We start from the raw sequence: 70,604 nt of genomic DNA, 5'->3' as shown, positions 1-70,604 counted from the left end.
AACCGGTTTGAAGGAAAATTCCTTCAGCCCACCACGGGGCGATTGATAAAAACCATTCCTATATACTTTTAGTTACATAGTTTATTTAATTGATCATGTGATTTGTTTAAATAATATAGCTCTAGATGATTTTATGAATTGCCACGCAATGGGTCAACGGAAATTCTTTGGAGGAAAACTCTGTCTAACGCAGAATGTAGAAATCTTTTATTCTGAAATCTGAATCTGTACCATGCTTTCAATTTGAAGTCTATGGAACAACCTGTAAGCCCTTCTTTTTTGACATCGTAAGACTGCCGGGCCAAACTCTGTTACTTTTTTCTGGAAATGCATTGTGCAGTCAGAGTTCATACGTTCCTGTCATGCATAACCTGATTGGCTTCATAATAGTTTCATACCAACTTAATTTCATGGCTCACAAGAGGAAGACTATAAATATATATATATATATATATATATATATTTCATTTTACATTGGTATCCATAATAGTAATTATGGATATTTGACATTTAATAGCTGGGAATTACTATATTCCTCCCATTATAAAAGTATATTTTGCTGAACTCAGCTGTTCAGCATCTCTTTCAAACTTGTTTATTATTCTGAAAAGGTAAGCTATATTAAATTCAGTGCTAATTTAAATTAGGTTGGCTAGGGAACGCTGAAGTTGCATAAAATAATGTTGTGCCTTCTATCATCAACCAGGCTCTAAACATGTATGAGTGGCAATAGTTCAATGTTGATCGGTACCAATCCATATGCCCCTATCCCATACATGATGAGATTCTGTCAGAAGCGTACAAGTATTGTATTGTGCCTTTAAATAAGTGTGATGTGATAACTTCAAATTGCTCAACGGAGATGAGGTGCCTTTGTGCACCCGTTAAAGTAGAATTTTATAATGTAGTCGATCTATTTTTTATAAAAAGTTTAGTTGTTTTTAGTTTTGCGGTCATAAACTTTTTTAGCTTTTGTTATTTTTCAATATTGGTAGGATCTTTTGAAAGCATCCTCATGCCTAGGGAGGTGCTCAAGTAGTAAATAAGACATTCTAAACGTGTGCTATATATATAGACACTTTTTTTTAAGGCAATATACGCATTAACTTAAGTGATAAGCTTGTAAGCATATACAGGTTTTCAGTTTTAACCAACCATTATTTCTCTGGTCTAAGATTCAGAGGTTTCTATGTCTCTGAACTTGTAAAATCAATGGCTGAGGAGTAATTGATTTTACAAGTATCCAGGAACTTGTAAAATCAATTACTCCTCAGCCAAACTGAAATGAAGCAGCATTGAATTTTAATTCAAGTGGGATCATCAATTGTGGATTTAAGATTCACTGCACACATATATAACATACAAATAATAATAAATTTTTTTTTTTAAAGATATTAGACAAATTTAAACATGGGCGGTTCAACTCAGCTTAAGTCCAATTGTTAATAAAAGAAAACTCAGATTAGGTCCATTAAGCTGATGCCGCAAGATAATATTATCACCCGACATTAAAAAAAAAAAAGTAGGACAAGAAAAAAACAAAATAAAATCTGAGATTTTAGGTCCATTGACCTATGTTTATCCAAACCCATCTCAAAATAAATAAGTAATAGTACAGTACTATGACTTTAAAGTCATATGTAATTTGTCAACTTGTGGATTACTGAGCCACGTGCAAAAATAGTGAAACCCTTTGGAATCCCATGAAGAGTGTCTGAAAGTTTTTAAAACAAAAGGTTAATAAAAGAAGAGAAAAACAAGGATATCAGAACCAAAACCCATAAAATTAATTAATTAAATAAATATATCTGACAGGTGAAACTAAGAAAGAGGCTATAGGGCTCTAGCAGATAGCACACTTGAGTATCCTGTGTCTTTTAGTTTTGTTTGCCTTCACTATTCTTAGCCTGCTAAAGCATCTTCAATAGCATCTTTTTATTCTTTCATCTTTCTTTCTTTCTTTTTATTTTACTAAGAAAATTTTCATCTAAATTTTATTTAGAACTCCATTTTTAAAATTTAAATCAAGTGTTAAAAATTGAATAGAAAAAAAATGTTTTAATAAGAAAATTTTCATCTAGATTTTATTTAGAAATCCATTTTTTTAAAATTTAAATCAAGTGTTAAAATGGAATTGTAAATAAACTTATGAGAATCTTAACTAAATATATTATCTGTTGCTCGGGCAGCAGGCAGTCCTACCCTCATTATTCCTAATCTATATAATCCCTAGAATGCACATAAAAATTTGAAATATATATATATTTAAAATTTTAAACAATAAACTTAATCACTTTAATCATAAACAAAAAATTTGAACTCTCTCTCTCTCCTTCTTTTTGGCTTTTTGTTAAGGGCAGCGGGCAGACCTGACCAAATTATCACTAACACTAAGCAATTCAATAAACCCTAACATAAAAGTGTGAAATCTAGGGTTAAAAAAAAGAGGGGAAATCAATAGGAAATATCTTAATCACTTTTAAGTTTTTAACTCTCCTAGGGCAGAGGGCAAGTAAAACCCATAATTATTCCTCATCAATTGTAATCCCTAGGAAGCAGGAATTGCACAGAAATTTGAACTATCTCTCTCCCTCTCTCTCTAGCCTCTCCAGGTATTGCTTAGGGCAGCGGGCAGACCTGCCCAGATTATCCCTCATAAATATAAGGCCTAAACAAAGCACTCATCAACTCTGAAAATGAAATCTCTCTCTCTCTCTCTCTCTCTCTCTCTCTCTCTAACTCCCATTACCCTTTCAGGGTTTAATTAGGGTTTCTCTGGGCTTATACTGAAGTGGGTCATTGCCTCTTAGTTGTTATTTTCCTTAAACTCTAGTAGGGTTTTTGTTGGATTTCTGAAAGATTGATGTTAGTCATGAGTTTATCAAGGTTTAGGTAGAGTTGTGATGGTCTTAATTAGTAGTTTACATTAGTACCAGTCCTAGTAGTGCTATCTTTTGTTGGCTCCAAGGTACAAGATTCATCATGTACAGGAATCTGTTATGAGTGCGTCTTCATAAAAATTTCTGGGTTAGGAACTTCAAAAGTGCAACATCTATAGTGGGGTTTTTGTTTTCAAGTAGTTTTGAGCTTGAAAAGGTTTGGCTCGAAAGGCCGGGTGGTTAGTGGTTACTTCACTTTTTTTTTTTTTCACTACTTTCCAGTCAAAAATAGTGGCTTTATAGTACTCCAATAGGGTTTCCTCTAGTGCAAGTTTTGTGTTTTCTTAGCAATCTTATTCCTAGAAAACTTGGTAAAGGTTTTTAGCTTACTACTCTTTCCGGCTTCAGTACACTTCTTCTTTGTACTTAGCAGAAGCTTCATCATTTTGTTTCAAATGGCTCCATCTGGTAGTACAACAACAAGAAGAAGACCAACAAGAAAGCCAAGAAGAAAATATTTCAAGAAGAAGCTTGTACAGCCCAAGAATCAAAAAGCATCAAGGAGTTTGCCTTCTAACTCTTCCACCACCACAAGCTTCAATTCAAAGATTAGTGACTTAACTTCTGAGGGTGTTGAAGTTGAACTCACTTCAAGTGGCTGCTCTACACCAAAAGCTCAGAGATTCAAAATACCAGAGATTTTAACATGCCCACCAGCACCCAAGAAGCAAAGGGTAGTTTCAAATTGCTCACTGCAAAGGTCTCCAATCGCATTCTTTGCTCCTCCAGACTTAGAGCTCTTCTTCTTCTTTGCACTAAGAGATATTTCGGTTTGACATGTGTGTTTATAGAATATAAAGATCATTCCACTAATTTAAGAGATGGTCTTTGTGAAGTTCTTTTAGTTTTAATATGTGTTTTTTTTTTTTTTTTTTTTTGATCATTGAAGTATAGTGTGAGAATTTGGGATTTTGATTGGGTGATCTTAGGAAGCAGTTGTTAGCTTTAATTTCCCTTTGCTACTATTTTAGTTGTTTTTTCAAATTGTAGGGTATACTAATCACTAAATTTAGCTGGTGTTGTCCAACTAAATTTAGCCTTTATGTCTACTTTCCTTTTATTTATTTATTTCTCTTTTTTTTTTTCTTCTTCTTATAATGTATTGCTGACTCTATATAGTTTGGTGAGTGAAATGTAATGGGTGGATTTGAGGTAAATTTGTGAGTGTGTTTAGCTTTGCAATTATATCAGCTTTTGTTGTCAAGTCAACCTGAGAAAGTAAAGGCAAAACCTTTCTTTATTATCATTCTCTTCTTCAATTTGCACTGTAGTGTTTTTGGATTAGTTTTCATGTATGAGCTTATTAACTTATTTGTTTATGTATAATTTTTAAGATCGTACTTTTCAAGAGTAATCGTTAGTATCGAAAAGTGGATAAAATAAACTCGTTTACGATCCTTCACAAAAAAAAAAAAAATTGTACAATTAACATATTCTTGAGGATTTAAGGTGATATCTGTTATCCTTTGTCTACCCAATGACCTGTTTGATCCCTTTGGAAGTAATTTATACTTTATTTACATTAACAAATATTGACTGCTCTTAAGTTGGCCAATAGTTTCAATTTTATCCATTATGTTAGATGTATTCGAATCCATAGGTTAAAGCATGTTGTAAAGCCTAAACATGTACTTGCAGGAGTTAAGAATATAGATAAAGTTACCAATAGATATTCTCTTATATGTGTAGTTCTGTACACTTTTTTTTTTATCTGGGCATATTTAGTTTTGTACAGTTGAATCAAATTCAATTTGCTCTATTTTTTTCACATTAATGATGTGAGGAGCCTATAAAACACCCCTAATCATTGCATTGACAGCACTAATGTTTGTCTAAGATAATTAATAAATTCAATTAGTGCCTTATATTTGTCAAACCAAGGGCCGGCCCCCTTAAACAGTTGATAATCAACTCCAAATTTTGATGTGAAAACACAGTTTCTCTCCTGCCCAAAAAAAAGACTTCCAGAAAAGTTCCTAATTCCTTATAGGGTTCCCCCACATTGAATGCTACTAGTACTTGCAGTTAAAATTCTCTTGGAATTTTGGCCACAAGACAAACTTTTTAGTGTAATTTTGCAAAGACACAGCTTTTTTTGTAGTAAATATTGGAGTTTTGTTTAACTTTTCCTTTCCGAGTGGGAACACAAAAGTGCCTTGGGGTGTTTTGTGTTTTTTCATGCGTATTGTTTGAGGTGAGATCATGTTGTCAGATCTGCGAGTGTCTGTGTGTCTAAGCTGAGCCCTGCATCTTAAGAGAATCCAATGACAAACTCTCGTGCGGGTTTCGATCATTGTCACATTAGAGAATCTCAAGAAATTTCTCATCATTTTTTTTTTCTCTCAGACTTTAATACTTTGTACCCCATTCAATATACTAGTAATTTTGTGAAATTTATTGGGGCACTCGTGTATTATGGATGGACCATTAGATACTCCTCAATTATTTCTTTCACCATTTGTATTTTGTTGGTCAGAATCAAATGCATACCCGTATGTGTGTAATCTGCCATTTCCCACATCCTTTATAGGTTTATATGGGGAAATCTCTTAAAGGTAACGCCAAGACGGTGGTTATGAGTTTTAGACTTAGTAATGTCATAGGCTCAATTTATTTCTCACAACAATTGAATTGACAACTTTTTATTGGTTTAATTTGGATTCATTATTGACATTACTTTACCATCTATCATTCACAACTTGTAACTTCAATAATTGTGAAATATTTTGTGAATGAGAAAATTTGCCTCCAAACTAATTTAAAATTATCTTTACCAACTCATTTTATAACAATTTATAAAACTATCCATATGTGTTATTTAAATAAGTCGCTTGCCGTATGACTAAAACTACACATGGATAACATGTTCTATTACCACATAATTGATGAAAGGAAAGATAGTTTTAAACAAGTTGGCTTAGAGATTTTTTTTGTGAAAATTATTGTGACATCTAAACTTATTGTATAAGTTTTGAACCTAATAAAACTCATGGATCACCAGGCTTTAGGAATTAATTACCGACCTCTTTAAGTTTATTTTTTATTACTTAATAAAAAGAAAAGGAAAATAACATCAGCCGGACTTTCACACACCCATCCAAACCTTGTTTTGTCCTTATCACTTGTCAGCTTGAACTTGAACTAAAAGTTAAGACATTTGAGAATGAGCTTTATTTCATCGTTACATGCATGTCTGTGAGTCTTATATTATTAATACTAAATGGCCACAGACAAGATTGATTGAAGGATTGACATGAGATTCAATTTATTTTCTGCCGAATGACAATCATAACCATAATTTTTACAAAATCTTCTACATACCCTTCACAATTTCACAATCAGCTGAATTAGCTCATACTTACATATACCCTTAAGTCTATTGTAGTTGGTCTAGTTACAATTCCGACATTCTTAAAATCTTTGACAATTATGAGTTAGAAGTTAAAACACAATATACTACTTTTTTATATATTCCTCGGATTCCATGTTATTAGTGGAGTTTTCATGCTTAATTCTTTCTTTTTATCCATTCAATTATGTTCTTTTAGGAAACAAAGCACTATATAATTTGTCTGTAACGTTCGGTCCGGGCCAAAAATAACCTTTTTTTTGGCCAAACTATGTGTGTTTTTCACATTAGGAGTGCGATTATCCTCTAGTCCTAACATAATGAATTGACTTAAAAAGGGACATTAGTGGTGGGTAAAGCAAATAGCTTGAATATCTCAATGTGTTAAGAGCTTTTGGAATATAAAATTGCGGAAAGAATATGTGAAGGACAGTTTGCATCATTAGAAGTCCTATCTTCTAAGATGATGGGTTTCCCTTTCACTTAAGAGAACTTTTTTTTTTTCCACAATACTGTGGACCCTTTATGTTGGGCATGATTATATCTTCATGTGCATATTTAAAACCAGGTTAATTTCATGGCCATTTCCTTCTTGAACATGTTTATAATCTTGCAGACACAACGTTTTTGTTTTGATCATGCCTCCAGATGTGTATGTGCACAAATGTACATAAAAGGAGAAATAGTTTTTTTTTTTTTAGTGTTTCAACTTATGACATCTGCTTTTGATAATTGTGTTATTTATTATCAGACCAAGATATCAATTGGTTTTTGATATAAGTGGGGATTAAATATCAGATCTCCTATTCAATTATTAAAAATTTTACCAGTTAAGCTGACTGAAATTTATAGAAAAGTAGAATTTAATTTGGTTACAAAGCTATGGTGGTGTTATATATACACCCAATTTGCAAAATTTACTAAATCTTTGTCCACACCTCAATTTATGGCCTTAGCAACTAAGCACTGTCGGCTGTTTCCCATGCAAGATCTTGTTTACTGATACATGGCTTTCATTAAAATAGATAAAGAGAGAAATCATCCAAGGAGCCCTATCTATTATATATGACATTATTACTATTTTCCTGTTGACGCATTAGTAGCATCTTGATTTTAGTTAATTATTTTATCCTAGCTTAGTTTCAGTCAAAAAAATGATTAGTGCCTCACTAGCTTGGAATGGCAATTTCATCCAAACCTATCCTATTCTAGCAAGTTTTTTTACAGTCCCGAAGAAGTGTAGGATGGGGATGGATTTTGGTCATAAACTTACCATTATGAGTTTATGACTATTAGAAAATTTAAAATTTAAAATTTATTTTAATTGGAATGTTTGATATATTGAGATTTTGTGTTAGAGACAGTCATGATTTGATCTTACTTCGCCTTATTATCATCCATAGTTTAATAATTTTAACAAAACTTAAACTACTTAATAATCTTATATTGGATCAATATTTTATTTAGCTCATCGGTTAAATAATATTTATAATTGTGTGTATGTGTGAAATCTCATATTTTAAAAATATAAAATACTAAAATTTTGAACAACTTATAAATAAAATGAGATATAAACAGAAATGCAATCATAATACTATGATTCTATTGCTATATATAACTTTTTGTTTTGGAAAAGGATATTGTTATACAGTAACTTAGAAAGACATAATAATATTAGAGAAAGTTATCTTCACATGATACACTTTTTCTTGTGAAAAAATATTTTCTAACAAATCATTCTCTCTAAATTTGTTTTTTCCTCTTTCGGTAGGATATTTGAAAAAATGGTATCTGAACTAAGCTATCTCATGACTATCTTTTACAGCATATTCGAGATTGACAAGATTCGAGTTAATCCGTGTAGTTTATTTAGAATTAATTAACTTTGTTTTCTAACATAAAATTAAAACAATGGGGTACTTATTTATTTAGGATTTTACTGACGTATACCTTCAGGGGCATATATTAGTAAACCATTTTATAAATTTTTTTATGGAAAGATGAAAAAGTTACAAACTTTTTTGACAGTTTTTTCAATTTTTCATAAAAAAATTATTAAAATAGATGATTAACGTGTGTTATAAAAGCTAAGAACATACGTTAACTGGACTCATTTATTTAATATTTAACTTCTTTTGCTAAGAGAGAACATGGAAACCTTCACCTTCATGAAAACTTTTTTACTATTTTAGGGTGTTTCTGTCATACATGTGTGTAAATGAGAGAGAGAAGCAAGAGGAAACATTGGAATGAGGAATGGATATGATATAGAATAAAAATGAATTGAGTGGCCCTTTAAATTAATTAGTATTTTACTATAAGAAATTGCATATGGATTGATGTCTCTTCCCTAAAGTAAAGAGCTTCTTTTTCAATTCCAATGATGCAATATCTTATCAAACACGGACTTTACTTTGATTTGTTAAAGTAAATTTATTAAGATCATCGACATATTTGGCTAACTTTTCTAGAATCCGAGGTTGCCCCACTTCTTTCACAAAAGGATGCTTAGCTTCTTTAATTACCTTTTGGGTCAAACTAGTTAACCACAGTAATTAATTTGGACTACCCTCATGGGCTCTATCATTAATTTTGATTATTTGATTTATATGATGTACTAATTTTTTTTTTTATGTGTTAGGGAATTATTTTGAAATTTACAAGGTCATATTTAGTCTTTGACACCTAGTTCACCAGAGAAAAAAGAAGAAGATGAATGATAATAATAATGATTTGCTTCTTTCTTCGATAAAATCATTCATGAACCTAAGTTGTTGTGTGGAACTTGAATCCCACGTGTAAAACTTTCATGCATAACTCATATTTAATTATTATATATATAGTAATTTTTTTATAAAAAAAAAAAACTCATCTTTAATTAAAATTTAACATTCGTCTTATTGTTGCCTCCTACACTTGACATTTAAAGGGAGCTCTAATAGATCCAACCAATGATGTAGGTCCATCCATAGCAAAATAACAAGATTCCTCTATTATTTTTCGCCTAAAAAAATAATAACAATAATGATAATAATAATAATAATATTTTTTATTTTTATTATTATTTTGTGGCCTGAGGGTAGCATTTATTTATTTTTGTTAAGTAAAACGACAGAACTGGGAGAAGCATATTAAAAGGTTTTAACTAAAGTCTAAAGAGGAATCCAAGGCTTTGCTTTAAAGGGGACCGTTAATGCTTAAAACTTAAAAAGGTTCATAATTATCCTATTATTTCTGATCACTTGTGGTTGTAAGCCCTAAAGATTCTCCTCGTGGGCTGGGCTGTGGAACATACTGATTATTGGGCTGTTGATGCTAAAAGATCCTATACCTTTTTCTTTTCTTTATCTTTTCCTTTTTCTTGTAACCTTTTAATTTATTTTTTTGTTTATTTTTAGTGTTTTGAAGGTTCCTTATGCCTAGTTTAACGGTTACAAACATCACACTCTAGGATATAATTTTCTTCAATTATCACTTACTTTTTTATTATTGATTCACGACATTTAAGGTGTTTATAAATGCCAAGTAATAAGAGCTATATATGTTAATCTATTGTAAAATTATTGCTAAAAAAAAAAAGTAAACTAATTTTGATACCCTCAATAATAATCCTTGGTGAATATAATCCACATGTTAAAAAACTTCAATTTACACATAGGGAAGAATGACTTTTAGCCATTTGATCATTTGTAGTTTTGTTTAGTTTGTATTTGATAACAATGGAATCAAAAGAGATATACAATATCTTTAAAATAGGTACGTAATTCCATTCTTTCTTTGTGACCCAAAGAAAGAATAGAAGGGGGGAAAAACAGTTTGGATGTATACTCTTTCTTTGTGACCCAAAAAATTGTATACTCTTTCCTTTAACCAGTTTGGATGTCTTTTTTTTTTTTTTTTTCCCTACTTTTGGTTGTAATTTTAAATTTTACAAATTTCATCGCACAATCTCTATCTTCAAATCAAAACAAGTATCATTAGAATTTTAACATTTAAGTTTATGGATGACAAATTAAAATTAAAGTACAAATATTAAAAAGGTATGTACATTTAGCTCAATTGGTAAAGTATTTTATTCTTAAATACAAGATTGACTCAAGTTCAAGTCTCGCATATACATACAAAACTAATTTGTGTTTTCTCTTAAAATAAAAAGCAATCATAGTGTAGATGCCATATGTTAAATATATGGTATCTATAAATAAAGAATTATAATAGATGTTGTAATAGATTAAGATAAAACCATTTCATGTCTCATCTTTCATATACAATCATTAGAATTTAAAAAGAAAAACAAGGACAATACATTTAAAGAATGGTGAGGGCACATTGCCACAAAAAGGATTCCCTCTATTTGCTTTGAGATAGAGATGAGCTAATTTCACATTAAGGATCTAGTAGTCAAAAAATATAAAAGTAAACAAAGTGTCGTGTAAATTAAAATTGGTTATTATTTCTTATTTGGCAAAAATTGGTTATTATTTCTTATTTGGCTGAATTAAATTTTAAATGATATCACACTATTTACACCCTTAAGTTTATGAAAGCTAAATCTTCATGCAAATCTTCTTCTTTCACATAAGATGAGGACATTTTTTTTTTCTTTTCTTTTTTTGTTTCTTCTAATTTTGGTCCCTACTCACTAGTTTTGATAGTTTCTACTAATCATTCTCATCTGCCTTTGGGACCAAATTAAAGCTCTTTCGTTCAAAATTACATATATACACGTGCATGCCTGCATGGAAAAATTCCATGTGAATAGTCAATACAAAGGATAGTCTTCTCTTAAGACTAATCTGAAATCACTAAAGTTAAAATCATTTAGACTAACATTTAACTTTGTTTTTTGAATTCAATTGAGTTGCAACTGTATAAAACTTAAACTACTTTGTTAAAAACAAAATTTTCTTCTTATTTGGTGGAAAGGCTTCCTTCCCTTTTAAAAGAATATGTGTACGTATCCAGAAGTAGACCCAAAGATCATTTACAAAATCAGTGCCAGCTTTTGTTTAACTTTTGCTTAGGCCACACCTACAAAGCAAAGCAAGAAGGAATATTAATAGACCTGACACCAGTGACCAACCCCCCCAACATGTCACGATTGATTTTATAAAAGAATTGGCTATGAACACTTTAGACTGAAATAGCTATCGTTCTTACATTTAACTTTACAGTTTTAGTTCTTTATGTTGCAATCTAAATAAAGGAACTCTCACCACAACCAATGTGTTAACATCACTGCTAATTGATAATTAATGCCCAATGATTAGGTTAAACAAGAGTGGTTAAGACTGAATATGGAGTATTAATTGTTTATGGTATATTATCCATGGAAGCTGCTTAAAAAAACTTCACCACGTAGTTCTTTAAGAAAGTTAGAGTAACCTTATGGTTGAAACCAAATGGAATATAGTCAAGGAAGCAAACACTAGACAAGTACTAGTACTAGTATATCCTTTGATCAAGAAAAGTACTAGTATATCCTTGACAAAGAGACCGTAGTTAATGAGATGAAAGTATTACTTTGTTAATAAATCAGCATAAATTGCATAACTTTATTGGAATCTTAGCATGATCAGGAGACAATGCAAAGGTGAAGGTAGCTTTGGCTTTGGGAGGGGTCTTGACTCTTGAGTTCTAGCACGTCACGATTGATTTTGTAAAAGAATAATTGGCAATAATAATGACACTTTAGACTGAAACAGCTATTGTTCTTGCAGATTAACTTTAAAGGTTTATAGTTCTTTATGTTGCTATCTAGATAAAAGAAACTCTCATCACAACCAATGCCCTAGTGTGATGAACATCATTAATTATTACTAACTAATTTGCAGGTTATTGATAATGTCCAATGATTAATTAGGTTAAATAAGAGTGGTTAAGACTGAGTATATGGATTATTGTTTTTATAAACATGCTTAACTTGCATTCATATCCATGGAAGTTACATAAAAAATTACTTCACCATCTAGTTTCTTTTTTGATAAACACCATCTAGCTAGTTTCTTTGATAGTAAGGAAAAGCAAACGGAATAAATGGTCTGTAGTTGAAAGCAAACGGCAAATGGTCAAGGAAAAGCAACAAGTACTAGTATATCCTTTGATTTAATAAATAAAATAAAGTACTGGTATATCCGGTGACAAAGAGATAGTAGTTGCTTAGATAAAAGTATTACTTTGTCAATAAATCCGCATAAATTGCATAACTTTATTTTAGCATTGATCGGGCGGCAAAGGTGCAGTTGGTTTTGGGTTTGGGATAAGTCTTGGATTCTAACAATATATATATATATATATATATATGAATGTGAGAGAGAGAGAGAGAGAGAGAGAGAGAGAGAGAGATTTGAATATTCCTATAGAAATGTATGTATTATATTTAGTTATTAGCCTTCCGGTGTGCAATAGATCATCTAATATAAATATTCAAAAATAATTATTAAATAGAATTATTAATTTTATATAAAACTTTCATACTTCCATCAACAAAAGGAAAAAAAAAAAAATACAAGAAAAGAAGAGCCTTTACAATGAAATTTTGGCTTAGTGTATTCATATCTTTACACAAATTTTAAATTAACACAAAAAACTCAACTTTTTTCTATTTTAATTTTTAACAAACCATTTTTTTTAGATACACCTACATCAATGTCAATATTCTACCACTAATCAGGTCAAGTTAGTTATACTTCCCTATACCTTGATTTTTTTTTTTGTAACTTACGAACAAAGAAAAAGAATTAGTCATAGTTTGTGGCAATATATTCTTTATAATTATTTATTATTTATTTTGTTTTAAAAACAACCTATGAAAATATAAATTTATTTAAAAAATGAAGTTTTAATAATAATCTTAGCCAAACAGAGCCTGCCTTACTCGTTATAAGGATTATAACTAAAAAAATGATTTATTGTTATTTTTACATGGAGATCATCGTTATTCTTGTTTAATGTCCTAAATTGCAACTTTATTTCAATTGTATTAATATTTAAAAACTATTTAATAATATTTAAGGAGTATAGTTCTTAAAAAAAATTAAATTAGTCAGCTTATAGCCAGGACCCAACACATGGCACTACTCTCTATTTATGATGAAATCACTCATGAGTAACAATAAAGCTTGACATGAATTAGGAGTAAATAATTATTATATTACAATTAAAATGGTTTGTTACTAGCTAGAAGGGTATTTGATTCTTCAAGTACTTACATGATTCTTGTAGATGATCCTTTTTTATTTATGGCAAAATCCAATGCTTGTTTTTTCAATTTTCTAATTTCTTAGTTATCTTTTAATCAAAAACTGCAACATACAAATTTGATGTCTTGACCAATTTCTTTGATTCAAAGAATCATTCCATCTAAATTAGAACCACACTTTTGTTTTTTTAAAGAAGAATCAAATTCAACTTTTGTATAGTGCTTTAATTTATCGCTTTTTTATTTCTATTTTCTATAATCTGTAAGTCCCTAAAGGATTGAAACCCTGCATGGATGGCCACCACCAAAGGCCTCCATTAAGGCATTAATGTTGTCTTTAGACAAAGCTTTTAAAGCGCAGCTCGCGCCATGGAAACTTTACTTTTGCTTGCCAGCAGAGTTGATGTCAATAATTAATTTGTTGGAGAGGTAGAGGGGACAACAATTTCAATAAGGGAGGGTGGAGTGTAGATGGGCATATAGACATGACAGTCACCATTGATGTAATTATTTTAATTTGCCACTCTAGTAACTATCAAATTATTTTATATAAATATATATATATATATATATATATTATTTCCAGAAAAAACTAAGTTACTATATAACCAAAATCATTTACCAAATCAAATTTATCAAAATTAAATTTTTGGGAACAAAATTTCGCTCCAAATTAGTTTAGAGAAAAACTTTTCAAACTTCTCATATATTTCTTTTTTCGGTGTGAATTTTTAAAATTTAACCGTTGAATTTCATGTTTCTTATGTTCTTAACATGCATATTAAATTTCATTCAAATCGGATGTTATTTACTATTTGATCGATAAAATTATTTTTTTATACCCAATTTTAGATCATAAAATTTGAAATTTTAACATTTTTTTGATAACATAGCAATTGATTTTTAGTTTCTTGAAATTTTGCAAGTATGGAGGATATAATAAGAGCATGCAATCCAACGGTTAAATTTTCAAAATTCACACTCAATATAAAAGTACACAAAAAGTTTGAAGGTAGAAATTTTGTTCAACTTTTGGGAGAACTAATATTTTTTCGTAACAACAAAACAATAAAATAAATATATATTATCATTTTCATAGCAACCAATACTGATTATTATATAGCCCATCCTAAGAATCTCCTTGTTTATAAAATCATTTTATATTTTATAGTCCCAAAAAATGGGAGGAGTATTGTTAAAACCTAAATACGAGGGCACGTCTATAACCAAGTAAAATTCATTATTTATACAGCTATAATTTATAATTTTTGGTTGGCAAGAAGATGAGTCAAATATGGACAAGCCAAACATGGCCTTCCACTCTCTCCCATACCCACGCTTAGGTTTTTTTTATCTTTACCAGTCAGTAACAGTCACATGCAAACAATATCATTGGTCAACAAATACCCCGTTAATTTATTAGTGGCCAAAACAAAATTTTCTACTTCAATCCAAGTGTTCCTCTTATAATAATTTTTTAGAATAAAGTTTTAAAAGGTAATAAATTACTGTAGTTTAATTAAAGGTTGATTAATAAATTAAGTATAGGAGTGTAATACTAATTGTTTATGCTCTCTTTAGAGCTTAAACAAATACGAGAATATATGTGTTGAATAAATTGTGAGTCCAGTTACAGTTTGCGTGTTAGATGCATATTTATTGCACATGCATCCACCTGTCTTCGTCTCGACATTTGACAATATTGTATACATTATTTTGTGTTTAGTTTGCCGACTAAATTTGAGTAAGGGAAAAGGTAGTAAGATGCTAAAATCTATTCAATAGAGTTAGGAAGGTGGATGAAAGCATATAAATCGGAAGTAAAAATCAAGTATTTCATAAACAAACTCGAGGTTGTTCGACAAAATTTTTTTTTAATCAAACCTAAATATGTAAGCTAATTTAATAATGAATTTGAGCTCAACTCGTATTTAAAATAAAATCAAAAGAAACGTTTCAACAAGAGTGCTCAAACAAATTATAATATCTGCTAATATGGTTCAATCGCCCCAAACAGAATATAAAAAGCTAGGTTAGAGAGAGGCTATATGGATATTTAGGTTGTGTTTGAGATTAGAGTTTAAAGTCAACTTATTCTACTATTTAGCTTATTTTTGCTAATATTCATGGGCCCTATTACACTTTTTGGTACTATTCATGAGTCTCATTGTACTTCAACTAGCTTTTACATTTATCTATAATACTTTTAGCAAAAAGTTTTCAGTTTTATCTAAATAAATTGTTCCCAAACAAACCCTTAGAAGATTCATTTTAGCTTCCCCCAAAAGAGTAATCCAAAAACTTCCAAGAAAGATTATGTGTGAATTTTCCTTTATAATCTTTGCAAAGTTGCAAACTTCAACTAAAACAGTGGTCTTTTTCCTATTGTGGCTCCTCTACATCTTAACCCGTTGGATTGTCTTTTGTACGGTGTGATGATGAGTTATTTTGTAGAAAGGATCGTAGTTTAGGAGCTTCTCTAGAAATATAGGTCATACAAAACTCGTTGATGACAGAACTTTGAACTCCTAAAAATGGTCTAATCTTAGCACTCAAGTCAGACAATATTCTAACTCACACTTTTGTAATGGTTGCCAACCTTGTAATGCCCTTGTTTTATGACTAAATGTTCCCATTCCAGCATTTTGAGGAGGCCCAACTCCAACATACCCATTGGGAATGGAATTTAGATGTTGATATGTTAGCTAAAGCATGGATTATGAGTGGGAGACTTTTTGTTATGTTTTGATCCTCTTAAGTTTATTGTAACTTACCCCAAACTATTTTGTACTCACTTCATGCATGCTTTAATATAAGAGAGAGAGAGAGAGAGAGAGATTTAAAAAAATGATTCAAAATTACTATTGTAACCACTTTCATTTTAGAAATTGAGCAATTTCCTTAGAGTTGATTTACAATTAATTTTGATAGTTCCTTATATAATTTTGATTTTTGAGTCTTTTGACAATTAACTTTGATAACAAATGAGTGTCTAGGAAAATAAAACCATTTTGGGAATTCTATTGACTAAATTGACACAATGAGTAATTTACATATATGTAATCGATATTTGATCTATAAGAAAATATCCTGATGAAACTAACATGAATCGACACCAATCGGTTTTTTGTGTAGGCGGAGATTGAACCCCAGATCTCTTATACAACCATCAGAAACTTTACTAATTGAACTAACTAAAACCCACACATATAATTTTCAATTAATTATTGCTATAGCGATAGCAAATTTTTAATAAAACGTACAAGCGAATCTCAGTTGGGCCTACGGGCCCTACACATCTTTATGTCTTTAAACTGAAAATTGAGCTGTCCCGTTCTTAGTGTTCTAAGATTCCTATTTAACAACTCACTGACTCGATTAATAAAAAAAAAGACTTGATTAATTAAATGGTTGAGTGAATATAGGTATAATGACTTACCTATTTTGACTTTTACACATATTTATTATCCATAGAATGAGATTTATGTAAAGATACGTTTTTATTAATATTATTATTATTATAGAGTTTCAATCTATGGCGTCTGCTTCTGATAACAGCTATTTTTCATCAAACCAAGACACTAATCGGTTTTTAGTGTAAGCGAGGGAATTGACCCCAGATCTCTTATTCAACCATCAGAGACTTTACTAGTTTAACTAACTATAACCCACAAGGTTATATTCTGTGTTAAAATTTGAAGCTTGTGTAATTAAATTGCTGCATTTTTATGGGGTTTCAGTTCACTCAACTAATAAAGTTTATTTTTGTTGGATAAGAGATTTAAGCATTTTTTGCCCATCATTTTGTTTTTACAAACATATTCGCATGCAGTTTTGGTTGTGGCGTGTTAGTGTAATCAAAAAACTTAATCAAAAAATATTAGTTATGTAGCCTCACTTGGAAGTTCCATGGAAAAAAAAAATCTAAATTGATACTTTTTTTTAAGTTCCCATTGGAACTTGTTTCAGAAACTCAAGTTCTTCATATTAAAATCTCGAGTTCCAAATGAGGCCATAAAACAAATATTTGTAAAAACAAAATAATGAGCAAAAAAAGTTAGAGATTCGGGGTTCAAACCCGTTTACACCCAAAAAAAAAATATATTTGGTATCTTAACCTAATAATAAAGAGTAATTATCATGAGGTGAACGCCACATGTTTAAAACTGTATCGTATCTATATTTTTTTTTTAAATGGTGCATCTTTAGCCGTTTTAGTGGAAAATTCATGGTTTTTTTTTTTACCTAATAGTTATAGCCTATCGATAATGATGCCAATGCAATGTATGTAATTCTTTTAGAAAGTCAAGACTTTAGCAATATATTCTTCTAGCATTTGAAGTCTCTCTTCTTTTTCTTTTTTTTTAGGAGAAATTTGAACAATAACTTATATAAACACAAAACATATCATACAAGATCTTGATCAAGATCGACAGTGATGCCAATGCAATGTATGTAATTATCTTAGGCAGTCATAATTTTAGCAATATATTCTTCTAACATTTGAAGAATATACATTATTGTTTTTGAAAAATTTGAACAATAACTTATGTAAACACAAAACATATCATTCAAAATCGACAATGATGTCAATGCAATTTATGCAATTCTTTTAGGCAGTCGAGACTTTAGCAACATATTCTTCTAATATTTGAAGAATATATATATTTTTGGGAGAGAAATTTGAACAATAACTTATATAAACATAAAACATATAATACAAGAATAATTTATGTAAAAATGAAAGGTGAGTGGTACTTCGTGAAGCCCACTCCAATATTCTATCAAGTATGAACATGACCTAGCTAGTTATTAGTTGTTAAATAAATTGTGATAGGCAGGGGCGGAGGTATGTTCAAGGGTGGGGGCCATCGACCCCAAAATTTTGAATTTATATATATATATATAATTATTTTAATGTTTTCAAAATTTATTCAACAAAAATAAGAGTTAGCCCCCCCAAATATTTGAATTAATCCAATGATGCTCTTAAAAAAATAATTGGTATAATAGTTATAGAGATATAATTTTATTTTTCACAATTCTATTTTTTATTGTAAAATGTGATCTTATATCTGTTAAATATTTGATAAAATTTGGTGTAAGTGCACAATTTGGAGCCCAAACCCCTATTTTGTAAGTCTTGGTCCAAAGAGCCCAACACAATGAATTTTTTGTAGAGTATGGATCAAAGAACTAGGTTTTAATAAGTTAAATGGGGTATTGCATGGAATAAAGTAACACATGAACAAGAACAAAAGCCATTATATTGAAAAATCACACGATCTGATAGGGCTAAAAACTTAATTTGCGTATACAGATCAATGCAGTGGGGTTCCTTTGCATGTTACAGTACTCTTCTTTTTTCTCTTTTCCTCCCCTTTCTTATGGGGGCTTCTACACATTATATAGGCATTTTCTTATCATCTAGGCTTTACACTTGTCGATCATCCAAACCTCCACTTGAGCATTTGTCCCATCAAATACCTCTTTCAAGTCTTTGTGAGTTGTGGTAGCTAAGGTAGCATTGTTCAGGGATCTTCTCCACATTAATGTGGCCAGGAAAGTAGCTGTAGTGCATTCAATGTGATGGTGGCAACTTTTGTTTAGATATTTTGTGTTTCCTTCCTTTTCACGTATCTAGGGGATGGGCTTTAGTGGCTTGGATCCCTTTTCGCTCTGGATTTTCAGTGTCCAAGGAGAAATTCCTCCTTGGACCTGTTTTCTTTGTTTCCAGTGATATGTTTAACATGGATTGCTTAAACCACGTTAACTCCTCGGATGGGCTGGTATCCTCGAACGGGTCCAAGGCCCAACCTGTTACTTTGGGCCATAGTCCCCACATTTGGCATCAAATATGTTTGAATCTATCATTTTCAACCCGTTCTGTGGCGATTAATAAGTCATTAACTCATCAAAAAAAAATCTTGTCACTTAAACTACACATGAAATGTGTCTTTAGTTGCCACATAATGAATTAGAGTAAGATAGTTTCAAATATGTTTGGAGCCTAACTTATTCCTCCAATTTTTGGATCATTTATATATTTTTTTGAGAATTTCTTTAGTTGAATTGAAAGATTTTTTACTTACTATAGTATAAAATTTGATAATTTGTATTTAAGATGAAATTTTTTAAGAATTTCACAATGAAAATGAAAAAATTGAATTTTATTTTATGAAAGCCATAAATCATAATTTTGATTGAAAATACTAAACTTTTGTGTGTGTGTGTGTGTGTGTGTGTGTGTGTGTGTGTGTGGGGGGGGGGGGGGGGGACTTGTCTAGATAAATATATTAGTGTCGTAACTTGATTTCCAAACAAAAATTCCTAGCTCCGCCTTTGGTGATAGGAGTGATGTATAAACTTATTTTAATAACAAAGAAACAATTAGGGAACCTCATGAAAAGTGATAGAAGTACGGAACCATATCAGTTTTATATTACATATAAATAATCACATTATTTATGGGTCTAAACTAAACAATTCTATAAAACACGAGAGCATATAAAATTCATTACGCATCACCCATTGTTTATTTATTATTTTTCATATACGAAAATTTTAATATATGGAATAGTATAAATTACAACAAGATATCACCAAGATACCCCAAAGAAGGGAAGAGAGAGAGAGGTGTAACCCCATTAGATTTCATACGATACCATCACATCATATTTTCTATCTTTAATAATCATAATTATATCCTACATGATTCTCAAAAAAAAAAAAAAAAAAATTATATCCTACATTTATATTTTTCTAAACCCCACATGATCAATTAAGCTAATTAGATATAACAACTACTGATTCTCAAATATATATATATATATATAACGACTATTATCATAGACTTTCTTGATTTTTTTTTTTTTGAGAAAAAATAATTTTTTTGATTTTAGAGTGAAAGGTTAGAAGTTAGAACAAACTTGTGATCAAAGTTATGGAGTATATATTGTATTTATCACTTCCTTTTTTTTCTTTTCTTTTTTTAAGATAAGAGTATATTATCACTTAAAATGAGTCAAAGAAATATAAAAAGTATGGCTTTTTTTAGAGATTGTTTTCCACTTTTTTTATTTTTTTTAATGAAAAATAACTCTATCTCATAGAAAGCTAAATAAAGGAAGTTAGGAGTTTTTTTTTTTTTTTTTTTAATTTTTAACTCATTTAGGTTACTTCCAAACATAAAAAAATGAGATAGTTTTATAAACAATAATTTTTGAAAAATAACTCATTTTCTAGAATACATTATCGTTGAAAACAAACCAAGCGTTATAAAGTGACAAATATTCGTCTAAGCACAAATCTTTCTTTCTTTTTTTTTTTTTGATAAATTGAAAACTTATATCAAAGGAAAGAAGAAGAAGAAAAAAAGATTACAAAGCATGATCAAGTATAGCCTCTTTCTCAACTACACTAACAACTCTAGGAGGACAGTGACCCATACCAAAACTGACAAATACCCATGACTTTTAGACCATATAGCTAATTCATGAGCTGCCTTATTAGTCTCCCTATAAACCCATCTAAAATACACTTGTGGGGGCCAGTTAATCAAGAGGTACTATTAAGGCTGTACGAATTAGGCCTATGGCCCAATCCGAGGACATTAGCTAATCTGTGGATGGCTAAATGAGGTTATAAGGGGAACGGTATAAAGGGAAAAGTAAAGATAGTATGAGATAAGTCCAACAAACATCCGAGGAGAAAAGCCATCTCGGGAACAAGAGTCCGAGGTCAGTAAGAGTGCCATATCACCCTAGACAAGTTACATCACAATTAGGAGTCGGACGTTGGACAAGGGGTAAGAGAAGGGGGGCAACAAATATCCTCAAAAAACTGCTACCTCCACATTAAATGCCTCCCAACTAACTCTCTGACCGCATTAATGTGGAGGTGATACCTGAACAGTGACCAAGCAGCCTTACAGCTACTATTTGATGATTCTGGGAGGTGTTGGATGGGACAAAAAAGGAGCTCATAGAATCCAACCTAAACGTGTATAGTAGGGACAACACCAAGATTGTAATATATAGTACTAAAAGGTGACCTAAAAAGGGGATCAGGAAAAAATCATAAAATCGAGGCAATAACATTGTGGGTTCTGGTAACTGTGTTCATCATTAAGACATTATAAAATAAGTTTCTTAGGCTGTGCCGAGAAGAGAATTTCTTACTTTACTTGTATTTAATAAACTTAATTCAGCAACTTTATGGTTCATCTTTTAGAGTAGAACTAGTTCTTTCTCCCACGCTCTATAAATTAATTGTTTGGGCTTGTTGGGTTTAAACTCAATCCTATACTGGATCTAATCCAAACGCAGTCCTTACAACACTAAACTAAAATCTACACATATAACTTGAACAATCTCAAGAAAATTACTTAACCTCCATGGAACATCCCCCCACAAGTTGAGATAGCATCTATTCAGATTTTAGAATCATTTTCACTCACAAAATGAGATACATCTACTTTGTAACTAATCACAATTCTTAGTTACATACATATATACATACATGAAAGGTGTATTACTACACAAAACAATTGCATGCTTCTTATGAATTGTGACGTTACTTTTGGAATTGACATTTCTCCTAATAAGTCATAATGACCACCGAGAATATTGGCAAAAAACTAAAACAAATAATTACTAATAATACTATATATAATAAAACAATGACCACTAATTTAAATCAGCATCCATCACCCATTCCTCACCGGCATGTAAGCACAAACATTCTCACTTCATTAAACAAAACAAAAAAAACAAAAAACAAAATTTTAATCAACCAAAATTTTTTTTAGGTAAAAAAAAAAATTATAATTAAAAAAGAGACACGTGTCCTACGATGCTGTCATTTCTGTACTTAGTGTGGGCCCCACACTCTCGCCACGCGTTTCCCGGACTTTGCTAGTCAAGTGCGTGTCACGTGGGGCACACTTTTTTTTAATTTTTAAAATATTTATATAGATATTTTTTTGATAACCTCACCGAGGCGAACGTTTCTCAATTCCTAACTTTTCAACCGGAAACCTGCTATCACCGTTTCCTCCTAATTTCCAACACACACCTCCCGAATTCCCAATCACAAACAGGAAAAAAAAAAAAAAAATGCTATGTCTACAATATTTTTACAACATTTTTACAACAAATCCTAAATGGCAAATTGTTACTGGTTGTTATTGTTGGGGCAAAAAATTAATCTTAGTGTTAGTTTTAAATTTGAACCAATAACAACTAACCACCCATAATTTGTTGTAAAAATGTTGTAGACGTAGCATCTCTAAAAAAAAAACCCCCTAACAACCGGACAAGCCGAGATCCCGGTCACCAAACCTCCACGTGTCGAACGTAGAAACGGGTTTAACAGAAGTAGGTCCCACACTTTTGGTGACGCAGGGTTGTGACGCAAACAAAAAACTTAACTCTGTTTCTCTGTCTCTCTCTCTCTCTTTCTCTCTCTAAAAACAAATAAAAGAAGCTCCTTAATCTAGTATAGCACTGTTCTAATTTTTTCTCACACAGTGTGAGAGAGAGAGAGAGAGAGAGAGAGAGAGAGAAAAAGAAGTGCATAGAAATTAGATTGACTCTTTTGGATTCTCTCAGATTCTCGAAGGAGGACCAAAAATTTAGGGTTTTTTTTTTGTTTTTGTTTTTGTTTTTTTTTTGCTTTGCTTCTCTCTCGCTCTGTTGGTTTTTGCACAGAGTAAAGTAAGTTCTCAGATTCTCTTCACTTAAATTGGATAAAGATTGTGACTTTGTGAATTTTTTTGATGTGGGGTTGTGTTTTTGGATTATGGGTATGTTTGTTTGTTTGAATTTTTTTTTTTTTTTTTGGTTTTGTGTTCTGGGTTTTTTGAAAAATTGGGTGTTGGGTGGGAATTCTGTGTTGTTTTGTTGGATTTGGTTTGGGTTTTGGGGGATTTGGGAATGGATTAGGTGATTGGATTGTTTGCATGTGGGAATTGGGGGGGTGGGGTGTTGTGGGTTCTGTTTGGTTGTTGTGAAAGTGTGTTGAATTGGGGGAATTCTAGGTGTAGAAGGGTGATTGTGGACTTGAAATGATGAATTTGATAAATTTGTCTTAGTTGGGGGTGAAATTTGAGTTTTTTGTGATGGGGAGTTGACGAATCTGGACTTTGATAGTGTGGAAATTGATTTCATTGGGAGTTGGGAGTTTTGGGTTATGTTCTGTTTGGTTGTTGAGAATGTGGTAAACTAATGTGTAAGAAACATTTTGAATTGCTTGAGTGGTTAAATTTATTAAATTGTGTAAGAAGGTAAGGAAAATAATAATAATAAATACTTGGGAAATAGTTGGGATCAATGCATCAGGTTTCTGGATTACTTGGTTGGACTTGAAGAATCTGAATTTGATAGCGTGAAAATAGATTTCAAGATGAGCTTTGTATGTGAAGTTTATTTGTTCTGCTTGGCTTGGTTTTTTGAAATTCATGGATTGGAAATTGAGATCATGAGTTTTTTGTTTTAAATTATTCGTTTGGTGTCCAAAAAAAAAATCTACTTAATTGAGCTTGATACAACTAGATACTGATAATTCTGGTGAATTATGGGACTTGATGGTATGATGTTAGATGTGTTTGCTTTATGTGTAGTATATATCATGGTTTCCCATGTATTCTTTTGATTGTGAGTCTTTTTGCTATTTGGTCAATTTGGGTAAGTTATCAGCTTGCATACCTTAAACCTTAATTTGGTTAAGTTTTCTCTCACATTATCCAACATCCATTCCTCTTTCCATCCAAATTACACTTGTAACTAAGCTGATCCACTTGTGATTTGCTAGGTCTCAGCTTAGTAAAAGGTTAGGATTTGGTTTTCTTATTGAGGCAAATGGTTTCCACCTGCACAACGATTGTGCAAGTTTCTGATTGGCATTGAAGCCTTGAGAAAGAGGAGCTCCTCTTCTCAATGGTTGTGTGAAGATATAACTTGGGTTTCAAGTCTTGAGAGTTGCAGGAGTTAAGTCTTCTTCTTAAAGGTTGAAACCAGGAAGGATACTGGGGATTACCCAATTTAGTCTTGTGAGTTTTGAATTGGATGTTTAGTGAGTGCACTGTGCATAAATAGCGTGTGGGTCCTCCACCTTGTGCCAATAAAAAAAATCTGAAAGGCTGGGGAGTTTGGTGAGCTTGCGACTGCTTGCATGCTCAATGAGCTCCCCTCAGCTCGTCTCATTTATCCGTTACATTGTGGGTGCAATCTGTCACCTTCATCTAGGATTAATTTCTTCAGTTAGTTCGGTGGCCATGATTTTAGAGTAATTGAGGTCCTGTTACCAGTATATCTGCTTTATGCTTGTTTATGTGAGAACTCTTGAGCTGTTTTTTGCTGACTTCAGATTATTTTCTTTCTACAGTTATAGAAGGAATACAGAGACCTGTACTTTTTGAAGGAATTTGGAAGGTATGCAGTCAAAGTCTGAAAATGGAAATCGACTAGAACCTGATTCACATGCCATTCCACCAACAAGTGTCTATCCTGAACCTTGGTATCATGCTATGACAAGGGGAAATATATCCAATTCATCTTCATTTGAATGCCGAAATGGTGGTTCAGAGTCGAACGATGGTCAATCATATTCAAATGGTAGACTGAATGGGGAAGATGACGATGGCACCAAAGAATCACAGAATACTGCTTCTTCACGATCAGGTGCTTAAAATGGTTATGCTAAGAATTTTAACAAAAGAGTGTTACAAATAGACTGTTTACTATGAGGTTCTGATTGATCTGTGAGCTTGCTTTTTATGAGATTTAGCAATTTATGTTCTTATCAAGGTACTAAAAAGGATTTTATTTCTAATTTCAGCTGGAAATAATGGACAAGAACAACAGAATGTGAAGCATGTAGCATCCAATGCTCCTTCTAGGCATGATGAATGCCTCACACAACCTCCCCAGCTTGAACTTGTTGGTCACTCAATTGTAAGTGTGTTTTCTTTTAGAACCATCCTCCCCCCTTCCCCCAAAACGAAAAAGGAATCTTGCCCCATCAAAGTCCAATCATGATAATTGATCAAGACTGTTGGACTGAAGATTCTGTTTAATGTATAAAATTAGAAGCTCGTACTTACATGCTTTTGGAGCAGAAGGGATTCCTAGCTTTGTTGCAATTCTTTTGCAGGCATGCGCATCAAATCCATATCAGGATCAATATTATGGGGGAATGATAGCAGCTTATGGGCATCAGCCTTATGTAAGATCCATTTATTGTTGTCATTCATGATTGGCTAATAGTGTCTTCTTGATTGTCTTACCTTTTTTTTACTCTAAATAATTAAACAATGCTCCTGAGGTTTATATGTTGTGTGACCTGTTACAACATTCTTAGGAAGTTGATTCCAATTATGACATGTTGCATCCAATGTATCAACTTTTGAAATTTTGTACTTTAGTTTTCTTACTAAGGATATATGAGAGACAATATCAAGTTACACACAGTGTAACTGTTTGTTAATGTTACGCCAATCAATAACTTTTTAATAGACTAGGATTACACATTCTCGTTCTTCTTAACATGCACACTAAATTTCATATTAATCAAAGGCTACTTGCTAGTTGATCCATCATGTTTTGTGTATGATTTTAAAATACAGAACACTTGAAATTTAAACATTTTATAGGAGATAGTTATTGATTTCTGATCTTCTTAAAATTTTGCAAGTATAAAGTGTATAAGGAGAAAATGTAATCTAACTGTGGATTTGTCAAAATACACACCCAATCAAATATTATTACCTACGAACCGGTTTGGAGGTAATCTTCCCCCAACCCACTATGTGGCAGTTGAAAAGACCATCCGTGTGTAGTTTTTGTCACATGACCTTTTTAATGAATCATGTGACTTATTCAAATAATACACATGAATAGTCTTATAAATTGCCGTGTAGTGGGTTGGAGGAGATTCTTCCAAATTGGTTTAGAGATAAACCCTGTCATATATATATATATATATATATATTCTATTTGGGCAACATTTGAGGAGCATGTTCCTTGGTTTTTTGTTTTCTTATACGTTTTCTGTTGGCAAATTTTCAGTTTTAAGCACTGGGTCAATTATTCAATTACATATATTGTTGTGAAGTGGTAAGATGGTGTTTTGGCTGTTTGGAGGACATGAACTGGGGCCTGGGTAGAATCTTTCTCAGTTAATGGGTTTGTGGAACTTTAGAGGGATTGATTATGTCTTGGATTATAATCAATATACACCATATTTTATTATATGCAGAAAGGAACCATAAGGCATGGTTGAATGTTTTTATGGAATATTGTTATAGGTGTTACTCAGAGATAAGAATATTGACCTTGTTACTCAGTTATGAAGCAATATGGTCTTGTTGGTATGGTAAGATTCCCAGTCAATGGATATGGAGGATGGATGATGTTCTTAGCAACCTTTAACTCTTGTTGGGAAACGAACTAAGCAAATAATAAGATGCCCCCATGTTTTTACTGACTTCTCTCATTTCAGAATTAAATTTTGGGAGGGCAGTGGGGAGCATTCACTCAGTTACTTAACTACAAGTCGACAACTATATTCTCTTGTGAGAACTTCAATGAACAATGCAACATGCTTTATAAACTCCAAAATGTTAATGTACAATCATTTGAACTGTTACCCATTTATTTGGAATTTTACTTATCTAAAACTTTAAGATCAGTCACTGGTATAAAATATTTGGCCTTCCAGTTCAACTAGGTTCATCTTTTAGAGGAACTCATATCTGTTAATAAATAATAATCATCTGGGCTACTGGAATTGCCAACACTTTGTTTGTTCTGATAAATTCTTTTTTGACCAATACTAAGTATCTTTTCCTTTCCTTTCCTTTTGTTGCCTTCTTCTTTTTCCTTTATAAATTTGTGTGGGAGAGGAATAACTTACATTTGGTTGGGAGATAATCTTCTTATTCACCACTGTGACCCTAAGAGATCCAAGACCTTCCCCTTTTTCATATTCATGCAGTGTAAATATTTAGTAGTGTGTGGAATCTCTTCATTTTTTTTTTTTTTCTTTTTTTTGCACTCAACTGTTTTGCAGAATCAACATTATCATAAATATTGTTTCCAAAAACTGGGTTGTGTAGGGAAAGGTGGCATGTTCGTGAAGTTGTTCCTTATGGTTTGGGTTAGTTGGGAAAGAATCTTGGGACCTGTAACATCCTTGTTAGAGGAAACTTCTTCCATAGGTTTTTTGAGGTGCTCAGCCTGCATAAAGTTCATCATTTAAGAATGTCCCCAGTTGAAGTACTTAAAATGCATGAAGTTAAGCCTAAAAAAAAAAAAAAAAAAGGAATGAAGCTCAAGAACGCCCTTCATGGATGGCTTTTTGCTTTTTCACTTGTTATTCTGTCATCTTACTTGACTTGGCAGCAAAGAGAATATATCTTCTTAAATTTTTTTGTTTTCTGAAGTTTCAGTATGTTTGTAGATTTAATCTTTCTGTTATTCAAGAACAGTTTAGCCATTACCCTTATGCTACAACCAAACAACGACAACAACAATGATAAGCTTGATAATGATAGTAACATTAATTTGTACGCTGTAGATAACATGACTTGTTATCTATGATATGTGTCTTTTCTCTTGACCAATTTACTTAAACATGAAGTGGTCTAACATATCTTTGTAATGGTCAGGGTTATCCTCCATTTCTTGGAATGCCTCATGCCAGAATGCCTTTGCCCCTCGAGATGGCACAAGAGCCTGTTTATGTGAATGCTAAACAGTACCAAGGTATTCTGAGGCGGAGACAGGCACGTGCTAAAGCCGAGCTTGAAAAGAAGTTGATAAAAGTTAGAAAGGTACAATGAATAATTGCCTCATCTTAGTTTTTCAATTTTGGTGCTGAATTATGCAGCTTGATATGGTTTGTTGAGGTTATTATTGCTTCCATAGTTGATAACTTGATATTACTTCGCCTCCAATAACTATCTTTATTAAGAAGGGAAAATGCATTGCAAGGAGAAACATTTTCTTTGGCAACTCAAGTTTTTCAAATGTGCTCACAAAATTATCCTTGCATAATTGGAGCTTTTAACTTTCCACATGGGACACCGATTTTGCTGTGAGGGATAATGGGGAAGTGTAGATATTAAACTTTTTCCTTTCTTATGTAAGATGGCATATTTTGGTTGTCTCTAATGATGTAAATTGGTATTTTCAGTTTGATGTGATAAATCCTTTATTGAGATCTTTTCAGCTTAAACTGCTAGGATTGTTGTGAAGGTTTTTTGAAGTACTGTTGTGATTGACTTGTGAATTACTTATTTGGTATATATGCAATTTGAGCGTCCTTGGTTTAGGCATTAAGTGTATAGGTGTGTGTGCAATTTGAGCTTCATCTCTATTTTATCTTGTTTATTTCCCATCTTCTCCAGCCATATCTTCACGAATCTAGGCATCAGCATGCTATGAGAAGGGAAAGGGGTACTGGAGGACGTTTTGCAAAGAAAACTGCTGCCGAAGCTGCAAATTATGAAGCCAAAGAAAAGGGCACAGGTTCTGGTCCAGCCCTCTCGTCACAGTCTGCAAGTTCATCTGGTTCTGAACCCTTGCTCACTGACTCTGCTGAAACATGGAATTCCTCCCATGGTCAACCAGAAGGGAGGCACAACGCACCTGAAGCTCACAATTATGTAAATGGTAGTGTTCACTACCAGAATCATAACAGCTTGCAGGCCTCATCATATCTACATGCTAGTGAAAGAGGCGAGGAAGGAGACCGTCCTGGCCAGCAGTGGGGAAGTATCTCCTCTAACCAGGCTTCACAGAGGCGTCTTGCCATCCAGTAAACCTGTGCTCTGGGGATTTGGACCCAACCCAGTTTGAATAGGATGTATTCCTTGTTAATCTGATGACAAACATTCTTGGCAATTTATATGTCAGGCGGCAAATCATTCTTGGCTTTTATATTATGCATGTGGCATGGATGAATAGTGGAGGAGATTGTTAATGGGCCAATATGGCTTCCTAAGAGAAATCTCCAGATGCTTCAATCCATCCTTCTTCCCATTTTTGCTCTTTGTACAGATAAAGATTAGATAACTCAAAGTTTGCCTTTAACTCTCGGTTAATGTAGAAACCAACTTGTTTGATAGTAGTCTTGACCTTTGTGTTGTCTGTGTTTTTATGTTGCGTATAGGATTTGATTTGTGGTTTATCGTTCAACATGAAGAGTTGGAACCTTGATTTTTCATTTGACTCGTAGGCAGTTCAAGAGCCTCATGGGCCAAATTGCTAACCAGTCTGGCATACACATATATGCAATGTGTCTAGGAAAAGCTTTGCTTGTGTCACAAAAGTGATATAATCATATTGGAAGGTGATCTGGGTCTGACATCTGTTGTGTGAAATTCTTCAATGATCCACAACTTTGGTTCTTGGCATGCTAGTAATAATTTGTGTTATGGTAGTGAATCCTTAAGTCAGATTCACAGTAATATAAGAGACCCGATGAACTGATTGCATGAAAGCTCAAAGTTGTGAAAGCTCAAATTTGGTAAATATTAATTATATGGGCTAAACTTGGTACACAATTCTGTGTTAGGCTCTCTAATTGAATTCAATAATGCTCTGTTGCATTAATAATACATCAAATAAGGTGTTATCTTCTCCAAGGATAATAAAGTTCAACCATGTGATTTATCATCGATCAAATCTACTTTGTTAAATCTAATCAAATGAATTGAAGGAATTAAACCTAAAGAATTGTACTTAAGTTTTGTCTTAATCATATTGGTCTCTGGAAATATATGTATCCTGTCTCGAAGCCGTCATAATAGTCAAAAGTTGTATTTAGTCATATTGGTCCATGGAAATATATGTATCCTGTCTCAAAGCACCCATCTTAATCATATTGGTCTCTGGAAACATACGTATCCTGTCTCAAAGCACCCATAACAGTCAATAGAATGGTTTAATTCATCTCCCTCTGAATTCATAGAATTGGAGATTCCACTCTCAACTCTCAAGTTCGGAACAAAAATCCATAATCCTGATGCAGTCCGGAAACTGTTAAACCTGTTCTCTCATCCTCTAACGAAAGTTGTCAAATGTATTAGAATTTCCTTCTGTTTACGGATAAATCTACAAAATGAGTTTCCCAATGCAAATGGGAGGGCTTCTAGTTACACACTTCAAAAAAGTAATAACCGGAAATTTTGGTCCGTCCAGCATAAAGCAAGAACATAATAGCGTATTGATATATAAACCACCCTAAATTAAAAGTATAATCAGTATCTATAAACACTATTAAAAGGCTCATATTTGAAACCAACTACATTATTGTAACTGTTTGATACAAGGTTTTACACTCAAAATCATAAAACAAAAATCCGAAAGGGAAGGAAAAAAAAAAAGGCATATAGTCTATATATCATATGTGATCATCATGTCTATGTTGATCAGCATCTTCTACATTTTCAATAACTTCTGCCTCATACTGTTCTGTGTCGGTTTCTTCAACTTTGCTGCTGGGTGGAACCCCTTCCTCTGGACTTGTTTTGTCGGCATCTGAAAAACTGTCATTTTGCTCAGTGGCGTTTATCACAGTTGGCTGCTTCTCCATCATCCCAGACAGGGCCAATCTAGGAGACCACTCGAGAACATCATCAATTATGTTTGATACCCGCTTTTGATACCTGCAAATTTGATTAAAATTGACACTTCAGGTCCATTCACAGAAGAAAGGCAGAAAAGTAGTGTTCCTTTAAAGAGAAATTGTCATATATAAAGAACTAACCTTGCTCTAGCAGCCTCATCAGGAGCATGGTGCCTCAGCAGTAATATGACCAGAACAGCTACTACTGCATAGAAAAGCCTTGTCGTCCACTTGGGTCGCTCCTCCTCGTCTTTCTTGGGCCAGAAACGGAATAATTCTCGCAATGTTGCTTCCTCAGCAAGAATGTTAGGGAAAAACCAAACACGTTTTCCAAGAACGATGTAAAGAGCACCAAAGACAGTAGCTCTCACTACAAGTTAAAAAGAAATCACAATAAATCCCAGTAGAAAAATATAAATAAATGGATAAAAACTGTCAGAATGATAATTTTACATCAAGTAAAGAAAACAGAGTGTATAAATGGTTTTATCCAACCTTAGAGTCAAGTGAACAACATAAACATAAACCACAAAACATGAAGCTTTAGAGTACTATGATACAAATAGTTGCAATCTTCCTCTTATATGCAGCATACTGATATGATAAATATTTCAAAAATGCTTTCTTAGATTTCATGACACCTTATAAAGAAATGGTTTCCTAAGACATCAGACGTATTTGATAAAAATTTGATGACTCCCGGAAAAAGAACATGCTGCAAGAGGGGATGCATATATATATATATATATATATATATATATAAGTCAAAGTCATAAAATCTGTTACTTAGGTGACTGCACTGCATGGCAACAATAAAATCCATCAATGATAAGAAAGTACATATTTAACCTCTTAAAGAAACCATTGAAAAACCAAAAGGTGAGGGCCAAAGTCAAAGATATCCACAAATCCAGATAGGAGTAATGGATGGCATCAATACCACCAAAAAGGATAATTATACAAATTGGAACCCAAAATCTACACCGTACAGCAATTCCCAATCACAATTCAAAGCATTTCAAAGAGAACCACCACCAACTGACCCACAAACCTATTGATGCTAAATGCCTCCCTACAATATGTATCATCGTTTCTTCAGAAAAGCCTCTCTTAATCAATTGGTCTCAAATTACAAAATCAGAGAACCAAAAAAAAATTCCAAAATAGTGCAGTCAAAACATTCTTTTAGAGCAGCTCCTTGCACTAAAAGTGACCTCTATCAAATAATAGAGCTTGCAAAAGAGTGGTTTCTGTTGAACACAGCCAAACATTATAAGTAACTATTTCAGATGAAACAGTAACTCATACTAAACCATCAAAAAGTGCTACTTTTATTTGTACAGCAAACACAAATATTGGTCAAGAAGGAAGATTATTCACAGAGCAAGCACCATGGAGGCATGCCTAAGTTAGTGTAATAATTGAAGTCAATGCATCTCACTGGACTTGGCTAAATGGTTGACCTTTAAGGTTTAACAGCCAAACAAGAAATTCAAGTATTAACAATAGTTGTCCACAAAAGCATTAATGCTACAAAATATTACTTACTTGCACCTTTGCTTTTCATTTTTAATCATAAAAGAAGTGTAACAAATACTTCTTGCAATTGAATCACCAGTGAAAGTGGGGCTAATGACCAAACAAAATTTACCAAGAAAATAAAAACCAAAACCACCACAAGGTATTCAAAATTTCGTATTTTGCAGGGAGAACAACAGGTTACACTACCAACATAACAATGGCACTGGTGTAGGGCCACATTTAACATGATTATTATGTATAATACACAACCTCCTAAAACAAATTAAATTACAAATGTATGTTGGTGGCCTAATATGACAGACATGCATAATCATCAATTTGTAGCAGTTATAATGACAAATTGGGGCAAAGTAAACTGGTAATGACTACTTATCACCAAAAAAATAAAAAAGGATAATGGTTTACTTCAAACTAGTATCCAACACTAATAATTTTCTAAGAATGACCTGCACGGAGAACAATATAATATAAATAAATGCAAAAGAACTTACCCAAAAGTAGTGAGAGGATAAGCGCTAAAACGCCTGCGCAAGAGTAGAGTATTAGTATCTTGCACCGATGGGGATACACAGGAAACAAGCAAATTGCTAGTGTCAACACAGGCCAGAAAAATGAGAGAAGAGTCTGCCAAAGAGGCCTCCTTTTTACAAATGTCCATGCGAAAAAGGCATCAACTTCAGAAAATATTTGATCCTGCAAAATAGAGTCCAATATTGATAACTTCACTTACAGAAAAAATCAGAAAACGTTCTAATTTCTAACTTCCTAGATAAAGTAAAGTCCATAATGAGGTGCTCTCCAAAATGATAGTGATATCATTCAAAAGGTATGCATTCAAGACTCTGGATGGTCTGCTCAAGTAATCTTCCCATTTTCTCCCCCAAACTTATCACCACATTTCCAATCTTTTTCTTTCAATAAGTGTAACATTTCATCTCTATGCGAAGCAAGATGATTAAATAGATAAGAAATTACAGCAGAAGAAAGAGTCCTTACATAAAAACATAGACAAAACCAACATTCTAGAGGCCTTGTATTCTGAACACTCAACTAGTCCCCTTACATGGTCTCAAAGAAAGACTATTAGAACCACTAAGCCTTGATGCACAAAATAGGCCTGGGCTCTAAGGAATCAACCATGTTGATAGTAGTAGTGTATTCATAGTAGGGTTAAAACATTTTTTTTTTTAATTTGGGTTTTATTTACAAGTTATGGCCAAGTTGTATTCAAGGGAAAAACTGTACTACCATTCTTGCTACTTGATGATCTTTTTGGTAGTTTAGTTGAATCTAGAATTTTCTAGGAGATCCTACTTCCTAAGTATCTTAGGTTTTATTTTCTTTGAGTCCAAGTTAGTCTATTATTAGGTTTTTAGTTTACTATTTAAACTAGAAGTCCTACTAAAGAACAAAAAAGAGTCCATATATATATATATATATATATATATATATGTATATGTATACACACAGACACACACGTATGCTCAATTTACTCAAAGAAGAGATTGAGCTGATTAATAAAATATTGAATGTCTTTCAGTATTAAGGCATGTTGGTATTATTTTTCTCTTCTTTTTCGATGTTCAATGGTCGGGGGTGGGGGGATTTGAAACCTGGACTTCTCTGTTGGAAACACCAAGAAATTAGTTGAGCTAAAGGGTCTTGGAGTTGGTCTTATTGTTCTCTTTCTCTTCTCTTTCTTGTGTTACTGTTCATACAGTACCTAAACACCATATACTTCTCTCTTTTCTTCTTCCTTACAATAATCCCAAATCAAGCCCTTCCTTTACCTACAAGGCTCTAGGCATTGGTCTTATTGTTCTCTTTCTCTTCTCTTTCTTGTGCTACTATTCATACAGCACCTTAACACCATATATTTCTCTCTTTTCCTTCTTCCTTACAATGCCAAGTCAAGCCCTTCCTCATACCCACCAAAGACCTAAAAACTTCACATACTTTCTCTATCAAATTGCCATCAAAACTCATTAAATCCTGGACAATTGTAAGCCCTAACCCTTTCTTCTACAACTCTAAACCCTCAATCCGCAAATCCTCTTAAACCTACACCACAAGCACACAGACAAATTCCCTCATTTGCCTAAAGTCAATAGGCTAGTTGTAAAGCAATGATCTATGCAATGTATAAAGATTTGGAATGCCATTACCATGTACAGTGTGGACAATTTCAAGATTAGGACTTTTGATGGTGTTGAGACTTGAGAATCTTTGGGCAATTATGTCTTTTCGAGATCTATGAATGGATGACTATTTTGTCTTTTTATATTTTATATCATTTGAATTTGAGATTGTAATTATTCAGAAGTAGCTCCTATCACATTTTATTGAAGTTATTTTATTAACACCTCCCCCCCACCCCCCTCCCGCCCCTATAAAAAAAAAGAGAGATACATATCAAAATATTTAAATCTTACATGTAAATCAAAATTACATACCGGAAAAATCTCTAAATGTGCTGGCCATGTAGACAATTTTTTCTTCCCAGGACGAACAGTTTTCACCACACGATCACAACGGGCTAAAAGATTCTTTCTTAACAAAGCATTAGCAATATCGTCAGCTTCTAGATTCTTATCTGTTTCTAGAATATCTTTGAGCTCTGGATGATTTCTCAAAAAGCTAACAAAATCCTTCCCTCTAAAGTACTCAACACGCGTCTCCTGTAAAACAGCCCATCTAGACACCAAATCCTTATGGTCTCTAACCTTCTCAGCAAACAGCTGATACACATCCTTCTGAGCAGCTTGTTTCTGAAAAGAAAATATACTCTCAGAAAAAAAAAAAAAATGACATGCAAACCTATATATTATTATCAGAAATCAAGTATTCTCAGCAATGCACATCCTTCCTGACAAAATAGGTACCAAAACACACCAAATAGAAGCTAGCATCAAGCCTACAAGATATAAAACACTGCAACAACATAATAGAACAATAAACAGAGAATGCACTGCCAAAATCCCCTCACAAACCAGATAAACAAACATAAAAAAATATGAAAACCATTAACACAAGGCATCCCTGCACCCTAAGCAACCTCACTCTTAGTCCATCACACTATTATACATGTCATTGAGTCATTCTCACAAATTTGGAAATCAATTACATACTCACAGTTCTCTCCTATTGGGTACTCATTTATGCTGTTTGGCTGCTAACGAACCTAACAACAACAACAACAAACACTAAAATTTCTGGCCACATTACATCATACTCATTCGCCATTATTTCATTGTTTCAAAACGACAATTGTATTAGGCAGTTCAAAAGGTTTTTCATTCTCAAGTTATCATCTTTTAACCTGTCAATTCAATTCCTATCCTATTCCTACCTTTTCAGCCACCAAACCAAACATTAGAGACAAATTAACACCTTTACACTAAAGTACACACCAATTGACAATTCCAACCCCTAATTTCCACTCATGCACATACACATAAACGTAAACATCCATGAATGTCTATTCACATATGTATCATTGCACATTAACATTCAAGTGTTAAAATCCTCTCAAACATTTTCATTCACATCATATATGTGTGTGTGTGTGTATATATATATATATATATATGAATGAAATCCCGGATCAGTGAGAGAGATAGGGAACCCTAGGACAGGATAAACGAAACACAACCACATATGAAAACCAATTAATATAAGGCTTCCCAGCACCCTAAGCATTCTCACTCTTACTCCAGCACAATATAATGCGCATTACAATTCACTTCAATTCAAAAATCAGTTATGTACTCTCAGTTCTCTATACCAGGAATAAATTAGATCTAAAAAATTTTCCTAATGAACCCCTTCATGTCCATATGAATTTCTAACTTCACAGAACCTCCATACTGATTTTCCATTTTTTATTATCAAATCACATGGTGCCTTTGGTACTACTACTCTTATTTCACTCCATCCAAGAACTTCCATATCGTTGGTGTGATTCAGTGATCCTAATGTGATACATCTTCAAAATGAAAATAGAGTGGAATCGTGGGTAGGCTTTTACACTCCGTTTGGCTGCTAATGAAACTAACAACAACAAAAACTAAAATTTCGGTCCTCATTACTTCCTACTCATACTCCATTATTTCATCAATTGAGGCAGGGGTTTTCATTCTCAAGTTATCATATTTAAGACTATTCAATTAAATTCCTATCCCATTCCTACTTTCTCGGCCACCAAACCAAACCTTAGACACAATTTAACACCTTTACATGTAAAGTACACCAATTGACAACTCCAAACCGTATTTACACACACACACACACACACGAACCTTAACTCCACGACTGTCTGTTCATACATAAATGTATGCACAAACAAAATTCAAGTGTCAAAAACACTTACATTCATAATATATGGCACAATTAAACAAAAAACACCCATTTACACTTACCAAAAAGCAAAAACAAAAAACACCCATTTACAGTTATCAAAAAACAAAAATAAAAAACACCCATTTACACATTTTTCTTGTTTCATATTCACACAGTATAAACACATACAAATTATCCATGAATGAAACCCTAGATCAGAGACAGAGAGAAAGAAGGTAAACCCTAGGTGGGGTATCTGAGTTGGGATCTCTGGAACCGTTTTGGATGGCAGCTGAAGATCTTCGGACCCTTTTCTTCTCTGCACCTCCAGACTTCTTCATATCTCACTCTCTCTCTCTCTCTCTCTCTGACTCTGTCTCTGTGTGTGTCTGTGTTTTTATTTCTATGTATGTGTTTGTGTTATGAACAATTTAGGTACTATATTGAAAATTAGATTATATATATATATATATATATATATATATATTATTTTTTTTATTAAGAAAATTAGATTATAGAGAACAGAACATTTATTAAGTCTAATGCTGGTAAAACTCTTATTTACTGAATACAGTTTCTTTTTGGACCAATCAACACTTGACACGTCAGTTTGTAACGTTGTTGGGCCCTACCATTTACAGACAGACAGGTTTCCTGTTCTGGGTAATATTGTTAGTATTATCTATCAAAAAAAAAAAATATTTGGTGTATTATAAAATTTATAACTTATAGTTATTGGAGTTTAAAATAAATTTTTTATAGTTTAGTATGTTACAAATTAAAAGTTATCTACATGGGTTTCAAATTAAACATTATGGTAACATTAAAATTTTATAAATAAATAAAAATCGATTCAAACCATCTATTCTCTCACTTTCTTTGGTACCCATTGAAAGGGTTAGTTTTAGATTTAACTTAATTTGTAATTTATAAAATGACATGATTTGATTTGAAATCTTTCCTAAATTATAGAATTTGGAACATAATTTTCTTTATTATTTTTAATTTTTTATTTGGCCACGTACAACATTCACTAAATTATAAAATTTTCTTTATTTTCTTTTGGCTTTTTAAATGGTCATAATAATGAATTTACATGTAATGTAATGTAATTGTAAGGACACGATTTTGTAACGAACCTAAACAGTATTGGGTTCGCACGTAAAAAGGCCCAGACAATATGATTTGTAGAGCGTGGGTGTAAAGAACTAGGTTAACTATGGTCTCTCTTAAAAAGATTCACTCTCAAGAACGTTAAAGGTCTAAAGTTGGTACAACGAACGTTTCCTTTAGTGACCAGTGCAATTCGTTTTCTCTACTCTTACTTTCTTCTTTTCTGTTTATGTCTTTTTTCCTTTTCTTTTTCTGTTCCGATCCTCTTCTTCATGCCCTTCTTTTAGTTTATATACTCCCATTTGCGCTCCATCCTTACCGCACACGTGTAGGTTGGGTCCGGAGGATTTCTTTTTGTCCCATCTGGCACCTCCTGGAACTTCCTATGGGCAGCTGTAAGGCTGCTTCCTTACTGTTCAGGTATCACCTCCACATTAATGCGGCCAGAGAGTTGGTTGAGAGGTCATTAATGCGGAGGCAGCTGTAGTTACAGATATTTGTTTGCCTTATCTCTTTCATCCTTAGTCGGTTACTCTATCCTTTACGGTGACCTAATTCTGAGATCTGATCGCAGTAAGACCACGTCCCGATCGTCCTCGGACGCGATCGTCCTCGGACGGATACACATCCTCGGATGGGCCACGGGCTCAACAATCCTGAATCAATTCTGAACCCTATGGGCCTATTGATCGAACAGTCCCCACAGTAATCATAAATGAGATTTCGACTCAGGACAAATGATAACTTATGAACTTATAACATTTCGTTTGGCTTCTTAGAGGGTCAATACAAATAATTTATAAATGGAATAAGAGAGATTTAACCTCAAGATCAATGATAACTTAAAGTGTCTAAGATATTTTGAGTATTAGTATTTTTTTTTTAGGTGAGCATAAGAGTTTGTTTATAGATTTCGTCCTCTATTCTCTATTTTGATCCTTTTTAAAAACATTGGATAATAATATCTCTTGCAAATATATGTATGTACATACATACATATATATATTGAATTTATTTTAATATTGTCCAATAAGTCCTGAAAAGCCCATATTTTGTAAAATCACCATTCTAATATAATTATTTTTTTTAATTTGGTTTAAGAGTTACAATTAACCTTTCAAAAGTCCATATTTTTCCACTTCTTCATTCTTTTTCTTTTTCTTTTTTTGTGAATTTTGGAGGTATAATAATTCTTAACTATATTAGTATAAGCTAAATACAATTAACCGTCTTTTCTAATAAATAAATCAAAGACTAAACAAATGTTGATTAACTTAAGTTCGATTTTTCTAAATAAATTGTAATTAAATTATGAAATTCTTTCATTACAAAATTTCTTGTTTTACTTTTTATTTACTAATATTCATTAATTAAACATGTATCATGTGTGTGGGTATATCTATATATATATATTTCATTAAACTTAGTCATGTATTGCGTAAGTTAGCAATTAGTATAAATGTGAATTTTGATTAGTCCAATTATACTCACTATTACTTAATTAAGTTGGGTAATTTGGAAAATAATATTCTCCTAATAATAATTATTTACATTAGTAATGTTTTGAGGTTATTTGTAGGACGACAACACCCCCCCCCCCTCTCACCCACCTTAAAATCGTGTTTTCAAACCTCTACAAGTATTTTTTTTGAGAAACCAAACCTCTACAAATAGATTGCTCTCTCGTGCTTCATGCTTTAATTTAGGTGGTACGAGTAAGGGGAATGAAACTCTTGTTTGAAGACTTTAGCTACATACTTGGGTTAGTTAGCTCAACTTCTCATTATGTCTATTTGGATTAAGGAACTAGGGTAATGTGAAGAACACAATTTCAACACTTTGAATAGTACTCTCAAAACATGATTTTACTTAAAATGCTAGGTTTTTAAGTGAAATTGTGTCTTCATTTGTAAACATGATTTTAGCATTTAAATTGTGCTTTGGAAATTCGATTAAAAAAAGATCCTAAATAATATCAAAATAGTGATAATTTAAACAATTATCATAAAATGATATTATTTTACAATTTTTTTTTCTTAAATATGTTAAGTCGGCATATTTAGAATTGGGGACAAGGACATTGTAGCTTCAAGCAATTAATAGTGAAAAGGAGCCACTTGTATCCCATTTATGATATGATAAAGCTAAACTATTTCATTGGTTTGGTGGTTCAATTATTCAAAATTGTGTCTGTTTTTTTTCTTTGACGAGTACTGAATACATCAATGCCAACCACTAAGTTGCAAAATGTAGCTTCTCATGTTGTTGGTTTTAACAATCTAAAACATAAAGATGTTGAAAGGAACAGTTGAGTTGAGTCAAGAATGAACACTAAGGAAATGCCAATTAAAATGTTATGGCTTTATAGTCCATGATTGAGAGCAAGGGTAAAATTTCTCTTCTTGTCGTTTTACTCCGTCTTGATGGGTCATTAGTACAATTTCTGCTTTCTGCATCATTCTCAGAATGCCTTTTCTGAAGTTTTTCCGGTGCTATCAACTTTGACTAAAATAGTACATTTATTATTGATGTGAACGAAATTATTCATTCATCCAAATTTATCAATTTTTTTTTATAATTTTTTAATTTTATAAACTGATTTTTTATCAATGCTCCATCACAGCCAAAGGACAAAGAAGGTTTAAACAAAATGACCTCTTTTTTCACTTGAGTTGGTAGCTCTTTGTTATATTTCACTTGAGTTAGTTATGATTTTGTGGCCAGCTTAGGTATACTTTTTTAAAGTCTTATCTTTTGCAAATTCATTTTATTAACTTGTTTGCTATTAAAATAATAGGTAAATTACAAATTACATCCCTAAAGTTTGGAGGTGTTTAAATTTTATACCGTAAAATTTTAAAATTTTGAATTTACCTCCTGAAGTTGAGGGTGTTTGGATTTTATACCCTGACATTTTAGAATTTGGATTTTACATACTAAAGTTTAGGGATATTTGGATTTTATACCTCATAATTCTGAAACTTTAGGATGTAAACTCCAAACACTCCCCAAACTTTAGGGAGTAAAATCCAAATACCTTTAAAATTTAGGGGGGGTAAAATATAAATTCTAAAACATTAGGATATAAAATCTAAACATCCCAAACTTCAGGGGATAAAATCCAAATTCTGAATCTTTAGGGTATAAAATTCAAATATCTCCAAACTTTAGAGGTGTAATTTGCAGCTTACCCTAAAATAATAATAAGTTTAAAGACACAAAAAATTTTATAACTTTTTTTCCCACAATTGTGAAAGTGACATGTTATGGTTGTTACTAATAAAAATTGTAAAGTTGTGATTTACAACTATGTTTTATGTTGGCTTTATTCCATGACAAAAAGTGTTGTAATTGCTTTAATTTTGTTTCTTGTATTTTGTGAGATTTTATTGTATTGGGTTTAGTATTAAGTTGGTGAAGACTCAAACTTAATTGAAGATCAGTGCATTTCGTGACTAGCTCGCGAGAAAAGTTCCCGCGAAAAGGGCATGTGAGGAGCACATGACTGAAAGTTGAAGAGTTATGTCAAACTGTCGTTTTCGCGAGTGTCTCGTGGGTAAGGCCTTCCCGCGAGGTAATCACGAAACATTCTATTTGGAGGTTTTTTAAGAGTGACTTTCTTACCCTTCACCCATACTATATATACCCACATTACCCACAAATGTAGAGGAGGCCAATTCAGAGAGAAAAACCCTAGATAGGTTTTCTACAACACACGCACCCATCTTTTAGAGAGGGAGCTACTCATCCTTAGTGAGAAATCATTGTAGCCTTTTCTCATTCCCTCTCCCATTGTCATACATTGAGAGGAGATTTGTACCAAAACACAACTCACACCTATTCAGAGTGTAGAGAGTGTTTTGGAGCTTGGGAAATTTTGGAGAATTACCAAAAGAAGCCGGTGAGGCTTGGCGGATGCAATCGGGCCTATTGTAGGATCTGGAGAGCTAGACAAGATACGGTTTCAAGAAGCCTTGTTCGAGTAGGAGCTTGGAGGGCTTAGATACATCGGGTAGATTAGGCTTGAAGGGTCTCTTGCTAATCCATGTATCCCAACTGATTGTCTAGTAGATTGATTATCGCTTGGAAGGCGGCGAAGAGGTTTTTCTCTGAATTCTTTGGTTTATTCTTCGATAACACATCGGCGTGTTATCTTGTGTTTGCATTCTCTCTTCCCTTACTCTTGTACTTTATATTTATTGTTTGTTATACATGTTTATGCATTAGAGTAGTTATCGGTTTATTGTGCCTTATTTACTCTTATTCCACACTTAGATAAGTTAGAGTAAAAGCAATCTAGCCGTAATTTTAATTTGGAGGTCTAAATAGCTCTTGTGTTTTCACACATTTTCGAGCATTCAAAAATGATATCAATAAAGAGTCATATAAAACTGATACTGTTTCAATCACAACTTGTCACATTAATTGTTATGAAAAATCAATGTCTTTTTAAAAATAAGTTGTTCAAAATAAACTATTCCAAACTTATATTTTTATCAATTCGGAATGGACAGAACATGAAGGGTCCGTTTGGATTGAGCTTATTGTTATTGAAACTGAAAGTTGCTGAAATTAAAAACTGAAAACACTGTAGCAAAATAATTTTTAAATGTGTGAATAGTACCGTGGGACCCATTTTTAATAAAAAAGTTGCTGAAAAGTGATATTTGTGGGTCCGTGAACAGTAAATGGGACCCACTGATGTGCACTCCGCCTCTTATTTTGCTGTGAACAGTGCATGAGTGGATGAAAAGTGTACAGTAAATCGGTTGAAAAGTCAAAAACAACGGCAGCCAAAAAAAAAAGAAACACAAATTGGGTCCCAGCAGAGCAAAACGTAAACGCAAAAAAACGCCAGTTTCCTTGCAATCCAAACGCTCACGAAATCTCTCTAAGCTCAACCATTACTATTCAAAAGTCTTCATTCTTTATTATGCATTTGATCACACTTTTGCAATTTTTTTTTTTTTTTTTTTTTTTTTTTTATATTTCAAGCTCGAAACCTCATACGCTAATATTTTTATTTTGGAATTAGTTTGAATGTCAATGGCTATTAAATATAAGTTTTTATGTTACTCATTTGCACAAGAAATTTGGAAGAACTTCTTTATTTTTGTTTTTTTATTTTTTATTTTTTTTTGATGGTAATATGTTTGGGAGAACTATGAATCCTAATGATCCATTTTATATGAGATAGATATACACTATGACAAGGGACAAAAAGGGTTAACCATGACATTACATCCAATTTTCACACCAATAAAAACATGCCACCTAATACAAAATTTTAATATAATCAATATAATTTAAACTCAAAAAATCATTAAAAAAAAATAATGCTTATTTTTGTTATGAATAAATCACCTAATAATTGTATTCATGCGCTATAGAAAATAAGAAATGTAATATCATGTATGATAAACTAAAATATTTCGACTCAGGACAAATGATAACTTATGAACTTATAACATTTTGTTTGGCTTCTTAGAGGGTCAATACAAATAATTTATAAATGGAATAAGAGAGATTTAACCTCAAGATCAATGATAACTTAAAGTGTCTAAGATATTTTGAGTATTAGTATTTTTTTTTTAGGTGAGCATAAGAGTTTGTTTATAGATTTCGTCCTCTATTCTCTATTTTGATCCTTTTTAAAAACATTGGATAATAATATCTCTTGCAAATATATGTATGTACATACATACATATATATATTGAATTTATTTTAATATTGTCCAATAAGTCCTGAAAAGCCCATATTTTGTAAAATCACCATTCTAATATAATTATTTTTTTTAATTTGGTTTAAGAGTTACAATTAACCTTTCAAAAGTCCATATTTTTCCACTTCTTCATTCTTTTTCTTTTTCTTTTTTTGTGAATTTTGGAGGTATAATAATTCTTAACTATATTAGTATAAGCTAAATACAATTAACCGTCTTTTCTAATAAATAAATCAAAGACTAAACAAATGTTGATTAACTTAAGTTCGATTTTTCTAAATAAATTGTAATTAAATTATGAAATTCTTTCATTACAAAATTTCTTGTTTTACTTTTTATTTACTAATATTCATTAATTAAACATGTATCATGTGTGTGGGTATATCTATATATATATATTTCATTAAACTTAGTCATGTATTGCGTAAGTTAGCAATTAGTATAAATGTGAATTTTGATTAGTCCAATTATACTCACTATTACTTAATTAAGTTGGGTAATTTGGAAAATAATATTCTCCTAATAATAATTATTTACATTAGTAATGTTTTGAGGTTATTTGTAGGACGACAACACCCCCCCCCCCTCTCACCCACCTTAAAATCGTGTTTTCAAACCTCTACAAGTATTTTTTTTGAGAAACCAAACCTCTACAAATAGATTGCTCTCTCGTGCTTCATGCTTTAATTTAGGTGGTACGAGTAAGGGGAATGAAACTCTTGTTTGAAGACTTTAGCTACATACTTGGGTTAGTTAGCTCAACTTCTCATTATGTCTATTTGGATTAAGGAACTAGGGTAATGTGAAGAACACAATTTCAACACTTTGAATAGTACTCTCAAAACATGATTTTACTTAAAATGCTAGGTTTTTAAGTGAAATTGTGTCTTCATTTGTAAACATGATTTTAGCATTTAAATTGTGCTTTGGAAATTCGATTAAAAAAAGATCCTAAATAATATCAAAATAGTGATAATTTAAACAATTATCATAAAATGATATTATTTTACAATTTTTTTTTCTTAAATATGTTAAGTCGGCATATTTAGAATTGGGGACAAGGACATTGTAGCTTCAAGCAATTAATAGTGAAAAGGAGCCACTTGTATCCCATTTATGATATGATAAAGCTAAACTATTTCATTGGTTTGGTGGTTCAATTATTCAAAATTGTGTCTGTTTTTTTTCTTTGACGAGTACTGAATACATCAATGCCAACCACTAAGTTGCAAAATGTAGCTTCTCATGTTGTTGGTTTTAACAATCTAAAACATAAAGATGTTGAAAGGAACAGTTGAGTTGAGTCAAGAATGAACACTAAGGAAATGCCAATTAAAATGTTATGGCTTTATAGTCCATGATTGAGAGCAAGGGTAAAATTTCTCTTCTTGTCGTTTTACTCCGTCTTGATGGGTCATTAGTACAATTTCTGCTTTCTGCATCATTCTCAGAATGCCTTTTCTGAAGTTTTTCCGGTGCTATCAACTTTGACTAAAATAGTACATTTATTATTGATGTGAACGAAATTATTCATTCATCCAAATTTATCAATTTTTTTTTATAATATTTTAATTTTATAAACTGATTTTTTATCAATGCTCCATCACAGCCAAAGGACAAAGAAGGTTTAAACAAAATGACCTCTTTTTTCACTTGAGTTGGTAGCTCTTTGTTATATTTCACTTGAGTTAGTTATGATTTTGTGGCCAGCTTAGGTATACTTTTTTAAAGTCTTATCTTTTGCAAATTCATTTTATTAACTTGTTTGCTATTAAAATAATAGGTAAATTATAAATTACATCCCTAAAGTTTGGAGGTGTTTAAATTTTATACCGTAAAATTTTAAAATTTTGAATTTACCTCCTGAAGTTGAGGGTGTTTGGATTTTATACCTTGACATTTTAGAATTTGGATTTTACCTACTAAAGTTTAGGGATATTTGGATTTTATACCTCAGAATTCTGAAACTTTAGGATGTAAACTCCAAACACTCCCCAAACTTTAGGGAGTAAAATCCAAATACCTTTAAAATTTAGGGGGGTAAAATATAAATTCTAAAACATTAGGATATAAAATCTAAACATCCCAAACTTCAGGGGATAAAATCCAAATTCTGAATTTTTAGGGTATAAAATTCAAATATCTCCAAATTTTAGAGGTGTAATTTGTAGCTTACCCTAAAATAATAATAAGTTTAAAGACACAAAAAATTTTATAACTTTTTTTTCCCACAATTGTGAAAGTGACATGTTATGGTTGTTACTAATAAAAATTGTAAAGTTGTGATTTACAACTATATTTTATGTTGGTTTTATTCCATGACAAAAAGTGTTGTAATTGCTTTAATTTTATTCCTTGTATTTTGTGGGATTTTATTGTATTGGGTTTAGTATTAAGTTGGTGAAGACTCAAACTTAATTGAAGATCAGTGCATTTCGCGACTAGCTCGCGAGAAGTTCGCGAGAAGGGTTCCCGCGAAAAGGGCATGTGAGGAGCACATGACTGAAAGTTGAAGAGTTATGCCAAGCTGTTGTTTTCACGAGTGTCTCGTGGGTAAGGCCTTCCTGCGAGGTAATCATGAAACATTCTACTTTGAGGTTTTTTAAGAGTGACTTTCTTACCCTTCACCCATACTATATATACCCACATTACCCACAAATGTAGAGGAGGCCAATTCAGAGAGAAAAACCCTAGATAGGTTTTCTACAACACACGCACCCATCTTTTAGAGAGGGAGCTACTTATCCTTAGTGAGAAATCATTGTAGCATTTTCTCCTTCCCTCCCCCATTGTCATACATTGAGAGGAGATTTGTACCAAAACACAACTCACACCTATTCAGAGTGTAGAGAGTGTTTTGGAGCTTGGGAAATTTTGGAGAATTGTCAAAAGAAGCCGGTGAGGCTTGGCGGATGCAATCGGGCCTATTGTAGGATCTGGAGAGCTAGACAAGACACGGTTTCAAGAAGCCTTGTTCGAGTAGGAACTTGGAGGGCTTAGATACATTGGGTAGATTAGGCTTGAAGGGTCTCTTACTAATCCATGTATCTCAACTGATTGTCTAGTAGATTGATTATTGCTTGGAAGGCGGCGAAGAGGTTTTTCTCTGAATTCTTTGGTTTCTTCTTCGATAACACATTGGCGTGTTATCTTGTGTTTGCATTCTCTCTTCCCTTACTCTTGTACTTTATATTTATTGTTTGTTATTCATGTTTATGCATTAGAGTAGTTATCGGTTTATTGCGCCTTATTTACTCTTATTCCGCACTTAGATAAGTTAGAGTAAAAGCAATCTAGCCGTAATTTTAATTTGGAGGTCTAAATAGCTCTTGTGTTTTCACACATTTTCGAGCATTCAAAAATGATATCAATAAAGAGTCATATAAAACTGATACTGTTTCAATCACAACTTGTCACATTAATTGTTATGAAAAATCAATGTCTTTTTAAAAATAAGTTGTTCAAAATAAACTATTCCAAACTTATATTTTTATCAATTCGGAATGGACAGAACATGAAATCTCTCTAAGCTCAACCATTACTATTCAAAAGTCTTCATTCTTTATTATGCATTTGATCACACTTTTGCAATTTTTTTATTTATTTCAAGCTCGAAACCTCATACGCTAATATTTTTATTTTGGAATTAGTTTGAATGTCAATGGCTATTAAATATATGTTTTTATGTTACTCATTTGCACAAGAAATTTGGAAGAACTTCTTTATCTTTGTTTTTTTTTTTTTTATATATTTTTTTTATGGTAATATGTTTGGGAGAACTATGAATCCTAATGATCCATTTTATAGGAGATAGATATACACTATGACAAGGGACAAAAAGGGTTAACCATGACATTACATCCAATTTTCACACCAATAAAAACATGCCACCTAATACAAAATTTTAATATAATCAATATAATTTAAACTCAAAAAATCATTAAAAAAAATTAATGCTTATTTTTGTTATGAATAAATCACCTAATAATTGTATTCATGCGCTATAGAAAATAAGAAATGTAATATCACGTATGATAAACTAAAATACCAAAAAGCCCTTATATTGGCATCTCTCAAAGATATGTGCAACATTGACAAAGACTCCGATTGTTTGTCCCTGCAGTTTTTATCGTTAAAGTGTTGTAGTAAGTGGCTGTGGTTGCATTTCCCACAATCAAATGCTTTCTCTGCAAATTCTCTCATTTCATAACAATCCACCAGCATCACTTCCACCAATACCTCTCTATAACAAGCCTAATACACTTATTTCTCACTTGCTAGTACATAGTGATGATTCTTTCAAGAAAAGGAGGTCACACCCATCTTCTTTTTCTTCTTGTATTGTACATGCAGTGGAAAAAGATTCACAACACTTTGAGGTAGACCCAGATAAGGCCAGAGAAGCTCTCCAAAAGCTTGACCAGCAGCTCCAATCCCTGTCCCAGAAACAAATCAAGCCTCCAAAGATAAGGGGTACTATCTATTTATCTCTCTCTTACTGTTATTGTTCTTTGAGCGAGTAATGTTAGAGATACATCACTTTTCACAATTTTTTCGTGAAATGTAGATATGATTTGTTGTAATCCTGTAGTGTAACTTTCAACTGTACTTACCAATAACATTGCTTTTGTTATACACAAATAACAATAAATCATGTCACTAGTCATGAAAAATGTTGCGTTTCTAGATTTATTGTTTGCCTTATCCCTACTTTCTTGGTTTGATGCAAATGATGTGACTTTGACGAAGCATGTGTTGTTGAAATTGTTTTTTTCGTTCTTTTGGACTTTGATTCCATAGCAACTTTTGCGTTTGTTAAGGAATATGTGGACTTAGTTGTTAGCCCTTTTGGACTATAGAGTCATGGACTAAACATAATATGAGAGGTAGTTATCAGTGCTTTAAATAGAGATTGCTTGTACTCAACAAGAAAAAAAAAATTAGAGATTTCTTGCACAAGTAACTTATGGATAATTAATTTAGTGAAAATACTAAAATAACTATTAATATTACTACAAAATGCTTATAAACGGATATGATAATAAATGAATGTGATTAGTGTCTCTTCAATAACATGATAAATAATGTTAAATTTTTTTTTTAAAACTTTTTAGTGACATGTAAGTTTGTAAGTTATAAACTAAAATTCCTATTAGCTGCCATGTTTCAATACTTTATGAGTTATTTTACTAAATTTGGCAGCTTGGAATTTACAAAATATATAATGATTCCATCCACCATTTGCCAAATTTCTTCAAAATCACTCAAGTCATTCGTTGAAATTTCACCAAAAACAATAAGATAATTAAGCCAGACTAAAGGTATGCCTTCTTTTCCACACAACCACCCATTTCTGGCTAAGTAATCCTCAAGACTACTAGAATATGGAAATTTTCTGAACCATGATTCCTCATATTTAAGTGTTATCTGGGTTTTATGCCCAATAAAATAAAAATAAAAAATCCTCTTAAGAAGGGTTAGGGGAATTTCTAAAACTCATGGTACACACTGGTCCCCTAGCTCCACCACTAGTTGCAGTTCAGGGTGACTGGAAAAGTATAAACATACCTTGTCACCTCAAAAGGCAATGTTGCAAGCTCGAATTTCAACATTAACGACTTCCGTGATCACTTTAAGATATTTATCCTGGTAATTGTGTGGTACATGTGCATCAAGAAATTACACATTTCTAGAAACTATCTTTTAATAGATTACACATTTCTAGAAACTATCTTTTAAAATATGAGACCCAACACGTGTAATTTTAAATGGGAGGTAGAATGAACACGATAAGGATGGTAAATTTAATCATTTAACCACATGATTCTAATAGTTACATGAATCACACAAATCACATTGCCAGTCAAAATTTGCTCTTGTCGGTCTTGACTTTTGCTAACAGCAGATATCTACTGTTCTTTAGCATGACTAACAGAATTTTCCCTGTATAGGGTAATACACAATTTTAGGAGTGACTAGTGCAGAAATTTATTTAGCTAAGAAGACTACTGCAGAGTTTATTTTGTTTACACTGCAGAGTTTGTTGAAGTTGAAGAATCACTGTTCCCTTCAGGTTCTCATAATGCAGCCAGAATAGTCTCCTGAGAAATTATGCAATACAATGGGAGGGCAGCCACATGGTCCTCCCAGCCAATACAATTAAACCATTTTGGATCTCAATGATTATGTGCCCCCCTTGAAATAAACAGTTGATGAAAAATAGGCTATTTTTATTGGTTGGGACTTGGGAGGACCACATGGCGGTCCTCTGATCCTCTCCCTCTAGCTAAAGAGTGCTTAAAATTGGAACAAAAGTAGCTTTTACATGATAGAAGTTACATAGTTGGGCTTTAAATTGGAGTGAAGTTAAAGGCTTCCTTAAAGTGAAAGATAATGAATAGGAGCAGGGTGAATTATTTGTAGAAGGCCACCACTGTAGCACTATTTTCAATTACCAAGGAAAGTATGTTCTTGTCAATTTCGATAGAAATTCAATTGCAGCTGCTGAGTCTATGGAATTAAATTGGACTAAAGAGGAAAAAATGAAGTGCTTTTCAATTTCATAGGGTCTGGGAATTGGAATTAGGATTTTATGGTAACATATCTTTTATTTTTGTTTTTAACATCTTGCAGCTTCAGAAGTGGATCTTAAGGAGGCTCAAATGACTGAAGAAATGCCAGAAATTTCAGAGTCTTTTCTAGTAAATTCAGCTGTTGCTCTCTTTCTTTTCACCATTTTCTACAATATACTGTTTATTACTGTAATAAAACCAGCCATAGATGGTCCAGACAGAGTTGTTCCAGCTACTACTACTGTAGTAGAAGCTTCCAAAGACCGAATAAGTAACTAAAAAGCTTCATCAGTAGTAGTTTTGAAGATACTGCCACTGGAATTCAGTACCAGAGGTTTCTATTCAACCATGCAGTTTTGATTTCCTGAAAGTAGTACTCAAATACAAAGCTTTGTTGATTTGTCACTAGTTGTTTTTGAGTGTGAGCAATGTCTAAACTAGGCATGAATAGTTATGTGACTTTGATAATAGCATAGTAGTGATATGGTTATATAAATTTCATATCATGTCATGTCAAATGAATTACTTGATTCTCTCATAGTACATGAGTTTATTTGAGCAATAAAATATTCTTCTTCTTTTTCTTCTTTTTTGACTAATTTATAAGTTAAATATGTGCCCAGTGAATCTTGAATACATGATCTTACTTTCTAATTATTTTAAAAAAAGAGAATACATCATTTGAGTTCAAACTCATCGGAAAAAAATAGAGTATTCAATTATAACACAGCAATTGAACTTAGGTTTCTACAAAAGTCATTTAATTAATTGTATCATTTCCTTTAGGCTTTTTTTTGGTTAAAATAGGAAAAAAAAAATTCAAATAAGTTTATTTTGAGGAAAAAAAAAATCAAATGGGCCAAGCTTAATCTGCCAATGATTATCCTCAGCCAGCGAAGCTTGGGCCATCGCTCTTTGGAAGCTTACCTTAAATAAACTATATATGTATAATATTGGGGATCTTCGCCTGCAACTTTTTATATTGATATTGACTTCAGAATACTATATATGCACCACACTACCACTAGCTGTATTCTATTTATTTTTTGTTTACTCAAAATATATATAGAGAGAGAGAGAGTGGAATATTGCCATATTGGCAATGATTGAAAATTGAAACACACTTCTATGTCATATGATGTTCAACTTGGCAACCGGCAGATTTTCTATATTGGGGTCTCAATGGGACCCCGGTCTCAAGTGATTTTGCTAACCTTGGGAAATAAGTAAAGCTTTTGAAACAAACCAAAGAAGAAGCCTATTTACTATATCCTTGGATCCACAAGTGGGGTTAACAGAGGATACTCCGATGGCAAAGTTGGATCAAAGAAGTAACAATTTGAAAAGAGCAAATGCAAGTTTTTATGATTTTTCATACTTTTGTTGTATAAACCCTTTCCTATTTAAAGTGATTACTCCAAGAACATGTTGGTCATTTTCCCTACTCTTAACTTTGTTAATCGTGCTTAAATGTCATACCATTGTCATTTCTTATTGGTATTTCCAAGAAAGATAATATATAGGGTGATCTCACGATCCTTAAAATCAGGTGGAGAACTAAGTTAAAATAGATGTCAAGCAGTATTGAGGGGAGTGGTTCAAGTACCAATCCCCGCAATCTCAATAATGTGATGCTCCCGTATAATTTTTGCCTAACGATTTCAAGGTAAGTTCCAACTTGTTAATGTTGGATAGGCCTTCCAATAGATGCTCGACGATATCTCCCAAGTGAACTAAGGCTCTCATGATCGGCGAGGCTTCCTTTGTCATACCTAACCACCCAATATGATTAGATCACTAGTTGCACTAAACTTCTCAAGGGGGAATGTTTCAAGTTCAGCATTTATGCCTATTCCTATGCTCATAGGTCTGCTTTAGTCAATCCCAAAATTGGGCGTATGGGCTAGATGGTCCATCCAACTAAAAGTTGTGATCTCTTACTTTAGTAGGTATACACATATGAGCCAAAGTACATCAACAAAAAAAAAAAAAATAATAATAATAATTTGAGAAATTAACATAATATAATTTGGCCAATAGACTCAATACATGTAAGTTTAATCATTAAAACTTTAAAATTAAGTAGTATTCAAATATATTCCACATTTGAACGATTACCCATGTGCAGAGAGTTGGAGGTACCATCTCAACAAGAGATTATGTCGTCATCTAGCCCATGCTGATTTGGCGTTTGGTGCTATGTTTTTAAAAAAACTAAGATTTTAGTGCATTAATCATGCCTGTGAGTAAGCCTATTGTTTCTCACCAAAGATGGAGAAGCTGTGAACTTCTTTAGGAGCAACCTTGCTTGGTCAATGAAATGCTAATCTGAAACAATTCCAAGGTCAAAATGTAGGTACTGACCACATCCAATGTGTTTTTTTATGTGGCAAATTGTGCTGCTTGGAAGTTGCAACGCGTGTCATGTATTGTTGCTTTTCCCTGCCGACCTTGCACATAAGCGTGAATTTGGCAAAAATATCCCAACATATCGTTCCAAAATATATTGATGCATATATTGCAAAAATGCAAGCAACATTATTAGAAATATTGTGAACAAAATTTGGTAAATGAACAAACTTTGAAATATATACAAAATTATTGGTGGACCAATTTGAAAGTCTTAAAAATGACAATACAAAAAACTTGATATAGGTTTCACATGTCAATGTGTACTCGTGACAACTACCCTTGTAATACAAGCAACATTTTTGTTTCTTTATTTTTATTTTTAACATTATTAGCAATTGGTCTTTTAGATGGAAGAAAATAAACCACTTTTTTAATTTTTGTTGCCTAAACCTTGCTTCCCCTTATATATATATATATATATATATATCATATTGAATTTTTATTCTTTGACAAATTGATGGGGCTACTCATCACATGTTTACCAATCTATTGGTGTCTAATCCTTTCATCTAAAGAGCATTAGATAATTATGACAATAAATTATGAAGATGAAGAAGATATTTAAGGATATCAGTTGTAAACTGACAAGGTTCAAAGTTGGATAATGTTTTTTTTGGCTTTAGATTCAAACAAAAGAGCCACTCAAGGTAACTATTTGAAGCTGTCAGATCATGTATGAAGAATTTGATGAAACTCCATTAGTTCTTGACCATATGTTCCTTTGTTTTGCAAGCCACATGCATGAATAATTGGAAAGTATTGAAATTCTTTTGTCCTTGGACAAAGTTTCAACAATCTTCATGCCCATAATAATGATAACTTATTTCTTGGTGTAATTATGAATGCAAGCATGTTCCTTCTGATGAGCTTTTTTACCCAAAAAGCCAATTATGCCATTCCTACCAGAAAGCCAACAAGTGCATTGATGCTCCGGCTCAGCATACACTTTTCCGGTTCAGCAGGCACTTTTCCAAGGAATTGACATGTTATTTTTTATGATATATCCCTCCGATGATGTACATATCAGTTATAACTATACTACTCTCTTTGACGGCTCTTAGGTGTACTTTATTCCACTTGTCCTTAGTATTAACAATGTACACAAAATATTTGACCGAACTGTGTTAGGTGGTATATCATGATTATTTTGTCATATACTTGATGTTAGTGATAATTAATATGAAAGATTCTTGTAATTAGTTGGCACTTCTGAATTTGTTTTTTCAGATGAAACATTGAAATTTTTCTACCCCAACTATTGATGTATAAAAAATATTACCACCGTGAGTTTTGTCCCAAATTGTTGATTATGTTTAGAAAACCAAATTTTTTAAGAGAATTATCATTTACTGTCCTGTTTCTCAATTAAAAAGATAGAAATTTTGAAAATTACACTTGAACAAAGTTTTCAACAAATTTTTTCGTTTAAAGTACTTGGGTTTTGTAGGGGCATAATAGAAAACACAGTAAATTAATGATTTTTAATTTTAGAATATCCCAAAATAGAATACAAGATCAACAATTTGTGATGTGAAAGTGATATAACACTTAGTTTTTACTTAAGCTCCTTATTTTTATATACATAAAAAGGGAAAGTGTTTTTTTATTTTTTATTTTATTTATAAAAGACTTGTCATTTTTATTTGTTTTTATATAGAAAGAAGGCCTATTTATACTATCCATGAGATTTACCACTAGAAACTGCACAGGGAATTATTTGATTAACATTTTCTCCAGGTCTTACTTTCACAATATCATGAATCTTATAAGAAAGACCAGCAAAGCATGAAAGCAATGACAAATTATGTGCCATCCAACCCAAGATTAGCATGAAATTTGTATTTTTAGTATATTTAATCATATAAAAATCCATGAGAATCTTAGACCTGGATTTCGATTTAAATATTATAGATCTTGTTTCAAACCTAGATTCATGGTATTGATTTTTTCTTGAACCGTAACAGATGATTGATTATGAGGACAATATAGTGTACAATAAATGAAAGAAAAATTGATTTTGTGCCTTAAATAGAAAAGTCAGTTACAAATTACAATAAACAAATGCATGAATTAAAATTGCTAAATATCACATAATAAAGGTGAACAAATTAAGTCCCACAAATTTTTTTTTTAAAAGTAAAAGAACAAATAATAAATAAAAACAATATATATATATATTTCATGAATAAAATCAATATAGAATTCAACTATGAACAACAATTAAATTGAATAAACTGAAAAGCAAATTTGACAAACTAGCAATAAAGGCAAAAATGAGCCTATTCACTTTTTGGTTCGGATTAATCTCCAACTACTTATAGGTAAAAAAAGGTTGAAATTGTGATAGATCTATATATGCATGAACTTAATTATCTTTAGCTACGAACCACCCAATTTATGTGGGTTGGTGATGGGATGGGATGTGTAAGCAACCTCTTTTTTTTATTATTATTTTCACCCACAATATATTATTAATGTTTAAAAGTCAAGGAATAGAGTTTGAATTTAAGCACTACATGACTAAATACTAAAAATAATTATAAATTTTTTTTTAAAAATCCACTATAAAAAAACAGGCACGTGATATTTAAGCATTCTAGAATTAGTTTTTTTTTAATTCTAATTTTGAGATTGCAATGATTGTAAATTGTAACTAAAAACCGAAAAATCACCTTAGAAATGATCTAGCAAATAACCAAAATATAGTTTCTTTTTTTCTAATTTCAGAAAACAAAATTTACATGAACTTTCTTTCTTGCTGTCAAAGAAAAACAAAAACACACCTAAAAAAATATTAAAAAAAAAGGAAAATCAGAAAAAACAGTGAACACATATAAAAAAGCAAAGCAAAATAAAGAAAGCCCTGGATTGCTTGGATATTTTTTGGGAAGTAGAAAAAGGGAAAAAAAAGAAAAAGAAAAAGAAAAGGAAAGGAAAGGGACTTAATTAGAGAGAAAAGGGTTCTTCTGTCTGTCTCATTCCATTGTTGAATCCAAAAGAAAAGAAAGAAAATTTATAATTTAGATCAGGAAGAGAGAGAGAGAGAGAGAGAGAGAGAAAAAAAAAGAAAAAAAAAAAGAAAAAAGAAAGAAAGAGGGTTTTAGAGAGAGAAAATCTGAGCCAAAAAAAAAAACAGAGCTTTGAGCCTTTGACTCTCTCTCTCTTTCTTATTCATTCACCCCCTTGAAATTGATCCTTTCACATTCAGCTCTTTACCAAACCCTTTTCATTTTTCTTCCTCTTCCTGTTTTTATTATTCAAAGTCAGTCTCTTTGGCCTTAAAAGCTTCAAAAAACATCTATCTTGTTCTTCTCTTGACCTTAAAAATCTCACATGGTTTCTTGCTGGATTTTGCTTCTCTAATATCCTGGCCTAATCTTCATCTGGGCCTTGTAGATTATTGGAAGCAAAAATTGTTTCTTGCACTTTGTTACAGGTAACTCTCTTTCTTTTTGAAGAATAAAAATAGGTTCTTTTTTTAGAAATTCTAGTATCTTCAATAGATTTGGGGGATCTCCTGTAAAATTATGTGGATGTTCTGAGAATCAAAGATTCATGGGTTTTCTAGTAAATTTGAAAATAGTTTCCTAAATATTTGGAGAGTTTACTTTTTATTTTTTTGAGGCAGAAGATTGAGCTGAGATTGCGGTTTGTAAATTTACCATATGATTTGTATGAATCTCAGATTCTTTTTTACTTTCCTGCTCAGATTCTGGCTGCTATGCCTTTATGCTCTGTTGGGTCTCCTTGAAATCTCATAAAAGAACAAAAATTAAACTTGAGGAGTATTTGAAAGTTTGAGAAGCTTTTGATCCATGGGAAATTGCTGTGCAACCCCTAGTACTACTTCCCAGAAGCAAAATGGGAAGCAAAAAAACAAACCCAATCCATTTTCTGCTGACTATGCTGCGGTCAACGGAACTGGAGGTGGGAACAAGCTCTGGGTCCTGAAAGATCCAACAGGCCATGATATCTCAGCTGATTACGAACTTGGCCGCGAGCTAGGCCGAGGCGAATTTGGGGTCACTTACTTGTGTACTGATGAGTCCAATGGTGAAAAGTATGCCTGCAAATCCATATCCAAGAAGAAGCTTAGGACTGCTGTGGATATTGAGGATGTGAGGAGGGAGGTGCAGATTATGAGGCATTTGCCTAAGCACCCCAATATTGTGACCTTGAAGGATAGCTATGAGGATGACCAGGCTGTTCACATTGTGATGGAATTGTGTGAGGGTGGTGAACTTTTCGACCGGATTGTGGCGAGGGGGCATTACACTGAACGTGCAGCTGCAGCTGTTATGAAGACCATTGTTGAAGTTGTTCAGGTTGAATTTAAATAATTTTTTGTTGTGTTGGTTTGGTTAGATATTGTCATGGATTTTGATGCTTATGATATTGCACTGTCTTTTAGTAGCATGTTAAATTTTGGGCTTTGCTTGTATGGTACCACCTGATCTGAATCAGTTTTACAATGTGCTAGTGTTATAACATTTATGGTTTTCATCCTGCTGTTGATTTTGAACTTGGCCTTTTGATTTCAAAGTTTCGAAAAAAATAGTTTGTCTAATTGATCCCCCCTTTCTATTTTCAAGTCTAGGCAGTGTCACATGTCTGTCTTTGTTAATTGATCATTTTGAATAATTTTCTAGAGAGTTATATGATTATATGGCTAAAACCAGGTTACAAGTTTAATTACTATTCCGTCGTTTTGTCCATAATTCCTCTCACATTTGTCCTTAAAACATTATTCCTCTTGCCAGAAAACATTTCTTAACTGTTTCATTGTCTTCTAAAGTGTATGTGGTTTCTAACTTCTTTATGAACTGGTGCATTTTAGTACTGCAGGCTGATTGGTTGAATATGCAATGAATTGGCTTTTACTTTATGAATCTTAGATTTTCTGTTTTTGCATATATTTTCCTTGCCATCTACTGTCCCTCTCCCCGCCTTTGTGTTTGTGTGTGTGTGTGTGTGTTTCCCTCTATATGCCTATTGTGGACCAAATTATTTTCTGGCTCGGGCTGTACTGCTTTTAAAGATTTCTATGTACTTGCTGTTGTTGGATAATTATTCTCCTGTTTTAGTTCTACTTCATGTTTAGTAATCTGGTATCTTTATATGCATTTTCTTTGTAGATGTGTCACAAGCATGGAGTGATGCATCGTGATCTCAAACCAGAGAACTTTCTATTTGCAAACAAGAAGGAGACTTCTCCCTTGAAGGCAATTGATTTTGGGTTGTCAGTATTCTTCAAACCTGGTATTGCACTTTATATAGTCAATCAGTTTGTGAATTCCCCCTCCCCTCCTTTAGGACTTCCATATTTAAGTATTATTATCATCTTTGTATCTTTTTATGTTATATCTACTGAACGTGAAGGATTTTATTTTCTACAGGTGAGCGATTTAATGAGATTGTAGGAAGTCCCTATTACATGGCTCCGGAGGTTCTGAAACGCAATTATGGCCCTGAGGTTGATGTCTGGAGTGCTGGAGTTATTTTGTATATTTTACTCTGTGGTGTTCCACCATTCTGGGCAGGTTTGTTTCTATTATTGACTGTTCTATTTTTTTACGTTTGTATGTATATATGTATGTATGTACATGTTAGGTTTGAGTGCCTATGTGTAAAGTTAAGGGTGAGTGTAAAATGACCCTATTAAATTGTTTCAAATTTTCTACTATTGGTTGATATCATATCACGTGTGCCCAAGAGGGTAGCTTCTTCCTTTGTTTCTTGGGTTGTATCCTCATGAAGTACATTTTGTTTTTCAATCAGAAACTGAACAAGGGGTAGCACAGGCAATTATTCGCTCTGTCATTGATTTTAAGAGGGACCCTTGGCCTAAAGTCTCTGATAATGCAAAGGACCTTGTGAAGAAAATGCTGGACCCTGATCCTAGACGGCGGCTTACAGCTCAGGAAGTGCTTGGTAATGTTCTACTTCATAAGCTTAATGTGTTTCATATGTGCTGAGATTTATTCATAATTAAACAATTATCCGAATGCTGTCACTTGCAGATCATCCTTGGCTACAAAATGCCAAGAAGGCTCCAAATGTTAACCTGGGTGAGACTGTGAGAGCAAGGCTCAAACAATTTTCCGTGATGAACAAGCTCAAAAAAAGAGCTCTAAGGGTAATTATCTGGATTTCTTGATATATATTGTACACTTCTTATGCAAGAATCTAAGGTCCACTTGTGTTCTTTCTAGAACATTGTCTGTGTAATATTTATGACTTCATTATTTGATGTTTGAACTTTTGAGTTTTTATCAATAGGTGATTGCTGAGCATTTGTCAGTGGAGGAAGTGGCTGGCATAAAGGATGCCTTTGATATGATGGACACCGGCAAAAGAGGCAAAATAAACATTGAGGAGCTTCGGGCTGGGTTGCACAAGGTTGGCCAACATATTCCTGAAGCAGATCTGCAAATCCTAATGAACGCTGTAAGCATCATATTTTGTTTCTTATCAAGTACTTATCCTCCATCATCCCTGCACCTGTCCTTTCCCACATTTGAAGTGTATATTCACTGACAATTTAGCTCCAAATAATAATGTGAGAATCTGGAAATATTGAGCACCTAGTTTGTAGGGATATTTTTTTAGAGGCTGTGTAGGGTTATCTACTTTCTTCTCTACTCCTGCAACCCCTTCCCAAAAAGGGAATTAAAAAAAAAAAAAAAGAGATTAACATGATCTGTCTCCTAAATATGATGAAAGTATGTTTTAGTGAATTATTTATAAATAAAATAAATAAAAAGTATGTTTTAAGTGAATAATTGAAACTTGTTTCCTACAGGCTGATGTTGACGGTGATGGAGCTCTAAATTATGGGGAGTTTGTTGCGGTTTCAGTTCACCTTAAAAAGATGGGCAATGATGAGCATATACACAGAGCTTTTGCATTCTTTGATAAAAACCAGAGTGATTACATAGAGATTGAAGAGCTGCGGGATGCTTTAAATGATGAGTCAGACACCAACAGTGAGGAAGTTATAAATGCCATTATGCATGATGTGGACACAGACAAGGTTAGTATTGAAGTCTAAATATAGACTTAAAAAATCGTGTTCAGTAAATATGGCATTTTTACTCGAGAAAAAATTCACAGGAATAAACTTACTGTATGATTTACTAAAAATCATCATATGCTTCCACTAGCTTAAATCGCCTTTTCTTTCTTGTGGCTATTCTAAGGCTTCAAAATTACAAATGTATTGCTATTTGCTGGTATCAGTCATGTTACTTTTGTGAATGACCGTATCGTGTTAGGACATTCCATGCCTTACCACCTGTTGATGCTACATATTGATTTTCTGGAATTGTTATGTTTGAGTTTTACTTGAACTGCTCATTTGTTTTTTGTTTTTTGTTTTGTGTTTTTTTATTTTTTGTTTCCCTGCATGTTCCTTTATGTGAAGCATGACCTATTCATGTAAAATTTCTCAAGAAATCTCCATTTAGCTGTGCATAAAATCACCAATTTCTTAACACTCTAGAATTGCCCATCCCCTTCAGCTATTTTGATAGTATCATATTTTACTTCACTTTTATTCCATGTCCTCCTGTGCAATAGACAATTGGGCAGTGTTGCAGATAGTATTCCTCTTGTGCAGTTATTGGCCAAAGATTTTGTGCACCACCAGGCCATTAATTATCATTATAACTTAACACTTCTTAGATAAAATCTTATTTAGCCGTATATTTAAACCTTGTGAATTTCTCGTTTAATCTTGCAGGATGGGCGCATAAGCTATGAGGAGTTTGCTGCAATGATGAAGGCTGGTACAGATTGGAGAAAAGCATCTAGGCAGTATTCAAGGGAAAGATTCAACAGCCTCAGCTTGAAGTTGATGAGGGATGGGTCATTACAGCAACCCAATGAGGGTAGATGAACCAACAATCATTAGAAAACAACCGATGCTCGTGAAACAGGGAAAAAAAAAGTATTTTTTTTCTTGGGTTTATGCAATCATTGTCATTTTTTAATTTTATTTCCTCATGAGACCTTGGGATAGGTAGATCAGCACGAAGAGGGGTCTTAAATGGCTTTGAAATAGCCATCTTTAGGATTTGTTTGGTCGGAGGTAGATGCAGGAGAAAGAAGAAAGTTTTAGTGTTAGACAGAATTTGGTCAAGTTGTTCTTGTGAAATTTGTGGTTGTAAATATGTTGACGAGGCCTGTAGGCCCTTTTCATTAGAGATATAATTTCCAATTTGTTGTTTAAATGCTTCCCATGTATTGTTGTCAATAACACAATTTATCATCCCCTAATTCTTACATTGGAGGAATCTTTGGATTTTGAAAGGTTTGGTTTTTAGCTAGAGTTGCTTTAATTATTACTTAGATATTTACACCAACCGCACCACCCCGTTAATTTAGCTGTGGACTTTTTTGTTTGGTGGTACCCAAGCTAAAGATGCTCTAAATCATCATTTTTTTTTTTTTTTTTTTTTTTTTTATGTTACTATAAATGGTATCATCTTGTCCTAAATACACCTGTGATTTGTTGCACCATACACTTACTATATCCTGGGTTTTATTCTTTCACCACTATCCATTTATTTATATTTTGAAATTGATTTTTTTGATACAGGATTATTTTGAAATTGATTCTTATCCCATCATCATTAATAATTTGTAATTTATATAGGTCTTATCCATTTATTTTGAAATAAGTGAATCGATTTTCATTGCATCATTAATAATTTATATGAAGTGTAATGATACACTTATCATACATACACAATCATGTGAGTTAATATTGTATTTTGAAAACATAATTTCAAAATAAGTGTATATGGAGTGTGCAATAACAAGTGTGTAACAAGATTTTTCCTTATATAAATGTAAAAATAGTGATGAAGAATGTTTATTTAAAAGAGATGGACAAGGATTTGGGAAATGTATGGTGAAACTGTTCAGTTCTAAGTCCATTTGGTTGAAGGAATAGAAAAGTAGAAGGATAAAAGAAATTTTGATTTCTCTCATTCATGTTTGGTTGGGGATGAAAAAGTGGAGAGAGAAAAAAAAAACGAGTGTATAAATTTACTTATATGTCCGTGTTAAAAAATAATACCCGATTAAAAAAAAAGAAAGGCAATGACCTAAATTTATTATTAAAAAAAAAAAATCATTCCCATTAATTTTTTTTAAATCCCAAAAAAAAATGAGAAGAACAAAACCTCACCCCAAAAAACAGTGAAAGAGTCCACGCCTAGGAAAGCAAAGCAAAGCAAAAAAAAAAAAAAAAAAAAAAAAAAAAGATAAAAAAATTAAATAAAAAAAAAAGAGTTAAAAAACAACAAATAGGTTCACGTAAGAGACTAAAAGGAGTATTATTCATCTCCCCTATATTTTCTTCCCAAATTAGGGAGTGAGAATTTTGGTGGGCTAAGGGAAAAGCATCTGGCCTCACCAATTTTACATCCTCCATTCTCTCCGACTAAATATCCATAAAATCAATTTTATCTCCACTTTTCTCTCCCCTATTTTTTATGCATCAAAAAATAAGCTAGAGCACAGTCTTAGCTCAATGGATTTTTCATTTTGTTGTGCAGCTATAACTTTCAGTAAAGTACTGGAATGAAATTTTTCTAACGCAAAAGCTTAGCTTAGCTAACCGTGACAGTGAACAATCTTTGTTAATTAAGTGCAGCTATAGTATTATTACTAATCAGTTGGAGGTTATAAACTGGCCTTCCTTGTATTGGCTGTCCACTCCATAATGATTTTGACAGGTCAATCTTCTCAAGTGAAGATTTTGAATTTGTACTTTAACTCAATTTTATCTAATATGTAAAAATATATGAGTTGGAGAGATGAAATCAAAACTCAATATTTTAGTCTCTAGTTTTTCTTAAATTTTTAAGCCATTTGGCATACCTTGTAGTTTTTTTTTTTAATATAAAATATAGGATAAAATTGAAGTACACTATTTAAGTATTGTTCCTTAAATTCCTCTCTTCCTTTTAAAATTCAGCCATATAATTTTTATCTTATGGAATGGAAATGTACTTTTAGTTAAGTACGGCCACATAACTGAGTTTTAAAAGAAGAACCTAAGAAATAACACCTAAATACTGCACCTAAGTTTTGTCCTAAAATATAAACATTCTAAATCATAAAACTTAACTTTAACATGTTGAAACACTTTTCTAAAAATTATATATATATATATATATATAGAAAATTGTGGCATTTTTTTAGTAGTGTTTTTAAAACATGTTTCCACCACTTAAAATCAAAAACCTGGCATCGTCACATGACACCTTCAAGGTTTAGTGAAAGAGGATTTGGATTTTATTTGGAAATTAATTGTTTTGGAAAACTTAGAAGCCGTCACTTAATTTAATATTTTTTAGGGATTTTTTTTTGGATATTATTTAGCTCTATGAGGGTGAAATGGTTCACGTTTCACTACGGACAAGTTCGAAAGTTAAAGTTACGTTGCTGGAAGACATGAAACACCTACAAGTGTTGAGGGTAATTATTGGTAAGAAAAAATTGATATGCGATTGAATATTTAATGAACACAAAATCATATTATATATAATAAAAATTGGGCTTAGACGTCGTAGTTGTACCATTTGGCTTCACCAAATTGCAGAAATTTTAATAAATTTTTAGATTTTAAGAATAGATATATACATATTTTTTGGATAAATATGATAAATTAAGTAATGAAAGAAAGTAGTATTTAATTTACAACTATAACAGTTGTGTCTATCTAAAATGTTATCAACAAACCCTAAAATCAATAGAATAGAATTATCTAAGGATAGAATTTAAATAAAAAAGAGAGATAAAACTATGCTAAAAAAAAGAGGTACATCCACTTAGAAATTGAAACTCCCACTATTGGAAAAAGAGCTTCCGTAGTATATTGAAAGCATATATACAAATTTGCATGAAAGAGGTCTAATACATCCACTTAGAAATTGAAACTTCCACAATTGGAAAAAGAGCTTCCATTGTGAGCTTCCGTTGTATATTGAAATCATACATACAAATTTGCATACGTTTCTTAAAAAAACGTAAAAGAAAAGAAAAAAAAAAAGATAGAACTTGCATTTTTTTTTCCTACGTTTTTTTTTTTTTTTTTTGGTGGATAAATTTGCATCTTATGTCATCTTTTTCCTAATAATTAAGTTAAAAAAAAAAGTATTTGAGTTTCACCTAAACTACTTCTTTTTGTTCATATAGTCTTATTCACAATCTAAAATTCCCACTATATATACATACAGTTTTTTGGTGTTTCATTATTTCTACTACGTACTTTACAATTATTTGCTATATTCTTCATTTCTTCTCTCTACCCTACCTACAACCTTGCAGGTAATTTTTTTTTTTCTTTCATCAAATTGAATAGATTTTGTGTATTTGTTGCCTTTATATTATATATAATATGATTTTTACCAACAAGTTTTATAGATAAGCTGAAATTCTATGTTTGATCACACCTTTTAGTGTTCTTTTTAGAAGTCAACATAGCAAGCAATGTATTTGTATTTTTTAATTTCTTATTACATGATTATTTGTTGTTGACATCAATATTTTATAATGGATTTAATTTGTTATGGTTTTGTTTGGTGCTTTGTTCCATGTAATCTATATTCTTTAATTAAAAGCAAAATTTGCTGTCAACCATGAAATTGGATACGAGAGAATCCATATGTTCAAATTTCTATGTAAGTTTATCTTTACTTAACTCCGTTTTTTATTTTTTAAGTTCAAAATTTTGGATATTTTTTCAATTATTGAATTCATTATTTTTTCATGTGTAATATTAATATCTATGTTTTTTTTAATGATAAAAAAATAATATATGTGTTCTTAAAGGCTAAAACACAATACAATTACAAACATTCTTTAAGTTAGGGTGTTATATTTATTTATTGGTTAGTTAGAATGTTACGTTAAGTTAGAGTATTATATTTTTATTTATTATTAATTTAGAATGTTACATGTGGATACATATGCTGGTTTAAGATTAATATAACTTATAACCATTTGAATGAAAATCAACACTAAAACAAATGATTTAAATATCAAAATAAGAAATAAAAATTAAATTTCTTTTAAGTGTACAAGTACAATTTATTTTTTAATCTTAAATTTTGAATTAATTCTTTTTTCATTTTATTTATTATTAAATTTAATTATATTATCAAAATATTTTTTATTAAGCCGTGCATCGCACGGGCATAATACTAGTTATTATATAAATTTACTACAACAACTCAAACAAGTAGAAATCTTTATTTTTGTGGCATTGTGGCCTAAAAAGTTAAGTAGGCCATATAATGATTTATGAATCAATAAAAAATGACATGATAATAATATTTAAACCAAATGCGAGCAAGAATTTTATTATGTGATGCATGAAGTTAATTTGGGATGATTGTTATTTGGACCACGAAAAATAAATTTATTTTTCTTTAGAAGAGTTTTTTGTTGTAAAAGTTTTTTATTTTTTTAGTTGTTGTTGTAAATGTATTGAACTGTATTTTTATAAGGAATTGGACCTCTCCTATAAAATTTATTAGGTTTGGGTTTATTAAATTCAAGTTAAACCATTACTTGGTCTGTGTCCAAAAAACTTTAGTTTTGTTGGATATGAGCATTCTTTTCTTCACCTTATCAACTTTTTTATAAAAGTCCGGATCAGCAGACTCCCTTTAAAATGGCCTCTAGGCCTTGTATTTTTAATAGCAAATCAAAACTTGTGGCCCAACCCAATTTCATATAATTAGTGTAAGAAGAAAATTAGTAATTTTAAGTTTCAAGAAGCATCTGAGATCCTTGCAGCTCAAATGGTATCTTTTGATGTTTCCAGTGTTCAAATCTAACCACAACTATTAAGTTTTATTAAAAGTTTACTGCGAGTATAACGCAATAGAATATTATGGTTGTTCATTGTTGCACCTTTTATGAATTATTTATGAATTAGTGCAAGTGTGTTTATAAATTGAGAGTCACTCGTTTTATTTTGTCATATTTTTGCATTAATTCATGAAGTCATTCAAAGAGAGACACACAATTTTGATTGATGTGTAGAGAGATTGTTTGTGCTTCTTTTGTGTGTGGTTGATCATTGTATTCTAGGATGCAAATGTTTAAGTCTCAAAACATCACTAAGGAGATAGTGTGAGAGGTGAAATATGTTTTAAGAAGATAGTGTCAAACACTAGCCTTAATAAATTTTGTATTAACTTTGCATTCATTTGATCAGTGAGTATATTAATTATTAGTCATTATTATGCATTTAATAGGCTTTATTTTGTTTGTTGTTCTTGTTCATAGATTCATTAAAAGTAAACTATCATGCATTATACCCTACACTAGTATCAATGTTGGTCAATGGAGGCATAGTTGATAAAACGTGAATCGATTTTTTATTTTTTTTCATATCGTGAATCGTATCGTATCGTATATCATGAGATACACAAACACTTAATAAAATTTATAAAAAATTATAGATATACATATAGAAATGGTATATTCATTATAAATTTTAAATATATTTAACTAATCACTAATTTATTCATCACTTATGTAATAATATTTAACAAGCTAATTAAATAAATCAAACTAGTATGTGTTTATAACATACACATTCAAATTGCTTAAATTCAAAAGTGATAATCTATTACAAATGACTCAAAAATAATAATTTATACTCATCATATTGCCTAATAAACCCCATCTAAGTCAATGCTATCATCATGTTTATCATTTTGCAAACTTATTTCTTCATTAAAATTTTCTTCATTGTCATTAACATTTCCCTTCTTGTTCTTTTTATTTTAATAATTAATATATATATATATATATTTCTTATTGGCATTATAGTTTCTTGGACTTATAAAAATAATGACAAGAATAAAAAATAATTATATTGTCAATTAATATCTTATTCATAGTATAGAAAATAAATTAATATTAAAGTGAAGTGTAAGTGTGTACTGTATAGTCCAAATTTTATAAGAGAAAGAAAGAGGAAAAAAAACTTATGAATATATTATTTTATTTGGCCAAATTAAGTAACCTAATAATTTTGTGTTAAAAAAAAATCTAACAACTTGTTAGATTCAAATAAACGTACAAATTTTAACAATAATGACAACGTGTATCGTACGATTTATGAGCACTTACAATACACCGATACAATATAGAACTTTTTACACACAATACGATACGTATCGCGTATCGTACGATACTGACAACTATGAATGGAGGTAGTAATATTGATGACAGTGGGTGATGGTAGATTGGTAGTAACAGTAGTGGCAACAAGGGTGGTGGTGTGAGATTTATCATTTTGTGTAACATATTACATGTACTCATGTAACATCATTTCATATGGGTTTAGATACTAACAACTATGAATGGAGGCAATAATATTGATGACAACGGGTGATGGTAGATTGGTAGTAATAGTAGTGGCAACAAGGGTGGTGGTGTGAGATTTATCATTTTGTGTAACATATTATATGTACTGATGTAACATCATTTCATATGGGTTTAGACCCCTACAAGTGTGGGATACACTCTCATATGAGTGATATTGCATACAAAAGTTATACATAATGGTGTGGACACATTTAAAAAAAAAAATAATAATCCGACTCAATTGGTAAAGACAAATGGCATAATATTATTGGATGGAAAGACCATTGGACATTGTTGATGTAGTCCTCTGGGAAATTATTATGTACTCTCGGAGTACTATAAATGCGTATTCCCTCTTCTCACATGAATGGTGGGTCTCACTAATTAAATTCATAGTGGGACCCACTATTTATGTGAGAGGAGGGAGTACACATTTATGGTACTCCAGGAGTACCTAATAATTTTCCTCTTTTGTTGAATAATTTCTCTCCCCTCATTTAATTTATTTTCCTTTATATTTAGTAATTTAGTACTCTCTCTCTCTCTCTCTCTCTCTCTCTCTCTCTCTCTCTCTCTCAATTATCTTAGGTGTCAAAATGGTAATTAAGTCATTTTTATATTATGTAATTTAACATTTACTTTCCTTCCATAATATGGTACTCAATTGAGATTATGTAATACAATTTGTTATGGAAATTTATTAATTTCAATAAAATCTATATTTGCTTTAGTTTTGTCCATTAATTACAATTTTTCATATGCACATTGACTCAATAATAATTACATTTTTATGACTATAGAAATATAGGTCTAAGTTGTCAAGAGCCTTCTAACTTGGTTAGCACTTTTTGATATTTCCAATAGAAATATCCGGTGTTCAAATCTCTACTTCCCCCTCCTCTTTAGTAATATTACAATTTGACAACACGCCAATAGTAATGAGAGTAATTCTTTTATCAACATGACTTTCATAGCATTTCTTCAAAAAAAACATGACTTTCATAGCTATATTTTCTTAAGATTAAAGTTCAGATTGCTTGACTAGTAGCTTACTAAACATATAATTAACAAGTTGTAATCCCTTTGGTCTTCTTTGTAACGGAAAATAAAAAGTATTGAGAAGGTTAACCACTATAATCATAGCTAAGTCTCTAGGATTCCATTTTTATTGCCTTTTTTTTTTTTTTTTTTGGGGTGATGGTAATTAATTGTTAGATGTTGAATGAATTTTAACAAAGTGTTGTGATTTGCAAGGATTTTTTTTTAATGATCATATACCGGAAAAACAATGTATTTAATGTGTGATGCAATGATGCATTTTTTTCTTCCTTTTAATATATAACGTCATGAAATCTCTAATATTTCGCCAAGAAGGACAATTTGATATTTGCTTTGCACTTTTTTTGGGGGAGGGGGAGGGGGGAGTGTCAATGAATTTTAACCAAGTTTTAGTCTCGAAAGTTTGTTTTTTTTTTTTTTGTTGTTGTTTTTTTTTATTATAATTATATACAAGTGAAAACAATGTATTTAATATAGGACGTGTAATGATGGCCTCTTTAATATATATACGTTACAAAAACTCAAATATTTCGTCGAACAAGGAGAACTTGATATTTGCTTAGCAAATTTAGCTAATTTCACTTATTTCTCTCTTGCTTGAAATGAACAACTTCATATTTGGCGTTGCAGTGTTAGCCTTTTTTGCTTCTCGATCTCTCTTTCTCACTGATAAGTATTGTCTACCCTCATCAATTCCATTGTTTCTCCTCCCGATCATGATATGTTCATCATTATTTTTCTCCTATTATCGCTCTTTTTTTTTTTCATCTTGAGTATGAATTAATCATGGTGAAATTTTAAAGATCAATATTTAATATCTTCATTATAATTGTCATAGTGAATTTTAACCAAGTTTTAGTCTCGAGAGTTTTTTTATTTTATTTTAATTTTTTTAATTATATACGGGTGAAAACAATGTATTTAATATATGACGTGTAATGATGGCCTCTCTAATATACATACGTTACAAAACTCGAATATTTTGTCGAACAAGGAGAACTTGATATTTGCTTAGCAAATTTAGCTAATTTCACATATTTCTCTCTTGCTTGAAATGAACAACTTCATATTCGGCGTTGCAGTGTTAGCCATTTTCGCTTCTTGATCTCTCTTTCTCACTGATAAGTATTGTCTGCCCTCATCAATTCCATTGTTTCTCCTCCCGATCATGATATGTTCATCATTATTCTTCTCCTATTATTGCTCTTTTTTTTTCATCTTGAGTATGAATTAATCATGGTGAAATTTTAAAGATCAATATTTAATATCTTCATTATAATTGTCGTAGTGTTTTTTTTTTTTTTTTTTTAATTTTTAAATTTTCCTTTCCTTTTGCAAGACATTGATTTCAGTGAATGATTGATCAAATTATCATGGTCACAATAAAATATTTTTTTCTTTTGTACATGTTAAACATAATTATTTTGATCTATCGATTAGATCTAATTAGGCAAAAAAAAAAAAAAAAAAAATCCTAATTGTAATATATCAATAATTTTGTCTCTTTTAATTTAAAATTCTATAGTTTTATTGGAAATCAAGTTGATCCATTGTTTTGATTTATGACAATTGTTTTGATTTTTGCATATACTTTTACCCAAATTTATATCTAAAGAATAAGCTCCTCTTAATGAAGGATTTGATTTTGAAATCACAAAAAAAATTATTCAAAGTGGTGTAGCAATTAGCTTAAAAGAATCGAGCACACTTTTTTTTTTGAAGTAGTGTAATATTTAAATTAACATAATTGATCACACATGTTTTACAATTTGGTGATTTAGAAATCCCAATATCATATAATCCATTAAGGCATAAGTTGTGTACTTTTTTTATTGTCCAATAAAAAAGAGTGAAGGGGACATTAAACTGTGTGTACCCTACTTGAACATAACCATACTAGCTCCTCTAATCATTGAAAAATCAATGTCTCAAAGGCCTAGATGGGAATTAGTAGTTGCATGCACTCCCTGTGGTGAGTTGGGTAATAATATGAGTGTTTTTTTTTTTTTTTTTTTTTAAAGAAGACAGTATTATTATGAGTTGTGTATTTTCATATAGAGAGAAAAAAAATTCGGTGATTTGAATAGTTGTGTAATATGATATCATTTTGGGTGATTTGAACCTCATTTTTACCTCCCACTGTCTACCTAGAAAAAAAATCGGACAAGAATTAGAGTTGCACATTGTATTAGGGTATATATATAAAAAGAAAAAAAAAATCAAAAAACCCTTAATTGGAGCTACTTGGATTTGAAGAAACGTGAGGAACAAGAAGAGAGGATTCTCCAGCTCATAGCATTCAATCCAAACTTGATGAGAAGGAAAAGA

At 31.9% G+C, this 70,604-nt stretch overlaps 4 protein-coding genes across 4 annotated transcripts; 3 read left to right on the top strand and 1 right to left on the bottom strand.

Moving 5' to 3' along the window:
- Positions 1-22,982: 22,982 nt before the first annotated feature.
- LOC115975412 (nuclear transcription factor Y subunit A-1) lies at positions 22,983-29,661 on the top strand. The gene is made up of 6 exons (XM_031096181.1): positions 22,983-23,205; positions 24,875-25,170; positions 25,328-25,443; positions 25,643-25,714; positions 28,158-28,322; positions 28,899-29,661. Exons 2-6 carry the CDS (start codon positions 24,924-24,926, stop codon positions 29,310-29,312), a joined length of 1,014 nt encoding a protein of 337 aa, XP_030952041.1. The 5' UTR covers positions 22,983-23,205; positions 24,875-24,923; the 3' UTR covers positions 29,313-29,661.
- Positions 29,662-30,695: 1,034 nt separating this feature from the next.
- Positions 30,696-37,435, bottom strand: LOC115975402. The gene is made up of 5 exons (XM_031096168.1): positions 37,243-37,435; positions 35,116-35,430; positions 33,154-33,355; positions 31,262-31,490; positions 30,696-31,160 (listed from the first exon to the last, which is right to left on the bottom strand). The coding sequence occupies exons 1-5, from the start codon at positions 37,339-37,341 to the stop codon at positions 30,896-30,898; spliced, it is 1,110 nt and encodes a 369-aa protein (XP_030952028.1). The 5' UTR covers positions 37,342-37,435; the 3' UTR covers positions 30,696-30,895.
- Positions 37,436-47,939: 10,504 nt separating this feature from the next.
- Positions 47,940-50,975, top strand: LOC115975391. The gene is made up of 2 exons (XM_031096158.1): positions 47,940-48,309; positions 50,470-50,975. Exons 1-2 carry the CDS (start codon positions 48,015-48,017, stop codon positions 50,685-50,687), a joined length of 513 nt encoding a protein of 170 aa, XP_030952018.1. The 5' UTR covers positions 47,940-48,014; the 3' UTR covers positions 50,688-50,975.
- Positions 50,976-55,947: 4,972 nt separating this feature from the next.
- LOC115975384 (calcium-dependent protein kinase 8-like) lies at positions 55,948-61,105 on the top strand. Its single transcript, XM_031096146.1, has 9 exons — positions 55,948-56,256; positions 56,530-57,145; positions 57,956-58,079; positions 58,217-58,360; positions 58,599-58,751; positions 58,841-58,956; positions 59,100-59,267; positions 59,623-59,853; positions 60,562-61,105. The coding sequence occupies exons 2-9, from the start codon at positions 56,636-56,638 to the stop codon at positions 60,715-60,717; spliced, it is 1,602 nt and encodes a 533-aa protein (XP_030952006.1). The 5' UTR covers positions 55,948-56,256; positions 56,530-56,635; the 3' UTR covers positions 60,718-61,105.
- Positions 61,106-70,604: the final 9,499 nt, after the last annotated feature.

This window comes from Quercus lobata, chromosome 1, assembly GCF_001633185.2.
Source record: "Quercus lobata isolate SW786 chromosome 1, ValleyOak3.0 Primary Assembly, whole genome shotgun sequence".
NCBI classification, from domain to species: Eukaryota; Viridiplantae; Streptophyta; class Magnoliopsida; order Fagales; family Fagaceae; genus Quercus; species Quercus lobata.
Note: the sequence above shows the minus strand (reverse complement) of the source record. Positions and strands in the feature narration are given on the sequence as shown.

Coding starts and splice junctions, on each gene's coding strand:
- LOC115975412 (XM_031096181.1), top strand. CDS start 24,924: ATGCAGTCAAAGTCTGAAAATGGAAATCGACTAGAACCTGATTCACAT. Junction 25,171..25,327: donor TACTGCTTCTTCACGATCAG/GTGCTTAAAATG, acceptor TTCTAATTTCAG/CTGGAAATAATGGACAAGAA. Junction 25,444..25,642: donor AACTTGTTGGTCACTCAATT/GTAAGTGTGTTT, acceptor ATTCTTTTGCAG/GCATGCGCATCAAATCCATA.
- LOC115975402 (XM_031096168.1), bottom strand. CDS start 37,341: ATGAAGAAGTCTGGAGGTGCAGAGAAGAAAAGGGTCCGAAGATCTTCA. Junction 35,431..37,242: donor ACTCAGATACCCCACCTAGG/GTTTACCTTCTT, acceptor TTTTCTTTTCAG/AAACAAGCTGCTCAGAAGGA. Junction 31,161..31,261: donor GATGAGGCTGCTAGAGCAAG/GTTAGTTCTTTA, acceptor TCAAATTTGCAG/GTATCAAAAGCGGGTATCAA.
- LOC115975391 (XM_031096158.1), top strand. CDS start 48,015: ATGCTTTCTCTGCAAATTCTCTCATTTCATAACAATCCACCAGCATCA. Junction 48,310..50,469: donor CAAGCCTCCAAAGATAAGGG/GTACTATCTATT, acceptor AACATCTTGCAG/CTTCAGAAGTGGATCTTAAG.
- LOC115975384 (XM_031096146.1), top strand. CDS start 56,636: ATGGGAAATTGCTGTGCAACCCCTAGTACTACTTCCCAGAAGCAAAAT. Junction 57,146..57,955: donor CCATTGTTGAAGTTGTTCAG/GTTGAATTTAAA, acceptor TTTTCTTTGTAG/ATGTGTCACAAGCATGGAGT. Junction 59,268..59,622: donor TGCAAATCCTAATGAACGCT/GTAAGCATCATA, acceptor TGTTTCCTACAG/GCTGATGTTGACGGTGATGG.